This window comes from Nelusetta ayraudi, unplaced genomic scaffold (assembly GCF_046127955.1).
Source record: "Nelusetta ayraudi isolate G7.1 ecotype Tasmania unplaced genomic scaffold, CSIRO-AGI_Nayr_v1 ptg000004l, whole genome shotgun sequence".
Taxonomy (NCBI): Eukaryota; Metazoa; Chordata; class Actinopteri; order Tetraodontiformes; family Monacanthidae; genus Nelusetta; species Nelusetta ayraudi.
Window position 1 is genome coordinate 15,101,097 of NW_027466054.1, and position 71,520 is coordinate 15,172,616.

At 45.4% G+C, this 71,520-nt stretch overlaps 3 protein-coding genes across 3 annotated transcripts in view; all 3 read right to left on the minus strand.

The window, feature by feature from the left end:
- Positions 1-1,478: 1,478 nt before the first annotated feature.
- chrna8 (cholinergic receptor, nicotinic, alpha 8) lies at positions 1,479-31,165 on the minus strand. The gene is made up of 10 exons (XM_076037120.1): positions 30,667-31,165; positions 22,968-23,107; positions 17,409-17,453; positions 14,013-14,122; positions 9,085-9,164; positions 8,453-8,620; positions 6,614-6,808; positions 5,805-5,891; positions 4,755-4,864; positions 1,479-4,408 (listed from the first exon to the last, which is right to left on the minus strand). Exons 1-10 carry the CDS (start codon positions 30,737-30,739, stop codon positions 3,821-3,823), a joined length of 1,596 nt encoding a protein of 531 aa, XP_075893235.1. The 5' UTR covers positions 30,740-31,165; the 3' UTR covers positions 1,479-3,820.
- An 8,726-nt stretch (positions 31,166-39,891) lies between these two features.
- On the minus strand, positions 39,892-51,502 carry chrnb3a (cholinergic receptor nicotinic beta 3 subunit a). The gene is made up of 8 exons (XM_076037132.1): positions 50,954-51,502; positions 44,739-44,890; positions 43,284-43,328; positions 42,580-42,689; positions 41,925-42,438; positions 41,391-41,581; positions 40,558-40,774; positions 39,892-40,418 (listed from the first exon to the last, which is right to left on the minus strand). Exons 1-8 carry the CDS (start codon positions 51,018-51,020, stop codon positions 40,287-40,289), a joined length of 1,428 nt encoding a protein of 475 aa, XP_075893247.1. The 5' UTR covers positions 51,021-51,502; the 3' UTR covers positions 39,892-40,286.
- Positions 51,503-65,828: 14,326 nt separating this feature from the next.
- chrna6 (cholinergic receptor, nicotinic, alpha 6) overlaps positions 65,829-71,520 on the minus strand; it is an 18,244-nt gene continuing 12,552 nt past the window's right edge. The window contains exons 4-8 of the mRNA XM_076037144.1: positions 71,502-71,520; positions 69,996-70,203; positions 68,505-69,142; positions 67,614-67,929; positions 65,829-66,540 (exon numbers count right to left, since the gene is read on the minus strand). The exon at positions 71,502-71,520 is cut by the window's right edge and continues 91 nt beyond it. Of these exons, the coding sequence (XP_075893259.1) occupies positions 66,415-66,540; positions 67,614-67,929; positions 68,505-69,142; positions 69,996-70,203; positions 71,502-71,520 (1,307 nt within the window). The 3' untranslated portion in view covers positions 65,829-66,414. The remainder of the gene's footprint in view (positions 66,541-67,613; positions 67,930-68,504; positions 69,143-69,995; positions 70,204-71,501) is intronic.

Sequence of the window (71,520 nt, forward strand, 5' to 3'; positions counted from 1 at the left end):
AAGGCCATTATTTTTTAATGTTTTTTTTTTAGTTTTTCTCACAAAGGTGAATTTTTTTCCCACGTTTTCTTCTTTGATATCCTGATTTGCTGCAATCGTGCACGCTTGCAGGGGGTCAACAGGTCAACCATTAAAGGCCTAACGTGTGCGATTTAGCAGCCTCTGATGGTCAGAAAGCGTACTGCGCACAAGGTCAACGCTGCAAACCTGTTTTCTGACTTCGTACCTCGTCTTTCAGCTGCGATGTCGGGAGTGAAAAAAAATCTATCCAGGATCGGAAGCATGGGAGATGCCCGCAGTTGTGTGTGCTTGTGCGTGACAAGGAACAGCTGAGGATACTGAATACTGCAGCTCATTAATGTTGCACCTGGAAACAAATGGCAGCACAGTTACGTCATTGTTGTTACTATCACTATGGAGACGTTTGTAGTTCACACTTCCCTCAGTCACGCAGAGCAATAACTGGCCCTGGTCTGAGCGAGTGGCCTCTGTCTGACAGGACAACAGAAGGGTGCGTGCGTTAATGCAATTATTCCATAGGAACGGAGCCCTACAGAGCTACGGGAGGAGGATGGGGGAGGCGACGCTGGGCAGGGCAGGTGCGCCGCCTTTACGTTACACCTACTGAACAAAGTCCGCCGAGGTTTCCTTCCGACTGACCTGCCGTCAGAGTGGGAACCGTAAACACAATCGGGCAAATCGGTCCAGGTGGTCTGCTGTGCCAGCACCAGGGTCGCTTACCGCTTGGGGGGTAGGGGTGGGGTGTATGTGTTTTGTGCAGCACTCAAGCCAGTCAGGCGCCGAGCGGTTATCACACTTCTCCTTTATTTTTACTCAAAAGACCCATGTACAGTGAGCACTGACGTACATCCCACGCGTTAGACTGAATCCTAATGAGCAAAGAGGCACAGACTACAGAGAGAGAAAAAACGAAAAAAGAGCCAAGTTTGACAAGAAGTACGACACCAGTGAGGAAGAAAAAAAAGTAAAAGCGTGTCTTTTAGAAAAGGTCACGTCCGTATTTTACACCTGCTTTTCCAGCGTCAGAGCGGTTTTTACCACACAGCTTTTGTAGTCTGCCGTCAAACATCGAACAATGTTTTACACTCCGAGCAGCAAAAAGTCCTTCATCCTGATCTTCTCCCGTCTTTTATTCCTCTAATTCGTTCATCTGACGCACGTTCAACATTTTTTCTGCCAAAAGCACTTTTTCTTTATATATTTATAGTTAAAGAAAAAAAACAAACCAAAACAAATGCTGAATATAGACATGAGTGAATCACAAAAGGAAATGGGTCCAACACAAAGTACAAACTTCATCTTAAACAGAAATCCAAACTTATCTGCTGCTGATCGGCTGAACTCTCTCTCCCCCCAAGGTGAGTTTAACACTTCAGTTCTGTAGGGTTTTTTGGAGAATTCATCAGGCAGGGCAGCTCCACTGCAGTCAAAGACGTGAGATAATCATCTGAAAATTGGAACATTGAATTTTTCATCGTGAACTTTAATCATCTTAGCTTTGTTATCTTAGCATTAGGACTGGAAATCAAAGAGAGTGACATGTAAAGTCCCTCCTCACTGCAACAGTAAAGCTGGGTCTGCTCTGAAAAAGCTCTCTGACTTAATTTCACTAATGCTAAGATAAGCCACCCACTGTAGTTTATGGTTGTGTCACATTTCCCATTTAGACTTTGTGTTAGCATGTATTCCTTCCTTAGCATGGTCTTTTTTGCCACTAAGCAGGTTGATCTGAGGTTTTCTTTTAATTTTTTAAAAAAAGTGAAAGAATTATTTAACGTAAATTGACACAGAATCCTTTCTACATTTAAAACATGGTAAAAAGGAGGCTGGCAACATTAGTATTTCAAAAAAACATATAGAAACCGCAAAGAAATGCAACTGTTAGGGCATTAGCCATGTTCATGTTCATGTTCACCAGCTGTGGTCTGTTTATTTTTGTTCTTTTTTTCCTTTTAAAGTCATTCAGGTCCTGGACTCTTGGTTGCAGGCTGAATTCCACTACAGTCACAGGTGTGTTTTGTTGTCGTTTAGGCCCATCTGAACCAGCAGGTGCTGAGCTGTGGAGGTCAGTAAGTCAAAATGGATGTCCGACCAAAGATCCAAGGGGATGCTGCGGCGGTGAGAAGAGGCAGGCTTTTTAAAAACATAACGTTACATAAGGTCACTCCAGTAATCCCTCTTGCATGTTGTCGGCTGGAGATTAGCGACAAAAGAGTTTGCCTTTCGCCCAGTGTTGCGCAGCAGAAACACAAAGCAGCGCTATGAAAGATTAGTCCCAAATGCATCTCGACTGGGGTGAAATTCCTCTCGGATTCCATTTGTAAATCTGTCGCAAGGGGGGGGCAAATATTGTCTTTCAATCACCTCAGCAGCTTTGATCTGAGTCGCAGGTTTTCTCTCCCAAGGACACGGCATTGTGCAACATCAGATAACGTCAAACTATTCTGCCAAAAGATAAATGCTTTGTGATAAAGTGGGAGTGATTCACACAAGGGGGCGTGTCTGCACGACAGCCAACACACTAACGATATTGGGTTTACACACAAAGGATTATTTCACTCTGTGTTAAAGTGCCGCTAAAAGTCACAGTTTAAATATGAGTGTCCACCGTGGAGGTGAAACGTTTCTGATTCACATTTATGGGAAGGAAACCTGATTCTACACTGTGCAAAGTGAAACGAGAAGCCTACTAGGAGATTAGTCAGGCAGGGAAAATATACAACCCTCTGCTGATTATAGCTAGTTGCGCACAAAAAGAACAAAAAATCCCCTTGAAGGCCCATTGTGTAACATTTACGAGTATCTGTTGACTTACATTGGAACAGAAAATGCATGTGTATGGTTAACTTAAAAGAAACAGTTTTAATTTATTCATGTTCTAAAAAAAAAAATCAGCATTTGCATTTACATAAAGAGCGAATCCACCAGTATGGAGGTGACCATACTGTGCAACCACAAAGCCCAATTTAGCCTGCCAGACTGAAGCTGAACTTAAAAACGTGACCGCTTTCTTAACACTAAAACCCACACGTCGGGCATTTTGTATCACTATTTTCTTTAAAATGTACATTTGACAAGGTAGGCAATTGGAATATTTCAACTTGGGTTCTGCAATGATATTATTAGTATTTTTTAAATAATTATATTTCCACCATTTATGTACAAAAATCACAGAATCAATGAGGAAGACACATTTCACAGTTTTGTGATTCAACATTTCAGCGGCTATCCCAAATTTTTTCCACGTTGCTACATCTAGAAAGATTTGATATTTACAAAATACCAAAACAGATTTGCGTGGCATGAGCGCAGGCCCCGCAGACACGCTTTGCTCATCAGTTAATAGATCTGCGTTTACCATTCTGAACGGAGATGCACAAGAGAGATGAGAAATACGAGGGTGCAGGAAAGGAAGCTGACAAAGAAAATAGGTGGAAGGAAAGAGTGACGACAACGTATTCCGACAAGTCGTTAAAGATGTCTGTGGGGATTCAGATGAAAAGTGCCTCACACTGAGATTTTCTACATCATTAGCTACCGCATGTGGCCTCCAGTGTGGCAGACAGTATGCCCGGCGTCAACCTTTTTTTGCAAAGGAGAAATAACAACTTCACACAAGTACACACATGTGGCAGGATCTTCTGTGAAGTCAACGGAAAAAACGATTTTGTTTGAATGTTTCTGTGGCAACTAGCTAACTTGTGTCAGGCTTCACAGACTTGCAGAGGGGCTTGCGTGGCACAGTTCTGATGGTGACTCCTAGCTTTGGGCGCTGTATATCTGGAAGGATCGTCGGACCTTATGTGAAATCTTTGGACACGGCTTCAATAAAGTTGGGGGCCGACATGAGGATGGTAAAGGTGCAGATAATGGAGAAGAGCGAGAAGGTCACCAGGCACAGCCGATCCACCACTGCCGCAGCAAACTTCCACTCACTGCAGATGGCATCGCCCTCGTCCTGGTCCCGGAAGCGCCTGGCGATGTACTGCACTTCCTCCAGGATCCGAGATATCTCCGGGAGCTGCTCCAGCAGCAGAGTCCGCGTCTGATCCGAGTGGAGGTCGTGCTGGGAGGAGACGTTGGGGTGACCACCTCCGCCGCCCACCAGCACGCCGGAGTCGGTGCTGGGCGGGAAGGCGGGATTGTCCGTGCCCATGGTGTGGTAGCCGAAGTACATGTTCATGGTTCCGTTGGTGGAGGTGGACTGGGTGGACGCCTGGCCCGGTATGGCCGTCATCTGGATGCTGCTGGTGCTGGTGTGGTGGGGCGGAGGGTGGGAGTACTTGTAGCTTGGGAGGTTGTTGGATGTCACGGGTGTTTTGCTGTCCTCGCCAGGCTTCTTCATGCGGAGGAACCACGCGCACCAGTTGAGCAGGACAATTCGGACCTGGAGGAGAAAGGAAGCAAAAAGGCAGAGGGAATGATGGTCGTACCTGCTGGAATGTGTGCACTGTACCATGGTGTCAGTTGGGAGATGGGAATGATGTTGCATTTGAGTCCAAAGAAAACAGAATGACACGACCATTAATTGTTAAGTAATACCAGCTGATTAGAACACGCTGAATGACTTTGGGTGTAAAAGCAAGATTGCCACTTATCTTCAGGTTGAAGGGTGGGAAATACTAGTGGGACAACAAACTTAAAGGAGCTAATAAGTGCACTAAGTTTCCTAGTAGTTTTCTGTTCAGTTGTCCTCAGTGGTGGACCTAGCTCGAAGCCAAATTTCAACATACCCATTTTGGCATCTTCCCTCCGTGTGGATCGTGGTGGTGGAACTGAAGTACCAGCACTGTCACAACCACTGACAATCCCACAATCATCATGGTGCTGGCAAAGTACTGAGCTGTGGGACACACAACATAAAGGCATCAATGATGATGTAGACATTATTCCCCGGTACATGCGGCCTGAAGGGTGGATCAATTGAATCAGTCTATACTAGTGGCTGTATAAAGACAGATGGAGCTTCCGGTTTCAAAAAGGAGGCCAGTGCTGAAATACAAAAAAACTGCAATCTAACTTGCGGCCAGCAGGGGCCGCTAAACTTGGTTGCAAAAAGACGAAAAGGAAAAAGAAGCACTAAATTCATAGTATTGTAGTTAGCTCCAATTATGGCCCACCTCTGGTACCACCCACACATCCAAATGTAGAATCTTCCGTTCTCGGACTGGAACCTCAATTTGGTGCTGACGGCGAACCTGATCTCTAGGCTTCAGAACGTGTCTCCGCAAACCAGTGAGTAACGCCACCCCGACTCCATCCATCTTTACATACAGTCAATGGTCTACAAACATTTCCATTCCAACGCTGCTCATTTTGGGTGTGCGTTAAAAGACAGTTAGTATGCGGCTCCACGCACACGTCGGCAAACAACTTGCTTTGCATCAAAGACTTGCCAAATGACATAGAGCGGCATCTCGCCATCCCGCCTCATGGCTGGCTGCCTTATCAGTGTGACCTCCATGCAATTCTACATGTTTTTCTTTTTTTTACCCTCCGCATCCTGCAGCGGCAGGATTTCCCAAGCGAAGAGTTAATTTCAAATTTCCTGGGAGCCGTATCGCTGGCGTGACAACGTGAAAAAAGACTCCAACAATGTTTAATATTTATCTCCACACTCTTCATTCCAGAGTCCAGGCACGATGCACTTCCTTTCCTTCCTCTCTGCGCAAAAAATAAATAAATAAATGAGCCGACTGTCTGTCAGTTACCGTGAAACGACGGTGGGGAATAAAGCGAGCGGTTTCCTTGAAGGCTAACGGAGGGATAAAAGTTTTCCTTACCAATTAGAGGGACGGAGTCTGAAGTGGCAGGCATGATCTCCGCTACCAGCAACATGAACACGGTGAGAGACAGCAGCACTGTGATGCCTGAGACAGGAGACACATCAGTAGAAACACAGAGGAAACCATCTTTCTTCAGATTATCTCTTCAGTGTGGTTGAAATTTAACAAAGAAATGCATTTTTTTTTTTGTTTTTTGTTTTTTGCTTGGCTGTTGTTATTTAATTTATACCAGCTCATCTGGCAGTCTTTAGCATCTCTGAAAGAAACTGGCATCTTATAAACAATGATAATTAATTATTATTATTATTATTATTATTATTATTATTATTATTATTATTAATAATAATAATAATAATAATAATAATAATAATAATAATAATAATAATAATAATAATGATACTTATTATTATTATTATTATTATTATTATTATTATTATTATTATTATTATTATTATTATTATATAATTATAATAACAATAATAATAATAAAAACAAACTTGCATTTTGGGCCCTGGTGATAAGACCTTCTCCGTTTGGGCTGAGGCTATTATTCATCCGCTAATGAGTGAAACCCCACAACAAAAGGTAATCTGTAGGCTTAATGTCAGCATTAGCACAGAGCAATAAGAAATAAACCAGTTGGCGGTTGGCTGTTGAGGCCGCCAGGGTGAAAATTCCTGAGATTCCTGAGTTGTTTTTTTTTTGTTGCTTTTTTCATTTTTTTTGTGCGATTGCCATCATGAATCACTGCCGTTGTGTGTCCGAGCATGTGTGTGTGTGTGTGTGTGTGTGTCCTGCGGCCGTACCCAGTGAAATCTTCTCCCCGGAGTCGGCGGGGAGCAGGAAGACCAGCAGGGCCAGGCCGGAGATGAGCACGCAGGGGATGAGCAGGTTGGTGCCGTAGTAAAGTGTCCTGCGGCGCATGGTGACCGTGAACGTCACGTCTGGGTACGGCTCCTTGCAGCACTCGTAGTACAGCTCGTTGCGCTTGGCCGGCACTCCTGATGGAGAAGTGCGGTAATTAGGTGTTGATACTGGTGTTTTGTTTTTTTTACCTTCAACCCTAATGCAACCTCCTCCCACTCCAACTCCTCCAAAAGACTCTGTAGATCTCCAGTAATCAGACGATACTTAGCCCTTTGTTTATAGCCTCCCATAAAAAAACATTTTCATTGCCTTTTTTTTTTGCTTCATGGTTTGTTGGACCTTTCACATGTTTGGAAGGTCATGAGATGGTCTGGCTGGGGAGGGTTGTCACTAAGCTGGGAGAGCTCCCAGCAGGCAATCAGTGCCCTTTGTGACATCACAAAGTTCACTTCTTCTGTTGTATGTCGAAGAATTTCTGGAGTTCAAAGGTGTTTGAAAACGTTACGTTAATGGATTTCACATGATGTGTGAATTGTTAATATTCATGATGTCTTAAGATGTATTGGTTTTTAGTGACACTTGCTTGAGTTATTAGCTCAGTTCTATTTTTTCAAGAGTGGGCTTCACCCACATCGGCAAGAATCCATTTGAATCCATTTTTGGAGATTTGATCCAGCAGGTAGAGGCTGTTGACAGCCGTTCCCGCCTCTTTTTGGCACTGTTGCATCACGATTGACAACCGCATGCAGAACAACAACCGTCTTGTGACATTCTCTCGAAATTTGCCGGCCGGTAATTGGCCGAGACTCATATCAGCGCCGTCAGTGCCCGGCTCTGGAAGTCTGGCACGCCAGATGGAACGTTTCCCAAACTCATTGGATTTATCTCACACATCCATCTCGTTCCAAAGAAAAGAGAAGTGGTCTTCCGAGGGGCGTTGGGTCTGATCTTTGTCCAGGAAAATAGATGCTGCGACTGAAAGATTCTGCTGCTGCTGCTGCTGAGACTGTCGCACAATACTAATCCACAAGGATTTTAATACCGAACTTTCCCCATTAGCAGCCAGTGAAAGTCCAGCAGAGGTCGGGAGGGTGAGGAAATATTTGTGGGTTTGTGGGTGTCTGTCAGCCTCACGTGAGTTGATTCTTTAAAACTTCAATTAGAATTTGCCGCACAGGTTTAATCTCGTCTTATTTTTCGACTCCGTCACCTTAAGGCAGAAGAGGAATCACCTTTCACGCTGCGTGTGATGGATTGCATTCCTGCACAGCCACTCTGGGCGTGTGCGTGTGCGTGCGTGCATGTGTGAGTGTGTGGCCCTGGCATTGGCATGTCTGTGTTCTGGGGCACCAGGACAATTTGTGCACTTGGCCTGTTTGCTGCCTGTCTGTGCTTGAACGAAGTGAACCATTACTGGGCCAGCTGTTACCACACACACACACACACACACACACACACACACCCATGACCCCCTTCTCCAGTGGCCCAGCCATCTGGGTCCGCTCACTGCTCACAGTGAGAGTAATTATGTTTTGGTTTGGACAAAGAACATCTCGACACTCTGTTGTGTTACTTGGCGAAATGATCTTCCACCAATACCTCCTCTATTTTTATCAACTCTTTTACTTTTTAATGATCAATTCCAGTAGTCACCGAAGAGTGTCGGTCATTTTTTTTGGAAAGGTAATTTCTTGAACTTAAACCAAACCAAACAAATTAACTTCTCCTGCTACAACACCTGATTATATCTAAGTTCACCTCGGTCCTCCCCTGCTTACCCACGAGATCCCACTCCCCGTTGGGTATGTAGGTTGAGACGTCCACATCTATCATCTGGAGATCCAACAACCACCCGTTGTGGGTCCAGGAACCAAACTTCAGATCGCACTTCTGCACGTCAAACGGGAACCATCGCACGTCGATGTAGCAGGTACTCTTGAGGATGCCTGTGACAAAGTGTTGGGAAACTTGTTTTAACTTTAACTACTTGCAAAGTTGTGGCTCTGCAGTGAAGTAGCTTCAAGGTCCTTTCTGCCTGGGGGCGGCCTCAGCCAATCACCTGCCTCCAACTAACCCTCTGATCCCCTGCATCCTTCGTCTCCAATTCCAACTAAACTTCACATCCTCTTTCACCATAAATCTCTCTGTTCTTCCTCCAGGCCTGTTGCCTGCCACTTCCATCCTTCTGCCCAGATATCCACTGTCCCTCCTCAGGGACTGAAGGTCAAAGGTTTTCTTTAAGTTTAAATTTTGACTCGTAATTTACACCATTTAGTTAAAATTACAAGTGTAACAATCAGACAGAGGCAAGGAAAGTTGCCAATAAACATAAGAACAATCATGAAGACTTTGTTAAGGAAGACTGAGGCTGAGAATCATCTCTACAGACAACAACAGGTAAACATTTCACCTGGAGGGATGTACTGGCAGGATCCTGTTGCGTTCACGAGGACATTTGTGTGGAACGTGGCATCAAATCTCTCATCAGCACTGCAGGGACAGAACAGAACAGATGCAAGTTTTGCATTTTCTTTTTTTTAAAAACCAATAAACTCAAAATACACAATAGAGAAAGGTAAATATGTTATATAACAACTTGGCCTGCCATGACTTCGGTATGTTGTATAGTGCCTGAGCAGCAAGAGAGGGAAAAAAACAGGGGAAAAAAAGAATCATCCACAACTAAAAATAAAACTTGCTTGACAGAAGTAATGAAAGAGTAAAAGGCTTCCCATGAAGGGAACACAGAGCTCATCATCTATTCATAGCCTGTATGGTATTTATTTATACCTTCAGGGATGCTGCCATCCCCGGAGACACGTTAATATCAAATCCACTAAATGCACCTCATTTTCCACATGCACATCATTTCCAACAATAAAGAAATGGAGCAAATTGAAAAAAAAAGCCCCAATTGCACAATCCCCAATTCTCATTTGTCACATTCACACTGTAGGATTGATGCTACAAGTCTCGCTGAGGGATTCCTTTTTTTCTCTCTCTCTCCTTTTTGGACATGTGTAATATAAATCTTCCCAAACTGCACACTGCCTCTGTGTGAGAGATGGAGCTTCAGCCAAAACTGATTTAGAGCCGCTGCCGCATTAATAATCTAAATCTAATCACTCTTTTCACTTAGCAGAGGGTCACGTACAGAATGGCTTTGAACAGACTTTGGGACCGGCGCTAATCGCTTTTAAATAATGGATGAGCTCGTCTCGCCATCACTCCCGTCTCTATTATATGCAATAGTAATAATAAGAACCATAATGATAAATCAAATTAATCACATCCGTGTAAGCATTCAAAACAACAAACACGCACTTCTTCATCCTCTCGGCTAGTTAACGTAATATTAATAACTGTTGTGAAGGACGAGGGTTTAACGGGTTCACGTTTCCGTGCGGGATTTAAAAGCGAGCAAAAGTGGAGGAGACCTCACGTACATGAGCATCGCGAGCAGCTTCGATGCGCATCAGAGGAGGCTTCTCCACTCATAATCCTATTTTAATCACATCACTAAGTATCTGGGCCGTGTCTGAAAAATGGTTTCACGTCATGTGGAAATGATAAGGGCGCGGCAAAGGCGGCGAATCGCAAAATGGTTCGCTGGCTCGCGGCGAGATTCCTCTCAATCAGAACCATTCCATGGGATGAAAGAAACGGCAGGCGGGTGAGAAACAGACACTGTTGCATTTCAACAGCTGATCCTTTTATAAAACATTGTGATTGGGTCCCGTCGGTTAAGTAATTCCTTACATAACTACAGATAACGAATGATGATTGCAGTCTTTAGATTCAGACCCACATTGACACCATGGCCTTCCAAGACCTGCAGAGTAAAAATGTTTAAATGTAAAGAAAGTGACTAAACAGAGCGACGGTTTGCATTATTTACATTTTAAACAAAAACAAAAAACACACTAAATGCAGGAAACTCAATCCCGCTGCCGTACCGCATGGCCCCCAGGGGTCTTCAGATGGTCAAACATTAAAAAATCCTTGCTCGGATTACACCAATGGTTTAAGAGAGTTGACGTGCTGTCACATGAAACACGGCGGCTGGCCTCCTTGCAGATCTACCTGTCAAGTTTTAGAGCACTTAGTGTCCAACGTTGGACATGTTAGCCCGCCAACATCCACTCTCAGTTTGGTCACATGTGGAGGGAAGAACGACGCAAAAACCTTCATAATTTAATGATGAGTTTTTTATAATTCATCAAGAAAAATTTAAATTTAAATTACCCATATTTTCGAGTGACTGCATGCCTTTATCCTGTCCGAATTGTTCACCACCCCAAAATGCTGCCTTTGCTGCTGCCAGGTGATCTGTGCATTGACTGTGTATAAAGATGGACAGTCATGGTGATGTCATCAATTGGTTGGCAAATCCCCTTTCTGAAGCCCAGTGATTGGTTTCACAGTTGGTGCCATCTTGAGTTTCCGGTTCATTGTGAAACCAGAAGATTCCATAATTGCATGTGTGGGTTGTAAGGTGACAACAACCAACTGGCTACTAAACTGTAGCCACGCCCACATCTTCATAAACATTTTTTTACCAAACATTAGACCAATGGCATAAAATGAAGAGTTGGGGCTATATAATGATTTTTACAAGCAATCAAGACGAACATTTTTTTTTTTTAAACTAGTACGCAAAGGTTTGAATTTTAAGCTCCTATTGAGATTGTCAGCTAGCCATTAGTCTTTTTGCAACCATTTTTGGCGGTCTCTGTTGGCCAAACAATATAATGCACTTTTTGGCCCTGTGAGCCTCCTTTTTTGAACTTTCACAGTTCGCCTCATGTTTTATTACCTGAATTAGCTCTTTGATTAGAGTTGTGCAGAGACTGAGGAAGCATGCTGATGAATTAAACATTTGTTTTGAAATTATTACAGAGACACATTAAAGAGATGAAGTGGGAGCCTAATAATGACTTCATTGTGTGAAATCAAAACGTAATGAAAGCAGGAACTAGCTATTAATTACTTTATAATTATGCTGCTGATTTGTTGGCACTTTCACCAACTCATCAGTAATGTGGGGTTGAGAGACAAAGCCATAAACTTTTCTCTCAAATTTACTTTCAAAATACTTTGACCATGAGTGTTTTACATTAAGAGCTGAGTTTCCACGCAGGCCACTTTCTACATTTCAATTGCTCTCGCTTTCATCCATGTCTAAGTCCCGCTTCTGCAATGGCCTAATTTCCAGATTGTGATCAGTCGAGAAATGAAAAAAAAACAACATCTTATCTCATCTTTTCTTGTTCGCTGTCTCGTTCGACAAAAATAGAAATAATTTGTCCTGCCTGCACAGGGAACGTCAGGTTCAGGTTCTGCCTGTGTGTCAGGACCGTGTTATCGTTATGATCAGTCATCGCTGATCCTCGCTGTAAGCTGCTTAATGTTCTGTATCCTCCTTGTTAGATAGCCAAAACTCTCCGCTGTCCTCACCATCTCTCCAAAACATGGCCAAGCCTTCCTCCCCCCAAAACAAAAGATAAAATAAAGTTGGCAAAAAATAAACTCCATGAATGAATTTCAAATCTGCACGTTGTTGGGTTTCCTCCTCATTGGCGGCAATTCTTTCATTTGTTGAAATTTTAAATGTTCAGTTGCAACTTACAGCCAGTGGGATCCCGGAAACAGTTGCAGTACTTGAATAAGCTAAATGGGCCGAACGCCACTTCCTTTCACACACTGATACGATTTATATTTAGCAAAGAAGGTCCCCGTTCAGGCGAGGATTCTCTCGCGCTGCTTTGTTTGTGAGGAAAAGGCATACGATTGTTTTCTGTGGCAGTAATAAGATAAAACACAGAGCAGCAGCTGATGTTTTTTTTATTATTTTTTTTTACTTTTTTGTCAAACCTTTGAATTTATCTTGGAATTGCAGGACACGAAAACACATACAAATAATCTCTAGACAAACAGATGGAAGTGAACAATTTCTGTTCTTCTGTTTTGCTTGTTCTTTTTCATGAGGATGAGCCTCCTATTCTATCGAAGCAAAATAAACACAAATTTCCACTGTGTAAAGAAACCGTAAAGGCTGGAGTTGCTTGGTTTATAGTTGCTTTATGCCACTGCTGCTCAGTGGCAGGATAAATCTTCTTTGTAATTAATGTCTTAGAGCAACTTGTGCGAGTCGACTAAATTGGTGGCTGTGCGCATTTATCCTGAACCGCGGCCAAAAAGAAAAAAGCACATCGTAGATGCTGATGCTGTCTGATTAGTTTTGGTATCCGAAGGGTCGTCCTTAGCAAGTTCGAGCCATGTTGAAAAACCAACAAGAAGAAAACGGTGGAAAAGTGTTAAGTTTATGCCTCTCTGTCAGCGAGGCTCACTCTGAATGAACAAACTGGTGAGGTGTTGTGTGTGAAGAACAGAATTATTTTCTCTTTCTCTTAACATAAAAGTCCCGTCCGATGAATAAGTATGAAAAAAAGTGCCCCGAGCGACAATACAGGAGAATAACCTCTCAAAAAATTGAGTTATGCGGCTTGCTGATGACAAAAGAAAAGCACTGAATAAAATCACATTTACATATTAAGTGCACTGCAAAATGTAATATAGTAGCCGCACAGGATATTATTATTTCACCAAAGACTCATGTCTATTGACATTTCCAGCCACTGAGCACAATGGCTTTCATTTTTTTTTTAAACCATTGCCTTTATTACAGGCAGCAGATGCAAAGACCTCTGGGAGTTACGCTTTATTGCCTCCTGGAGGAAACCACTTCAATCATCTCATTAAACAAGGCTGTAACCGTGGGAGAATCTTCATCGGGGGAATCGTTTTTTCCACTGTGTAATTTTTGAAACGCTGCTTGTATTATCTTAAATTCCAGCTTTTATTATCTTAAATTCCTGTTGGATCTCTTACAGAAAAGAGCGCCAAAAAGACCCCTCCGACTCTAAGTTCCAATATTTTCTGAACCATCAGTGGTATGAGGAAAACACAAAAATGTATAAACCATATTAACACTCATTTGAGGAAATTGCAAACTGTTTTAGTTTCTGTTCCAGCAGAAGTAATTGGCTCTGCTAGTCGTGAACATGCTTCAATACGCTGATGACGCTTGAGTAAATTACATCTGATCAAAGGAGATGAAAGTGTTTCATTTGCATCCACTTGCCCTTCTAAGAACTCATCAAAAATTGGCAAGTCCACAGTGGAACCATTATCTTTAAGGGTTTCACATATCGACTGAGCGTTGTTATGCCTGCAGAATTTGTTGACTGGGCAGAAAAAGAGAGAGGCGGGGGAGTAACTGAGAATGGTCAGATGCAGAAAAGAATCGCGGTCAGCGGAGAAACGAGGACAACCCACCTGTTGTAGAGAAGGATATCCGGCACCCAGACCAGATTGGAGGGGAAGCGCAGGTTCTGGACGCCCGGGTAGCTCTCTGGGTTCCACGAAAGGTAAATATCTGTCCAGTACTGAAACAAAATAGAGCAAAGAGGGTGCAGCAGTTGAAAGGCGACAAGTCTGGTAGAGCTAAAACAAGATAAATGTCATTCCTGCTATTCATGACAGAAAAAAAAACACTTTGTTTTTGTTTGTTTAGTTGTCGCAGCGCTCCTCTTTCTGGCAGCTTCCTTCAGGTGTCACTGCAATGGCGCACTAGCCGCCAGCGTCACTTAAGTGCCATTCCTGATCGTGAAGCAGCTCCTCCCGGAACTTAATCAGAACTTTATTTTTAGAGCTGCGGTCAACCCTTTCGGTCAAACACTGGCCTTTCGCCAGAGCTAATATTTGTGATTTGAGTGTTGGCTCTTGCACTTTGTCCACTTACTGGAGCCTCCGCTGGTGCTGGAGTGCTGGCACTCACCCCATACCTTCGATTAGAGCCTGATCCTTTAACTGCAAGATGAGAAAAAAACCTGAACTGGTCCTAAATCTCATAGAAGTCAATATGTTGACAAAAATGCCCAACCTTCATCACTGTTTCAACATTTTTTTGGGCTTGTTCTGAATAAAGACATGACATATAGACGGAGGAACTCAGATGTTGTAGCCAAGGGCCACGTTCCCCACGGACCCCACGCGGCCCCATGACTCCTGTGGCCACAGTGCACAGCTGTGTTTCCGTACATGGCCGTGCACAATTGTTAACACTCAAAAACACACACATACAAACACACAACGTGCGCCCCCTGCCCTGACCTCTACGGCTTCGTCAATTGCAGGGCACGCACTTTCGATTTGTATCCTCCCACTGGCCGAGGAGACGGCAGCCGTCTGAAGTCGGCCCGCCGGCATACGTCTCCACTCGCGCAGCTAATGACTTAATCGCTGGACATGTCGTTCGCGGGCCTTGGCGGCTTGGTGCGCGAGAGTCGCTGGCTGTTCGCCGTGTTCTCCCAGCCAGCAAGAGGCCGTTCCAGCTCGGTGACTCTCTGTGGAGGGACAACAGACGAGGAGGACGGCTGTCTAAGAATAGGGCTCTCCGTTATGTAAGAGAAGTTTAAGAAAGCGTCACTAATTGGAGATAACTTGTTTTTTTTTTAATGAGGGCCGGGTGTGAGGTTCACTCTCCCGTTTTAGGACAGAGGACGACGCTTTTACGAGTTTGGACCAGAAAAATGTGAAATATGTTGGACTGAGTATTTAATATTTGTAACAGTATTAAATACTGAGTATTTAATATCATTCAAAGCCTCCCACAGATAAATTTGCCATAACTGCAAAGCATTGTCAGTTAGAACGCAGAGAACATAAATAAATTATTTTAATTATTTTATTTATTATTTTATCATTAAATTATGTTGGAAACATTCTGCTTTGTTTAATTCTACATCGCAACTGTGAAAATGTTCTTGGAATTTCTGCCTCAGGAGCTTTAAGGAACATTTTATCTGTGGCGTTCACAGCAGGTTGATTTATGTTTTTGCAACAGCAGTATATCTTTGTGCCGACTGTTATTATTTTGGAAATGCTTGAAAATGTACTTTGTCGAGCTGAATATATATTCGGACCTCAGACATAACTCGTCATAGAAGGGTGTTAATATTGGAGAGTATCCATAAAATCTGGGTCTGTCTGGTTATTTTGGTGAAATAATGCTGTCTGGCTCAGCAGAGGAAACCAGACTAACACCCACATTCTTCGAAAACTTCCACTCATTACAATTCCCGCCACAAAATCCAGCCCCCCCCAAAAAAAAAATCCAATCCATTCGGATGTGTGCCATTCATCGGCTGATAAACCTGTAATCCCTAAATCCTCGGCCACGGCGTAGAGGTGAAGCCGCCCTTCTCCGTCCAGGCATGTCTGCCAGCCATTACACGCTCCTCTCACAGGCGCCTGCAGGACCTGCGAGCGCCCCTGTTCCTGTTGAGGTGTTGACACCAAGTGGATGCCGTTTTTTTCTTTAAGACGTGGCTCTGGGAGTAATTGATTCACTCGTAACTCCTGCTAAGCCAGAGAGTCGACATCTCCACCCGACTGAGCGCTCGTCGCTAATGGGCTCCTCAGGCTGAGGCTGCTGCGATCACGACGTTGCTGCGCCCACCTGACTGGCGGAGCATCAAGTTGCACGTTCCCTGCTACTCGTCCTAAACTTCCCATGAAGGGATGGACGGGCCATGGGAGGATTAAAAGCATTAGCGACCGCATGCTGCGAAAAATGACTCGTAAACAACAGCATCACAGTATTTCAGTCACCATGTAGCGTTTTTTTTGCTACTCTATGACAAATTGTCAACGTTATGGTTTTGGTCCCGCATATTTCTTTATCAAGAAATGCTCGAGTTGTCGCATATTTTGCTGCAACAAACCACCTCACAAGTCAATAAACACTTGGTAGTCCCACCCCTACTTTGAGGCTCCGCTCGAAGTGTTTGCCTTTCTAAAAAAGGCAGTTTTTCACTTGTCACTGCCGCCTCAGTGCTGGCTTTTGGTGGGAACAATTGGTTGTAATCCCAGAAATCCACAGCTCACTCACGGTAACTAAACTGTATTGTGTAATTACTTCAGATTGCCATATTTCTACCTATTTACCACCACCCCCACACCCACCCCAAACAATAATAATTAGCAGAAGTCCCTTTAGTTCAAGTCCAAACGTATTGAAAGAAAAAGAAAAAGCTCCTACAACAAAGACGCCTGAGCCTCAGTTGGAAGCCAGCCGTGGCCCCAAAGCCAAGAGTGCAACAAATTATTAATTGGCTACATTTGTTCGTTGTCAGCCAGGGAGCACATGAGTTATGCCCTGAAATAATAAAACGGCTCAACTAATGATTTTAATTGGTTTAACAAAGAAGACCAGCGTATTTCCTATGTGTGCGAGCTTCATAAAGCCATCAGGTGGTCATATTTCTCCTCCAACTAGGCCTTGTGACTTAGAGCAAATACTGTTAGATCTTAATTTTATCCTTTATTTTATAAATCGCAGACACTATATCTTTTGATCCACCAGCCACAATCCGGCCCCTCTGTAGGAAAACAAATGCTCATCTTTCGGCTTGAGTTTTGAAGTGTGACTTCAGGCCCTGCAGAGACTCTCTGACTCATTCCAGTCACACAGTCGCTTTCACTTTTGAACAACAAGAGTCGCTGCTGGCGGCTCACACCTGGCCACAGCCAGAAGCCAGCGCCTTTTATATTTATTTTGTAAATGTGAACCCCTGCAGGACCCAAACAACAACTTTTCCAAAAATACACCCGAGATGACAATTCATCACGGCGTGATGGCGCAAATAGTGGCCGGGGGGGGTGACGTACCAGCTGCAGCCAGGCGTTGGTGATCAACACTTGGTTCTTTTCATCCTGCGAGAAGAGACAGAAGAAGAGAGGAGAGAGTCAAACACGGCTGTGGACACATGAGATTAATCCACCACGGTGAGAGGAACTAAAAAATAATAAACAAGTAAAGGCTGCGTGCCTGGTAAACACGAGGCGAGATTATGATTGAGAGCAGCGATGAACCCGAGCGGCGGTAGATGACAGAGAGGCGACGCCTGATGAATGACAATGACGCACTGATGCTTTTTTTCCCCTCTTGCCTTGCCAAGACTCTGCTGTCAGCCATGCAAAAGGATGTGTTTTCCATGATTAACGGCGGTGAACTTGTAAAATGATGAGGAGACAACCGAGGGAAGCAAATGTGGACAAGCTTGGATTCGTGACATAGAGAGAGGGAGAGAGAGAGGGAGGGAGAGAGTAAGAGAGAGAGAGGGAGAGAGAGAGACAGAGAGAGAGGGAGAGAGAGAGAGAGAGAGAGAGAGAGAGAGAGAGAGAGAGAGAGAGAGAGCTCTCAGGCAAGTAGAATTTTAGCCAAACAGATGAAGAAGGTTTTCAAAATGCGATTTTCTAAATGGGGAAATAGCTGAAAAGGGTAGAAGCAGGTTGTATCAGGTTCATTCATGAGCCGGGCAACAGAGGAAGTAGGAGCCCGCCAACAAAACTCTTCAGCCTGCTCAGCAGATCGCGACACGACAGCGGCGACTCCCGCTCGCCGTCTGTGACTCAGTGACTCCGCCCTCTCACACGAGAGGCAAGAGTTCGAAGTGTCGGCCTGTGTCTTCGCATCGCTCATGAGTGACCAAAAAAAAAAAAACGAAGTCAGCAGCTGGAACAACACTCTCTTTTTGAAGGCACCGCAGTGAAATCACATCATGAAATCAGTTCCGTGATTCTCAACCCCGCCGCACCTAATCCACTGTAGAGTTTTTACTTCCTTATCGGCTTCGATCGCTCTCTCGCTCGCGCTTGTTTCTCGAACTCACTGGAACAATTTCGGTTTCAGGACCGTAGAGAGAAAAAAAAAATACTTTTGAGGTTGGGAGCCCCTGGTGGAGAAGTGTTGGCAGGCTTCATTTAGTTGGAAGACTCTTTTTTTTGTTTTTCTTTTGTTAAATGTTTTTATGTAGTGCTTTTACAATTCAGGTCCACAGAATTTTTCCTCTCTCAGAACAGTCAAGTCGCTCAAAGATAAATATTAGGAGCATTTCCAACCCACTACTTGTTTTACATTATTATTTTGCAGCTTCAACATGTTTCAGTGGATTCTGCACTTTTCTGGAAGCTTTAACAAACTAATTCTTATCATCTGCAACGTACTGATTCAGTCTGCTGTGGCTGAACCTCCGGCAGACAGAATCCGGCCGACTTCGTGAACACTGGAAGTTGTTTTGGCTTCAGTCGCTGGCAACAAGCAACATGAACTGGCCGCCCTCCATTCTCCCATTTGCAGGGGAATAAAAAAAAATCGATTCGCTGCCTCCTCTGACATCGCCGCCTTCTTCCCTCTTATCTTAAACTGCCCCCCCCGCACCCACCCAAGCCTCACCAAACTAGCCTCCTCTCGCCGCCTCCCATTGTGTTTCCTCACAAAGCGACGCTTGTCCGTCACGACCGCGGTCCCTCTCTGCGCTTCTCCGCGATGCTGCTCGCCACCTGCTGATGGCGTTGACCTCTCACCTCTTTGCGCCAGCCGCTCACCCGCCCGCTCAGCCAGCTGCAACATGCTGCCCGAGGCCAGTCACACCCGCCGCACGACACTAATCTCCCGATAAATCAGCTCTGATTGGTTTCAGGCAGACTGGCGAGGGAGAGATGGACACTTGAATCCAGCCAAAGCTCCTTAACTGTGTTTTATTGCAAGTCATCTAATGTAATGTCAGGGGGGACAAAGCCGTGTCATATGCTTAGTCCACGAATGGGTGCTCAAGTTCAAACGCCCGCGTGTGCGTATTGTTCCCACGGATGAGCTTTTCACTTGCGTGAGCCTTAATGCAGTTTTGTTCCCAGGAGATGAAAGCAGGATATCTTCGTCGTTTCTTCTCTGGATCCACATCAGATAACAGCGGCTTTCAAGAGAAGAAAGGAGATGATGCGCTCATGATCCCTCGTCTCAAAATGTGCAGTTTATGCTTTCTGCTGTTGGCTTTACCCTGAGATTTTAATTTTTTTCCTTTCTTTTTTTTTGTCAATCTTTACGAAAAACAGAGCTGAGCGGCCGTTTGACTGATGAATAGGACGTCAGCGCGTCTGTGCGGTTCAACCGAGTCAGATGAAATTCTTTGATTTCTTCTGATTCAGGGCAGCTGTGAGGAGGAAGGATCAGTTTATTCACCAGAAGTGACAATGGAAACAATAAGTCCCTGAACTGCGGCAGATGTGCCAGTATTGCTGCTCCGCTCCGACATGGCTGTGACAAATTTGTATTCATGTTTCCATAAAGCCTTTTAATGCACAATAGAAAGAAATTCACATTAGGAATTTAATCGAAGTGATAATGTTTTTTCTCGCCTCTTTTTCCTCATCTTCCTCCTCCACAGAGCAGTTGGGCCTGTGAGCTGTCCCTCTGACTCCTCCCTCCCCATCTGTCTGATTAGTACTGCTCTCTGCACCTGGCTGATTAGTCCCACCTCCCGCACCTGGCTGAGTGTTGCACCTGGTTCCGTCAGTCATCAGTGCACGAAAAGAACCTCAGCTTTCTCTGCCGGATCATTCAGTCGGCCTCTGCGGTGGGCAGCATCAGTCTCACCAGTCTTTAGTGGTTTTATCTATTTCCCCATTTTTGGTTTTCATCCAGTCACCAAAACAAGATTTTTTTTTTGCTCTTGTTGCAGATTCCAGTGCCAGTACCCAGTCTTTCTGTATTCCTTCCCTGAGTTTTCAGCTTTCAAACTTCAGTTTAGAAAACTTCTTTTTTTTTTTTTTTTAAATCACCTCCTCCTCAGTTTTCTGCCTTTGGGTCCCAGCAGCTAACACCTTGTCTCGAAAGTTAATTGATGTCACCGCTTTCCAAGTCTGAAAGAGTTGCGTGAAAGTGTACTAAGTGTACTCAGTGTATTTGTAGCTATGATGAGATACACAAAATTATGAGTCAAACTATGCAACAAATAATCAGAATCTGAATCTAAATACTTAACTGGAACAAAATCGGAGTTTCAAAGTTCATGAATCACGGCCGTGTGGATAGTTGTGGATAAAATGGAATTATGCAATGAGAGCTTATCAAATAATGGCCTTCTGACCTAGACCCTGTCAACACTGTTGGAATGTATTCATTCATAATGGGGCCACAAAAAGCAACATATGGCCCACTGTGACCACACACACACACACGGGTCGGCGACCGGCCCTGTTACCCGTCCGTCAGTCTGTGGATTAGTCATTATTCATGCTGTTGATACACTCTGCGGTCATTAAACTGCCCCAGTTTGCTGGTCAGAAGGTTACTGCGGCACAGATGGACGAATCAAAAGGCTGAACAACACACACACACACACACACACACACACACACACACACACACACACACACACACACATGTCCAGACGCACACACAAACATTCGCGCTCACCTTACATTATTGAACAGCTGCCCAGTAAGCAATAATTTACATGTCCCTTCCTAAGCTCATCCATAATGTATCCAATGAGCTGACAATGTGCTTTACGAGGACACGTAAACGCAGCACCTACACCTGCAAGGCGCCATCAAAATCTGCACTATTACGCCGTCAGCATTCAGCAAACGCTGCAGCAATAGTTTGTTTAAGTGAGACAAAAGTGTGTAACTGTCACATTATCACGAGTTTGTGTCTGGCTGCGCCTCAGAGAGCCGAGCGGTCATCACGTTGTGTTCAGACGGCACCATATGTTCTCTCTGGAGAGCGGCCGCTACTCTGTGTCCCTTTTTTCAAAGCACAACAAAACATCCAAATGTTTGCTAGGTGCGCCTCAAGCCACCGTGCCGGTATTAATAATGGAATCAGAATCCAGCGTCACGACCCAAAGTGAAGCGGTGGCCAATTACGTGGTTATCATGAGAAGACGCACACATCTTATGACAGGGCTGGCTCAGGGACGTGACGGGGTGTCGGCTCGGGTTTTTTGGATGAGCGCTTTGCCTGCACGGTCGAGCCACCAGGCAGAAGGTTGTGCATGGTTTTGTTTTGTTTTTTGCTATATTTTCTTGTGTGTAACGGAGGATTTGTGCCTAAGTTTTGGGGGATGGGCCGGAAACGAAGCACATTGGACAAAACGCAAGGTGAAATGTGACAGAAAAACCTGCCAAAACTGCCAAAGTGTTGCTCTGAGAGCCGAGGGTTTGACGTGCGAAGGAGCTAAACTGGGCTTCTGTGACCTTTTCTGGATATATTATGTTGGAGACTGTGAGAAAGGTCATGGGTGGTGATGGGTGGGATCTTGCTGAGAGACGATTACATAAACGTTTTCACTAAACTACACGAACCCTGTGAGCTAATGTCGGGATTCATATCAGTCAGTAGAGTAATTGATACCGTGATTTATAGACATAAATATTTCAGTCTAATTACATTTACACTGAAACCCAGAATAGCGTCTGTACATTGAGCAAGGAGTAATGGCCACGCCCTCAACAAACGGCATGTTTATGACGATGAGAAGAAGGTGTGTGCTAGCTAATGATAGCATGCAACCTAGCATTTTAAAAGCTTTGACAAAATATTTTAATCTGGCTTTTAGTATTTGACGATGGTTTATGTTGGATAAATCTTTAAATAATAACTTATTCTCGTTCTTTACTGTCTACTTCTACTAAGGTGGTAGAATAAGTGGCAGATTGTTTTTTTCTTAAACCCAAGCTTGGACAGCTGCCGTTGTGGAAAATGTCGCTGAGGTACGCTAATGGAAGCCTGCAATTTAGAACGCTGCACTATTTTTCTTTCCTTTTTTGCCTCTGCAGACTAATAAAACTACTGACACACAGAGACCTCGTCCAGAAACACTACAGCCTCCACCTTAACAGGATCGCATGCCTTAATTCCATCGTGATTTTCAGTGGTCCCACAACTCTTCATATCCTCCATCTGAACTCAGAAGCTTGATGTTCAGTGAGGTTGACAGGTGGCCACTCATGGACCTGGTTTCATATCAAACTGACAGACAAGGCTGCATCTCATTACATGGGAAAGAAGAAAAAACTCCAACTAAGTGACCCATGACGGTTATTGCGGTCAGAATGGTAAAAACGTCAAATTTAGGAGCGCAAGGACCGGCTCTGGATATAAACGGATCGCTTAAACTGACTAAATTTGAAAAGAATTATCATCATTGGAACACGAGGACGGAGAGCCTGCAGTTTCTTTGGTCTTAATGGCTTCTGGCCAGCGAGTGCAGAGCAGTGTAGTGCAGAGACCACCGAGTGTTGCTCCTGGTTAGTGAACAAATCAGACGGAAATAATATGCACACTGTGAATAATGCAACAAAAAAAAAGGGAGGTACATTTGAGGTAATCTGACATTCTATACTGTTCCCGTGCATGTTCCCGTGCATGTACACACTCACCACGTCGATGATCTGGAGCAGTGTGAGGCCAAGTTCCACCACGATGGGGGCGGAGTCATTTTGGACAGGCCTTTCAAGCCGATTGTAATTTTCCATCAGGTCGCGGTAGAGCTTCCTCTGGTACTCTCCGCCAAGACAACCTGGGAGAGGAAGAAGGAAAAGGAAAATTATTGCGAAGGAAAAGCAGCACAAGCCATTGTGTGAACTGCAAGAAATAGAAAAGCTGCAAAAAAAAATAGTTAAAGGAGTAAAAGAATAGAAATTGTGAAAAGGTGAAAGGGTCTGTAAACATGGTGGCATAAAATGACATGTCAGAGGTGACAGAAGAAAAAACACATTCAGACAAGCACATTGAACAAACATACCCAGAAAGTTCTCCCACGCAGATTGATTTGATTAGCTTGCAATGCGCCTAACGTAATGAGCGTGATATTAACCCAGCCGATATTAAACGCATTGACGATTTTGTCTTTGTCTCACCCGTATTCATTAGGCGGCACCGAGGGATTTCCATTGAGCAATTAGGCATTCACCTTTTAATATAAGTGACTATTAGAGAGGAAAATATACATATTGAAGGTGGTCATAGCAGGAAAGCTTGTGTTTCTCGACATAATAATAAAAGAGTTAAAAGTTAAAAGAGGGGAAACTAACTGAAGTCGTCCACCCAGTCTTGAAATGTTCTTAGCGATTCAGTTTTTATTGTCAGTTCCATAAGTCTTCATTAGATATGAATCTGTTAAGCAATTCTGTAAACCTGTGAACACCATTCAGCTTTATCAGGAAATCTCAATGTCAATAATCCACTCATTAGGCCCCTTCAGATAGACAGGAGGGAAAAGAGAAAAGGAAGAGAAAAGATAAAGCATAAGATAACAATGACAAAGTCTCAGGTCAATTTGAAATATTTAAGGACTTTTAATTTGAATTTAGCCAGATTCAATAGAGAGATGCACCATCGTGCATTGTCTTGCACTTTGTTTGACTTTGCGCTGAGGTTTCAGCCAATAGAACATTCGAGAAAACTTTTTATCTTCATGTCCGTCATCTTTCTTCGAGGTCAATCCAAGGTGAACCTCGCACAAATTAGCTGACAGCTTGACTCGACACATTCCAGCAGTTGCAAAGTGGCAGCTAACAGCTAGCATGACGGCTGAAACACTGCATGACTGACTAATGGCCTCATGGGGGCAACACAGAGATGCCGCTCTGTGAGTGTGTGTGCATGTGGTGGTGAGAGCGCCATCTTGGCGTAACGGAGAATGTGACACTTGAGTTGACGGAGTGAAGCGAGCCGGACTGAAGACAAGCAGGAAAACAAGAGTTGAGGTCTGCACCAAAAAACAGGCCTGTCACAGAGAGTGTGGTTTGTAGGGGGGTGGCGGGCGGGCTGGGGTGAAGGGGTTGGAAGACACGCTGACTCATCTATGAAAGTGTTTGTGTTCGATGTCTGTGTCACTGTTGGGTGACGGTGATTGACGGCCCAGATTGGGAGCTCCTGGGTTCGTTAGCAAGCAAGAAAATGTGCAACCTCCAGCCAGCAGCCAGAGTTAGCCAGCGTGATAACTAATGCAATAGACGGGGTCAGGAACGGCGTCTGATGTATAAACCTGAGCGGAGAATTTGATATGATTGGCTGAAGTAGACGAGGAAGACAAGAAAACTGACTGTTGCTCTGTTTCTGTTTTCCCCTTTATTAAAGCAGCAGTGTTTGTCTTGCCCATCTGACAGGAGACAGTCAATTCACCAGCACGCAGTGGTTCCACAATCACATGACCCCAGAGACACTTGTGAGTTTAACACTGAAGCTTCCACCGAGCTGTTTCCAGTCCTCTTGCACTTCCCGGCAGCATCGAAAAGTTTTCTTCACCAGACTTTGTGTTTTTTTCGTTATTGTTTTTTCCCCCCACTCTGAGCAAAGAGCAGAGACCACAGGCTGATCTTGACGCTGCAACCCCCTTTGCCAAGCAGATCTAAAGCGTCAACGGCGACATTTTTTTTTTATGCATAAAACCTCAGCGGACGGCCTAAGCTGCAAACTGGTCAAGGCAACTCGACCTCACTGCTCAGTTTGTCCTCCGGCGGGGCGTCTGACTTATTAGACCAGGCTTTAGCTGCGGCCAAAGAGCAGCAGCGTGTTTACCCCCACAGTCTTCCATATGCGCTGCTCCTTTTCAGCACTGCCGTTACGCAACTCTCTTACTCACAGCTCTTTGTGATGTGCCAAGGACCCACACGGGGGGGGTGACAACGGAGAAAAGCTGTCCCTCCGATCACAATCAAACATTTTCTGAGCAAACACTTCTTTCACCCCCCTCCGAGCTCATCACAGCGCCCCCAGGCTGTGAGAGTGCTCCTCCGAGCCTCGCTTGAGAAACCGTCAAAGGCGTATCAGCCGCCAGCCAGTGGCTCCAGTAAATCCCCCCCCCCCATGCCACATCTGCACACGAATCACAACACATTGTAACGGGAAGGGGGTTAAAAAAAAGAACTTCCCGAGCGTACACCCGGCCGGGCCGTAAGGAGCGAAGATGGCCATGGGAGGCTTTATGTGCTTCCATAGTGGGAGACGACTCGCACGTCCGCACACTTGCAGACATGCATGAAATTCAGGGTCATGGTCATCCAGGGCCTGCAGCAGTGTGATGCCACACTCTGGAGTTTCTTAAACTCAGCCACGCTCACTTTTACTTTTACGAGATGGAACCACTGGCTGCATATGAAGACTGACGGAGCTTCAACATGAAAGTGCCCCCCCAAAAAATTAATACCTGCATTGTATCATTTGGCCAGAAGGTACCGCCAAAATTGGTTGCATAAAGACGGAAAAGAAACCAAAATTGACACCGTTTTTTGTTGGTTTTTGTTGTTTTTTTTCTGCTGGTCTTAATCACTAATGAAAAGTTCATTTTATCCAATTTAGTCTAATTTCTAGTGAAACTGTCCATAAAGTTGTGGCCATGGTTACAGTTTGGCCGACTCTTTTCAAACAAGATTTGCGTTATTCCCATGCCTCTCATGAGTTTGTAAAAGACCGTTGTCAATGATTTCAAAGCTGGATAAAAAACACTTCAGGCCCAACAGTGAAAAACGCTCCACCCTCACCGAAAAGACCTCAAGATGAAGCACCGTGACAAGATTGTTGTGAGGGATTAGGGCAGCTATCGCTCATCGTCAGTTTACCTCCCTGCTGCACTGTACTCTGCTGACTGTGTGACCCATCGCGTTAAAGGAGGTCACGAGAGTCTTACAGAACGACTGGATTACTGTCTCATTACATTGTTGCCCTACAGGGGAGAAACTCTTGCAGTCTGTCTGTGTCTCCCGCTTCTGCTTTCACACTGCTCTCTCCCTCTCTCTCTCTCTCTCTCTCTCTCTCTCTCTCTCTCTCTCTCTGTGTACAGTAGCAGCAGCTAGGGGATCCATCAGTAAAGACAACACTCTGGCTGACTGTAAACCGCCCTAGTGTTTCCATTTTGTAATGATTCAATATTTTTCAAAATCATGTCTTTTTTGTAATGTTAGATGTGTGTGTTTATCAACCCCATCAGTGTCCCTAAACAGGCACTGATGAAGATCTGGATCTGGACCCTGGATACAGCTTCTCAGAAAAGAAGATGGGTCAAATTCATACTGTGCTGTCATGTTCTTTATATGTTCTTTATGTGTTTATATGTTCTTGTCTATTAAACAAGACTTCTCTCAACTTGCATGATCAACTACATGACAGCTGCACCTAAAAGTCAGAACCAGGTTACTTGAACTTGTATTTCAGCCAAGGTTCACATATTTGCTATGTAGCCGTTGTGCATTAGCAGCCAACCATTGATTTTGTTTTTTAATTAAATTCTTATTTACGCAACGTGTTCATGATTTATGAACTCAACTATCTAGCCTCAAAGCTCCTGCAATTTGCATTAAATCACACTTTTGTATTGGATGACAAGATAACCTGATGTTTTTTTTTTTTCTTTCCCGCGTCGCATTAAAGATGCAATCACTGCAGCCCTGTTTAACTGAAGGCTGTGACGCGGATCACAGGAGTGAACTCTGGTCGCCCTGACCGCTCAGTGAATGAAGTACATGCAGGAAATGGACTATTACACAGGGCAACTTAAACCAACAGAGGAATAAGAATAAGCAAGGTCTCTTGTTCATTGTCTGCCTTGTCTTCTCCTTCAGTAACTTCTGATGCAGCGCCACCCTCAGGCATGGAAGGGAATGTTTGTTCTGAAACCAGCTGAAAGGCGCAAAACCTCAGACGAACCCAAACTGCTGCCACTGTTGAAGGTGTCACACAAACAGCAAAACAAGATTTGAAGCTCTATTCACAAACAATTTATCCTGGAAAAGTATCTCCCAATCTAGAAAAAAATGAAACAACTATGGCTCGAGCTCTGATGTGAAGTTATTGCTATCACAGTGATCTGTACAATATCATACTTGGACAATGTACAGCATTATTGCATTGTCTTTTATTACACAAATCCCTGCTTCTGCCCGCTTTCCACACATTGCAAATGTTTTTTTTTCTATTTTTCAGCAATAAAATCCAAGTATCGCTTATTTGCAGCCAGATCCGCCGCCTCAGTAGATATAGCCAACACGCCGATGCAGACGGAGCTCCAACATATAGCCTGAAGAGATCCATCAATTTTAAATGGCTACCATATATCTCCCTCATTGCATTAGTGTCCTCTCATATTTCTATTTGGGGCCCCGCTGGGGGCCTCGTTCGATGCGCAATCATTAAAGTTCAGTCTTATATAGGAGTGAAATAAAAAGGGTTTCTTTTATTGCCAGGAGGACACGGCAGGAGACACAAAGGCAATTCACTTCACGAGTCGTTCAGCCTTGAAAATTCTCACAGCGTTCAAAATCATTTTTATAGACTTGTCCACGTCGTCGCCCTCATCTCTTAGCAGAAGATGACACGAGCGAAACAAATCACTGCAAGCGAACGTGACAAAGGTCTGGGACAAAGAATGTTGGTCTGTCTTGCCTGATGCCTTCACTTCTGTATTATTTAAGAGAGACTTTAATCACTGTCAACTGAGGGAGTCTCATTGGGCAATTAACCACTCTAAACGTGAGCGCCTAAATGTAGCACGGAGGCACACGATATGAAATAAGCACTCTGCCTGGCTGATAACACACTGCAATCTTGTGCTCCTGTTTCGTAACCTGCTTGAGTGCAGCAGACGGCAGCTGTTGGAGAGGAAGAAAAAAAATTGCATGCCTCTGCAAAATCCAAATCTGGGATTTCCTCATCCTCGTTTGGCCCACATTGGACGTCTCGTAGGCCAGAAGGCAACACCAAACAGATTGCTGCTTCGAGCAATATTGACTTCACACTCGGAGAGACATTTTGAGGACAGTGGGACGCCGGCAGGGTAGCTTGTTTGTTTGTTTTTTTAGATATATGTAGGCCTGAATATGCAACAATGTAATAATATGGTGCAACAACAACACAACAAAGAAAAAAAAAAAACAGGAAATAAACAGCAACTATGATCATGCTGATGGGACAAAGCAAATGAAAATGTTTAACCACCAGGAAGATTAGACACACAAACCCAAGAACACGACTGTAGGAGTAAGTCAACACAAAGACAGATTAAATATTGATTGATCCCCGGCACTTGGGTCATCGGAGTGACTCAGAGACAGAAAATCAAGTCACATTAAAGATGCTGTTGGGATCAATTCGGAAAATCAATGACGAATCAAGAGGACGGCTGGTGGGACGCAAACTCGGTGTGTTGGTATTGCGTTCCAGCAGGATGAACAAACACTTTTTCTTTTTTATCAGTAAGTGCCAAGGAGATTTTCCCTGGGGGACTTGTCACATGTGTCATGTAGTAGTGCTAAATGCAAGCCTTTCCTGAGCAGAACCTGTAAGACTGATCTGCTGATACCATTTTCAAAAATGGAAATGGAAATTTGGCCACACTTCAAGCCACTTTTAAATTAGAGAGCCAAATCCAGTGCAGTCAGTTAAGTTAAAGTCCCAGTGACTGTCACATCCCGAAGGATGCAAAGTTTGTCTTCCGCATTTGACCCATCATCCCCCGAGGGAGCGGTGGGCAGCAGTGGTGCCACGCCCAGGAATCCTTGGGTGGTCTAACCCCCCAATTCCAACCCCAAAATACTGAGTGCCAAGCAGGGAGGCAATGGGTACCATTTTTACAGTTTTTGGTATGACCCAGCCAGGGACCAAACCCACAACCAGTGCCAGGGCAGACATGCTAGCACGAGACCACTGCGCTGGTATCCTCTCCATGTAAAAATCAGCTCAAGTAATTTTCCACCAGCTTGAATCAAAAACTTTTAATCGTTTTCTAGGATCATATTTAATGAGAACGGTGACAAACACAGTGGGGGGTCCTAATTGGAAAATTCTGGGCTAAGTCAATCTTATTACATTTTTAATTTCACAAAATACCTAAAAGTATTGTAAAATCTCTGTGGAAGAAAAAAAAAAAAGGAAGACATGAAATAAAAGGAAATAACAGATTTGAAGGAAAATAAAGATTTGAAGTAAACCGCAACTTTTTGACCTACTTTTGTTGCAATTCTGGCCGAATTGCTCGTTAGCTACGCTGCACTCCACCAATAGGGGGCGACCGAGACGTGTCACTTTCACTCACTCTTGCGTACTTGTGTTTCTCTGGGACTGCGTGGGTGAGAAGATGACTTGTGCCCCTCAGCGGAGAATAAGTCATGCTGTGCTTTTGGTAAGTGCTCCAGTCATCTTAGCTAAACACACCAGCAGGACACAGCAGTGTGTCATCGGGACTCCAGATGCCTTCAAATCACTTAGTGGAAAAGCTAGTCAGAGCTCCGCAGTACAGTCCACACACAGTGGCAAACAATATTATGAGGACATTCTCACTTTATTTCCTGTGCACAGTGAACAAGCACTCCCATTATTTATTTATTTTTGGCAGACTGCACATTTTTATGAGCACTGCAGAGGAAACAGATTGATCAATCCTTTCAAAATCATCAGGATTTTGACTAATAAACCAAAATTCTAATTTCTCCAGTCTTCCCACCAGAACTCAAATCAAAGACGGGCAGAAAAAAAAACGGTCTAATATTCTGCTCTCCTTCCCTCCTAGCTTACTAAATCAGCAAAACAAAGAAACAAACAAAACAAATGTTTAACTAGATGTTTCTAGGCAGAATCAGTCTTGGGATTTAAACAGCAAAGGGATTCCGACACATGCAGAGATTAAAGTTCCTCTGAAGGTCCTCCGTTCTGGTCTGTGGAGTCACGCATTAAGCATCATTCGCCTGCAGATTACACTGCAAGGATGATCGGCCCCAAAAGGCTTCGTGCATCAGCCTCTGAACGCCCTCTTTAGTCTGGGCCTGATGTCAGACTAATATTAACATTATTAATAACAATAATAATAATAATAAATAATAATAATAATAATAATAACAATGATAATAATGATAATAATGATAATAATGATAATAATAATAATAAACAGACTGGCATAAAATCATAAACAGCAGAAAACTTCTCCATTTTACAAACTATTATTAGTTGCAGCATTTCCCTGATAAAAAAAACAAAAAACAAAACACATCCAAGCCTCACTGACTGAAGCGGACACTCTACAGGTGCTCACTCCTCCTGACCACTCTCTCTGTTGCAGAAGGTGCTCTGCCCTGGCCGGTGACCCACCTTGCCAACAGAACGCCGCCCACAGCAGGTAAACTCCTAGAAAGGCGCATCCAGCGCACTTCCGAGGCTCCATGGCAGCGCCGGGGAGCAGGAGAGCCTCCGTCACCTCCGGAGGAAGACGAGGGAAGCAGCCTGGTCACACCGCTGCTGCTGCTGCTGCTGCTGCTGCTGCTGCTGCTCTCTCTTCCCGCCACCAACAACACTCTGCCTTCTTCTTCTTCTTCTTCTTCTTGCCTCTCGGTCGACCTCTGCGCCGCGCTGCGTCTCACGCGTCACTTTGAATTCCTCTTTACGCGCCTGTTTCCCCCCCACTGCCGCGCGCTCCGCTCAGTCGGTCCTCTCCATCCAGCTCCTCGTCCTTTGCGCGTCTCCGGTCGTATCCGTGCGCGGTGATAATGGCACTCAGCCACCTGTCCGCCGGCTGCTGCTGCGCAACTTCGTCAGATTTTTTTTCCAGGGTGAGAGTGTTTGTGTGTGAGAGAAAGAAAGAGAGAGTGTGTGTGAGTGTGTGTGTGTACGCGCCCCCAGGCTCTGTGCCGTCATTTCGGGCTCATTCTCAATCTGCGCGGTGGGCGATGACTACAAAGGCAAGACGCACGTTGCCCACCCCCACGGGCAAATTGAGACGACTCCGCCCACCCTACCCCACCTCCCACCTCGGTCAAACAAACTTCTCTGCACCGATTCGCTCTGTGACGCTAGCAAGTCCCGCAATAGTACCAGCAGTGGCGTAGGTAGAATTGTAATTTGTCATTTGAGTCAGCTGCCACCAAGTTAAATGGCCTAGCTTTTTCCAGAGATAAAGGCTTTCAGATTTTGAGTTCAATTAAAAGGAGAAACGCAGGAAAGAGATGAAATCCCAAGCTTTGATTCTTAACAGACATTATAGAGGAGGAGACACCAGAAACATTGTCTGTGCAACATGTACACACAGTTTAGTAAAGGCTGTACAAGACACTACAGACCAGCCTGTGACATCCAGGAGGACTCATTTAGTTGCTCCAGTAATGGTCATTTTAAAATAATACACAATCTTTGTTCAGCCGTGGTTTAAGCAGTAACGCAACTCTAGTAAGAAGTTAACTCGTTAAGCTAACTGAACCTAACTAAACCTGAGCAACCAACCGTCTCCTTCCTTTAATTTGCAGTGTTAAGTATGGTTCATCATTCACCTTTTCTTTTTCTGTTCACAATCTAGCTTCAGCAGTGGGCATGTGTATCATTTATTTCACTGGAAAACTAATCATGTGCTCATCTTTACCTTTGTCTTTAAATAAAAAAGGATATATTGTGATTATTTATTTTTAAAAAAATAAAATAAAAAAAAAGGATACCGGACTCAGAAATATCAAGTTCTAAAAACTGAATCAGTTGTAGTTAAAAGCTGGTTTAGCTAAAGCCTGGTGAGTTAGTTAACTTTAATTTTAAAGCTATTTACAAAGTACAGCCGCTGAATCGTGTCGACAAACTGTTAGCCACCACCGCTAACTTCGTGTTCTGCTTGTGTGTTGTGTTCGCTGGCAGCGAAACTTAAGAGGCGGCGATTCTGCCTCTTAAGTTTTGCTCCTTATAGCGATTTTAACGCTGCTAGCATGCTAACACGGGTTGAATAGGGCTTTTCATGTTTTGTGCCTTGTGTGGACTTAAGTTGTGAGGATATGCTTGTCTCATAATAAACAACTCTAACACTCAAGTGATCGTTTCAGCGTCTACATTTCCTCTGCTAGGACAGTGTTTTGATACAAGTTAACAGTATGAAACAAAATCATTCTAAGCTCTATTAAAATGTCTCGCAAAAATACAAAACAAAAACACGGTCAATACAAAAAGTGAATCCTATGGATCCGGGGACACGGAAGGCACAAAAAAACTCAGCACTCAGGTGGAAACCAACCGAGCTGTACCATACCGAGTAGAGATGGCACCAACTGTGTAGGGCCAGTGGAAACACGCTCTTAGTGTTTGACGTGGACAGCATCAGAGGTGTTAAAGACGTGTAGAGGGAGGACAAAGCAGTAGGTGAGGTTGCTGTGGAGCAGTACTGGGGTGACGGATTAACAGGGAGGATGTCTGGACAACTTTCTCCTTGAACAGGGAGTTGTTTGTCCTCTCAGCGGTGACCTACTTGAAGCGACGATTCTCCACTCAGAGACTTGATCATCACTTGCGGCCCATTATAGGACGAGCGCCGAACGGCAGTTGATGATGTGGAAAACTAATCATTCAGTGCGAGGGGCTTCCGGAAAAAACAGTGAATCACCACAGTGTTAAGAGGTCCTTTATCTTACACTCGTTAATGCGTGCGCGTTCCTGCTGATGGATCCTGCAGGGGTAACACGCACAGACACACTCACTGCTGCCAAATGTGAAGGTTGTGAAATCTGCTGACTCATCAGTCTCTCTCATATCTGGCACAAATATCAATGAGATCATCGTGTTTTAATGAATACAATGAATATAACATAACATATACGACTAATGTGTTTTTTTCTGTTCGTGACAGTATTTCTGTATTAGTTGTAAGAAATGTGTCATTGCTTGTAGTATTCTGCTGTCTTCATAACGTTTTATATTGTGATAGTGTAACATTTGATTCATTTTTACAATCCACTGCTCTGACTTCACCCTTTTCTACCTTGAAATGACAGCCTGCTAACTTGTAACAGCACTCTGTCCTTTCTTGTTCTCACCTCCTACTACAAAGTCTTTGGTATCTGTGACGGCTGCCACTTCAGATATAGCTAGTCGACACCTGGTCAACACCTCTCACAGCGCGGTAAGAGGTGTTGACGCCGCTGTATGAAGTGTAGCATGAGACCACGGTGCAGTGTGCTGGACAGGCAACCAAAGTTACGTAGCTGCTGGTTCTGTTTAATTAGCGCTGATTGCGCGCTGATGTCGATGAAGCTCATTTTTTAAAAAAAATACCAGGTTAGAATATCTCTAATTCACAGAATGTTTGGATGCCTGCTTGAGGTATTTTTTGTGTTTGTTTGTTTTTACTCTTACTAGAAACACATTTGCTGAACTTTGGCAAATCAAATATTCCACAAACGTGTTTGCATCTAAGAGCGATATTTTTCATGGCCAGTGCTCGCTGACCTGCAGGAATAATAATTCTATCCCCGTCCTTGTTCTGGTTACTTCGGCTCTTTCTGCAAGTGACATTGCGCCGTCCATTCGTGGAACCCCTCTTTCTCACGTAACCTCATTCATTTGAACCAAATCACTTTACAATAAAAAAAAAATGTCAGTTGCTTACATAAACTTTCAAAAGATTGCTTAAAACTCGCTTGTCATTTTGTGTAAAACCAACTATTTTCCTTTCAGAGGCAATGATTTGGAAAGAGAAAAGACATTTTGTTGTGGATGCATACATGCATCCACATACATACATGCATCCACATACATACATCCACATACATACATGCATCCACATACATGCATCCACATACATGCATCCACATACATACATGCATCCACATACATGCATCCACATACATACATCCACATACATACATGCATCCACATACATGCATCCACATACATACATCCACATACATGCATCCACATACATACATGCATCCACATACATACATGCATCCACATACATGCATCCACATACATGCATCCACATACATACATGCATCCACATACATACATGCATCCACATACATGCATCCACATACATGCATCCACATACATACATGCATCCACATACATACATGCATCCACATACATGCATCCACATACATGCATCCACATACATGCATCCACATACATACATGCATCCACATACATACATGCATCCACATACATGCATCCACATACATGCATCCACATACATACATGCATCCACATACATACATGCATCCACATACATGCATCCACATACATGCATCCACATACATGCATCCACATACATACATGCATCCACATACATACATGCATCCACATACATGCATCCACATACATACATGCATCCACATACATACATGCATCCACATACATGCATCCACATACATGCATCCACATACATACATGCATCCACATACATGCATCCACATACATGCATCCACAACATATAAACGCCTACGCACACGTGAAATTCGTCACCACTGCCAAAAAAAAAAAAACCTTGTACTGTACCGTCACTCGAAGGGGATTATGTATGACTGTATGAGCTACTCATGCAGCCGAGTGCCAGACGATATGTCGATGCGCTGCTGCACGCGTGTTAGCGCGATGGGGCAGCCATCCATCCGACGTGGCGAGGGCTGGTACTGGTCCACGTGGCTCAGCAGTAAAGAACATCGCGTGACTTAATTACCTGTAATGAGGCAGCCTGTCGTTGGGAAGGAAAACATCCCAGCGGCGAGGTGCTTCACGCACACGCACGCACACACACACACACACACACACACACACACACACACACACACGTCACCACAAAGGAAGTGGCAGCCTATTATTGTGTGTTTTAAGGTCTGGAGTTGCTCTGAGTGATCGGTTTGTTGGTTTGAAACATAATGACGTGTTGCCAGGTTTGTTTACGTGTCTTCATCAGAATAATCTGATAGCAGCCCAGATATGCTGCATAAAATTATGCTGGGGTTATTTTGATAAAAACGTGTGTTTGGCAAATTTAGCACGTTTACAGGTCACATGACAAGTGCCAGGAGCCACATGACACAGTACAGCATGTGTGGATGGATGAGGAGGTGGATGCATGTGTGCGTTGAAAGATATTAAAAAACAATAATAATATTGTCTGCAATTCTGGATTGGAAACCAGAGAAGTGCAACTATGCATCAGCACCTCCAAGCCAAAAGAAGTTTCTCTCGAAGACAAATCCTCTTCTTCTCCTCCTTTGGGCTGTTTCCTTCGGGGGCGGCCACCCCCTTCTCTCACACCAACTAACTTCACATCCTATTTCACTCCATCCATAAATCTCCTCTCTGCTGCTCCTCCAGGCCTCCTGCTCATCCTTCCACCCAGATATCCGCCTTCCCTCCTCAGGACCACCTCAGTTTGTCCTCTCTGGGTTTACTTCCCACACATCTAACATCCCTCTGACCTCCTCACTCCTGATCCCGTCCATCCCGGTCACCGCCAAAGAGAAAGTCAACATTTCCTCCTCTGCTGCCTCCATCGTCGCTTCCTGTCTTTCCCTCAGTTTCCTCTGAATCAGACAGCGGCACTTTCAACTCTTCCCCAGTTTACTTTTATCTCAGTTTTAAAAACACTGCCAAACTGTTGCTCAAGTCGGTAGTGTCTTCATGCCTTTATCCCTCTCATTCCTTCACTTCCTGGTATCACCCCCACCTTCAACCTCGGCCCCCCCCCCCCCCCAGGTTTCCTTACACCCGCCCCTCTGCTCTCTGCTCTTCTCTGGCCCTGTAATGCATCAGATGCAGTCATGTCCTCAGAACATAATGAGAGTGCCTGCAGGGCTCCTCCTGCTCTTGCTATCTATCACCCCTGCTCCCGTCTCAGTGTGTGAGCCCCTCCAACCCTCCACCCCCCACCTCCTCCCTCCTCCACCCCCTGCCTTCAACTAAATAAATGTCGATTTGGCTGAGCCGGCAGATACAAGGCTTAAATGCAAAATTATGTGCCAGGGAGAGGTGAAGGCTCTTTTCTTTTTTGTCTTCTTTCAGGGTGGCACCATTTGGTTTGATTCGTGTGTGTGTGTGTGTGTGTGTGTGTGTGTGTGTGTGTGTGTGTGTGTGTGTGTGTGTGTGTGTGTGTGTGCGTGTGCATGTGTGTGTAGGTTTTTTTCTTCCTTGGAAAAATCCCATCCCGTTGCTGACTCATACTGAACGCAGCAAAGCCCCAAGGCTGTGCCATAAATATCATAAACATGCATTTAAGGACTGCAAGCATGATCGGAGGCCATGAGAAGAACCCAGTGCCTGTGACGTCCAGATGTTGTTAAAATGTTCCTTTGCATGTAGGGTGCAAGGAGGATAGAAAGCTACTAACTGTAAATCAAATGTTACACTTTAAGAGCAGAAATGATATCTCTGTCCATGAGTGTAGCAATTTGTTTCAGTTTTGATTTGTTGTAGCCAAACCAGCTGCAACAAGAGTGCTGTCACAGTTCCTGTTGTAGCTGTTCTACTTCCTCAGAAATCAAAACTGTATTTGTCAGCCCTGGACAGAGATCAGCTGTCACACTGAGGGGAAAAAAAAGAATGTAATCTGATCTCTTCTTTCAGTCTCTCTCTCTGAAGGTCCCACTTTGTTTTTTATCATCGATTACAATTTTACAGCAGGCAGTAAGGCTTTTTACGAGCGCTCCCTCGATGTCCTTAACCTCGCCGACTCCCTGGAAGGATTTTATTGTTTAATCCACATTTCTACTGCCAACTAAACAGGACAGAGTCACTGCTTGGCTCCCTTCTTTATCTTCCGACAACCGTTTGGTGTGCAGCTCATAGCTCATTGCCGGAACCCCCCTGAAACACAGATGAACATGCGGTTTTATTTGCGCGCAAGTAAGTGAGTTACTACCTTACTACTACATGTGACTCAGGAGACGTTCCCACATCGGACATGTGTACTGTTGCGACTCTTTAACCAACTTTAAATCAAAAGAAACATCCCAAGGAAAGTTTCTCCGTCCTCGTCCCACCTTCCGCACAGTCAAAGTCGAGCTGCGTCGCAGCACCTTCAACCCTCCCGTTGTTCAACCTGAACTGCGGGAATCACACACCCACCATTGTTCCAGGCAGTTCGATCGGCTGCCCGAGCTGCTTGCAACCGCAGAGCTGGAACCTCTTAACCTTGGCCCCCGTGACATACAGCCTGGTGTTCCTTCATTAAGAATGTATACCCCCCACCCCACCCCCCCACCCCGATATTGACCTCGTGGAGAAACACGCGAGCCAGACCTCCTCCGCCGACGTCCAGATGAGCTCTGTTTCTCAGCGCTGGGAACAGATGTGATGCCGCGGATAATGTTGTTTTCCACAAACCGACCTATTCCCCTGAAAATAATGTATGCTTTATTTACTTTACAGGTCAAATCTGCACCGTTGGCATCTGCGGCTCGACATCAGTTTCACCGTGTCTCCCCTGTTGGCGGGGGGGAAGGTGAGTTTTAACAACTGCAGCCCACACGTGAATGTAGGTCGAGCCGGATTGAGAAGGAGGTTACGAAAGTGAGCCAAGTCAGCAGGGTAGTGACGGGGAATTGCACAATGGAGCAGAAGAAGCTGGTCGATGCTTGAAATGTTTTGGCTGTGGAAGATTATATTATTAGTGGCCACTTGCCTGAATGTGCAGTGGCTTTAACTCAACATGTGGCAGCGTTTACACACAGCCGGGAGAGGCTCAGCTGTGGTCAGATCATTGAGACGGTGAGCACGGTGAGCTGCTCCTGCAGTGGATTATCCATCAAGGAGTTGTGATTTTGCCAAACCTGTGGTCCAAACGTTCTCTTCACTGTCTGGACAGTTTCTCCACTGGCTGATTCATGTGAGGGCAGCACTTGGTCCAAAGTTTTGTCGACACAGCAAAACATATGTGTTATATCAGTCATATGTGTCATATTGTCACATCTCAGCCAAAGCATCCAGTTGTGTCCCACATGTCCATGTTATTGAGGCGTCCTCTTCTTCTTCCATTTCGGAGCGGTCAATTCACTTCTCCACCAAAACTCCACCTTGTCAAGGCCTTCACAGTTTGGACTTTTTCTTGCAGGAATATTTTAAGCATGTCTACAAAGAGACACGAAGTCATTTTATTTTTTCTGTCATTGGCAGTTGTGCATTTCACCTTGCTTGTTGTTACTATTTGTGTTTGAAGATTTTGGTCTGTGAAATCAACCAAAAGTTTAGAATGTAGTCCTACTGTCTCATTGACCCAAACCCAAACCAGTTTTTCATTGCAATACTCAAGGAACTTTCCCTTCGCATTAACAGTGTTTCAGCTGATGAGACAGGACCCTCTGCGATATTTTGAAGGTTCTTCAACGACCTCCTCCACTTGAACAGGATGTTCTGGGCCTCACACCCTGCTCCGTCACTGTGCGTCTGCATCACCGCAGACACTCTGCCCTTCTCGCACTCTCCCATCCTGTCTCATAAGGGCACGAGGACACACTCCAGCCTAAAGACGAACACGCACACATGCGGGCACACACACCTGTCTGCCTGAGTCAGATCCGTGGCTGTGAATAATAGAGGAGCAGACTGAGGTCAGACTGCGTGAGTGCCGAGCAAACACGGGAGACACTTCCACTGTGGCGTGCCCAAACATTTTTAATAAGTCAGTAAGAAAAAAAAAAACTAGGCCAGAGCACAAATCGCAGTGACATCACCGGGGACTGCCACTTGTGGAAATATTTGCTGGGTGACAACAGCCTGAAGGCTGAGAAGTTGCAGCAGCTGTGAAGCGGAAGGTTGCGAAGGAGCCGGGACGGCTGGGAGAAAATCACTGCAGGTGATGACCATGTCATCTACAATCAGACATTAAGAATAATTAATTGCCTTTTTTTTTGGTGGATTTGATTTAGTAATTAATTTAGTAATGTATCCAGTTCTTGAGTTCTCTCTAGTCTACAATTCCCTGGATCAATGCACATATAGACCGAGAATAAGATGTTGATGTAGATGTTTTGACAGCAGGATGTTATGTGGATTTGATGTTGTTGTGTTTGTTTATGTATTTTCGTGCGCTCAGAGATTATATTTGAAGTGGATATTTGAAAGAGATGTTTTATTGGTGAAAGATATTTGCTGCCTCCCAGTGGTCACAACGTGTCGTTACATCCACAGGCACAGCCTGACACACATGCGCTGTAACCACCGTGCCATGAAATACCTTGATTTTTTTTTTTAATCAATATTTTGTAATAACTACTTTATTACCTATCGAATTGTCTAGCGATCATCTCTATACGTCCTATCCACCTTCCGTTTGGTACCAAAGTCACTGAAATCACCTTCCTTCCTCATTCTTGATGCTCCGTATCAACTTCAGCACCACCACATCAACATGACTAATTGGATGGAGCTGCTGCTATGACTGGCTGATTCATCATTTGTGTTAACAGGCAATTAAATATTCATTAAAATGGTTGTGAATATTCATTATACACTGTATGTTCTTCGATTTGTTTTTTTTTTACATACAAAGTATGAATATTTTTGTCTTTCATGATTCCTTCATGAACCAAAAGTACAAGCAAATGCAAACAAAAACACAAAATGTTTGTTTTGTACACCAGAGTTATTTTATTTATCATCATCAAACGACAGCTCTTACTGAGGAGTGCGGCTGGCTGGACAACATGGTGGCGACACGCAAAACAAAGTCATCATTATTCATGAAGTGCTATTGTGCATGTTGCTTCATGTATTATTACAATGTTACAATTTCTACATACATGAATATTCAAATCATACACGCTACTTTAACCTGCTTATTGCTTCTCACTCCCTTGCACTCCAGTGCATGCGGCTCCTGATGAAGAAGGACAAGTTGCATCCACAACGTAACAGTTGAAGTCATCGCAGACGGGGAGGTAAATCTTTAAAGTACAAATGTACAGCTTATTTCTGAACCAGCAGGGGGGGAGGAGAGACGTGTTTGGTTCGTGTTGTGTTGTTTCTCAAGGTGTGCTGAAGTACATCTGCAGTGCGGGAGTGAAGATGAGGACAGTTCCCAGTATTGACACGGTGAGAAAGGCCCAGAGGAAAATCCTGTCCATCACCTGCGCCACAAACTTCCAGTCTTGGACGACCTGGATGAGGCGGAGAGACAAGGAGAGACGGAGGCAGAAAAACAAGCCTTGAGCGAAAGCAACAAAAAACTCTGACAAAAACAATGTGACTTTTTGCTAGCAGGACACGTGTTGGTGAAAAACATTCAACAATCGCAACCTCTCGTATGAAGTGCTCCTTCTTGATGTGCCTGCTTATGTAGCGGACTGAACTGGTGGCTTTCTCCAGCATGTCCAGCCAGGCCTGGTTCTCGTCCTCCTTCCCAGCCACAGAGCCTTTATGCAGGCCGGCGGGTTGGCCTGGAACCCCCCTCCTCCCCGCCCCCCTGCGGGCCTTCAGTTCCGGGCTGTGCATCTCCATATCTGGGAAATGGTATCTGAGGGAGAAAAGGAAAAAAATAAATAAATAAAAAAGCCGCTTGATGTTTTATTCATTCCCTCTTACAATATTCTAATAAAGTGTCCGATGTTATTATAGGGGTAATTTGACAGTAGTTGTAAAATCCCAGGAGGAGAGCCGGTTGAAAGAGTTTAAACAGTTTATACTCAGGGGACGTTTTTGCCAAGAAACAAAAGAAAATGAATCACACACACACACAGACACACACACACACACACACACACACACACATGGTTGTGTTGCTGGACTGAATATGCCTAATTTTGACCACCCTTCACTTAATTAGTTCTGCAAATGGATCCCACTGACTTAGTAATTACAAAATGATGACAAAACTGGCCATCAAATGAGAAAAAAAATAATTTGGTTTCTGTTTAAGCTCCATATCAGATACAGATCTGAAGTCAGGGTGTCTCCCAACAAAATGGCAGCTAAATAAAATGCAGCAAACCGCCCACCTTGGCATCATGCAGAAGGTTGTGATTATGCACAGTGTCACTCCAAAAGGGACCCAAAACTCCCCATAGTCAACAAGTGGATGTGGGAAAAGTTGTGAGAAATAGATGACTTTCTTTTTTTCCCATGGGCGTTACCTGTCAGTGTGGCCCCTCATGCACAGCAGCCTGGGCAGCCGCTGCAGGAAGAGGCTCTTCACCCAGGGGGCCATGGGGTGGTAGGTGGTTGAGGAGCGGTGGTGGACGTTGATGACGAACACGGTGACGATGATGGAGAAGGTGACGAAGATCATAATGAAGAGCAGGTACTCTCCAATCAGAGGGATCACCTGGGGACCAATCAGAGGCGCCAGTCAGCCGAGTGGCTCCGCCCTGGATTCTCCTCCTCCTCCGTCACTCGGCAGCAGTTTTAAGCCCAGACGTCAATTCCCTCCAACTACTCTGCACTTTCTCATCCCCACTGATTGCTTGTTAATTAAGTTGACACGCGGTGTAAGCTGTGGGTAATTGATGGGCCTGTGGATGTTGCCGGTGTTAATTAAAGCACACCGCAATTAAGATTTCAATTAGGATAACTGAGCAGCAGGCAAACGGAGGCAAACTGATTTTTTTTTTGGAAGAGCAAGAAAACTCCAAGATGAACTTTTCGGGCAATTTTTTTGGGATCTTTACCTTTGAGGAGGAGGGGATGATTTCCTCTATGACCAGGAGGAACACGGTGAGCGACACCAGCACCGAAGTGGAGAGCGACAGCTTCTCCCCTTCGTCCGACGGCAGGTAGAAGACCAGCACGGTCAGGAAGGAGAGGCCGAGGCAGGGGATGATGAGGAAGAGCGTGTAGAAGAGGGGCAGCCTCTTGAGGATGAAGGAGTAGGTCACAAACGGGTACCAGTACACCCCGTCCCTCCTGCTGCCCTTGGCCCCCGTGGCGTTGAGGATCTCCCACTCCCCGTTGTCAAAGAAGTCCTTGCGGTCCACGTAGTGGTCCACCAGGACCAGGTCCACCATGTGGCCGTCGTACGTCCAGGAGCCAAACTTCATGGAGCAGTTCTGCCTGTCGAAGGGGAAGAACGTGACGTCCATGGTGCACGAGGACTTGTAGCTGGCGGGCGGCGTCCACGTGATGGTCCCGTCCCACCGCACGATGGCCTTGGTCATGAGGGAGCCCTCGAAGCGGCCGTCCGCACTGGAGGGAGGGAGGGAAGACAAGAGGGGAAGAGGAGGTGTCGGTTGGCGTTGAAAGGTCACTCCGGCGCCAGTCGAGTATGCATGAGGTGGCGCGCCTCCCGAGCGTTAGCGACGGGGCGGGGGCACACGCATGACTTACTTCTCGTACAGGACTATGTCGGGCAGCCAGATGGTCTCGGAAGGCACTCTGATGGAGGTGATGCCTCCGTAGTCGTCAGGGTTCCACTTCAGCTTCACGTCGACCCATTCCTTTCCAAATGTCAAATTCACAACTCGTCAGAAAAGGACCCACTTCGACTCCCCTTTTGCCCAGAGTTTGGAGCGACAAAGTGTAATGGAATGAAAGACCTGGTGTGGAAGAGCGAGTGGCAGTGTGCGAGAGGAAAGCATTTGCAAACAAATGAACATATTTATCAGGTGTTTTGTTTAATCAATACGGTGACAATACGGTCAACAGGTGACTTTACTCTGAAAAAAAAATCATAATGTCTAATCTTCCATGATTTCTTATACTAGTTGTGACAGTTGATGTATGTGAAATGTATGCGCATTATCTATTTTTATTTCTATATTGATCTATTACCCATTCTCCTCTATGTCCTAAGATTTGAGTTAATGTTATACACCGCAGCCTGTAGGAAGACATATTTCATTTCAGGACCATAGACAGCTCAGGAGCCCTCACTGGAAACTACGCTGTACATTCTCTCATTTATTTCTAGTTCTTTTCTACTAACACTTTTCTACCACTGCACTCTTACTGCACTCAAAACTTTTGACAGAACTCAAGGCATCGCTTGTCCAATCAGCGAAACAGTGAGGTTGCCGATGAGTCGCAGTTACCTGCCAGAGCCAGACGTTTGTGGTCATCAGTTGGTTCTTTTCGTCCTGAAGTTGGGCAGAAAAAGTTCTTGTTAATTCATATCTATTAAGTCGAATCATATATGACAGAGGAAAAACAAAACAAAATGGTGCTGCTCTATCGACGGTAATGACGGTCCATCTTCACTTCATTTTTGATATGAATGAATTTTGGAAGGTCGAGACAATACTGATGTTCTGCAACATAGAAGAACTCATTTTCAACAACGTTTTTTTTCGTTTTTTTACTCATGTGAAAGCAAGTGAGGGCGCCCTTGTGCTGACCCGGATAGGCTTCTGAAACCATGGAACTTCACCAGCAGAGGGCACTCTCATAAGTCTTATCGGGGGTAAAGTCTCTGATCCGGATGAGGTCAAAAATGTGGTCAACGATAAAGATGTGCGAGATGCTGCTGCTGCTGTGTGTGTGTGTGTGTGTGTGTGTGTGTGTGTGTGTGTGTGTGTGTGTGTGTGTGTGTGTGTGTGTGAGAGAGAGAGAGAGAGAGAGAGAAAGAGAGAGCGAGAGCATCCTTTGTGTAAATAATAAATGCGCACTGGTTCCTCTCAGACTGATGGCCTCATTACTTCCTGTGCTTCTTTGAGAGCGACCTTCTCTCTTAACCTTTTTCTCCTCACCCATCTGTCTTCAGGCCTCCTGCCAGTTTAGCCACGCCCCCTCACACTGCACTGGGACTCTTCCGTTGAACTTTCTCTCCATCCACAACTGTCCACTCCGGACACTGACCTGCATCTATTTTTCCTCATTTGCTCTAAAAGGTCCGGCTCCTGCTTATAAAAGCCTGGAAAATGTGCATTTTGCATGTAATGCGACTCACCTATGCTGATATTCAAATATTACCTTATGTATGTTTGCCCTCTTGTTCTCTCCTGTGTGAAACACGCCTTTCGTTTGTTCTTTCACTTGCTTGCTTCCTCTCTTGTTGCCTCTGACATAATTCTGAGAGCAACATTCATCATATTTCACTTTACGCTACATCCAAAAAGCTTCCTTAAGTGCAGGCAACTTAAGACTGTGTGATGCGCCTGTCTCTTGAAACCATTAAAGCCTCAGCTGTCTGTCTGCTTTCACTCTGCTGAAGGGCGCTCATCATGTGATCTGCTGTCTTGGCTGTTTAAGATGTCTATGCTGTCTTTAGCAATAAATATTTCATGGGTGGTGCACAGGCAGATGCATCACATCTGCCTGTGTTTACTTCAGTTTAGTTCTGTTTTTTTTCTTTCAGAATCGAAGAGAAATTTCTTATCCATTCTTCCCACATCGACATGGTTTAACTGAGTAAAGAAAAAACAAAACAGGCTTATTAATGCTTCCCAACGTGCCATACAAACACATCCCGCAGAGGTCCCTCTCCCTATGAATAAAACATTGGATAGAAGCGATTCCAACTTTGCGCATCATTTCTCTCGATTCCTCACCACGTCCACCAGCTGCGAGATCTTGAGTCCGAAGCGCACGGTGATGGTGTCGTTGGCGTGCTGCACGGGCCGCACCCACTTCTGGTAGCCCCGGAAGACGTTCCTCAGCAGAGAGTCCTCCAGCTCGGCCAGCGACACAAAGTCCTCCTGGGCTGGAAGGACACAGGAGAGGAGGCGGTAATTTAAAAAAAAAAAAAAAAACAAAAAAAAAACAATGAGAGAACTACTATTCTGACCACGTATGACCCTCAAGCCTTCAGCAAAGTTTGTTGTATTTCAACAACTGTGCCAAAGACAGTACAGCTTTGGTGGCTGATGATAATTAATCATAATACTGAATTATTCCATTCAAATCTGCGCATATCGTCTCCTTAAAACAATGGCCTCAGTCGTGTTATGATGATGTTCCTTTTATCTGAAAAACTTTATTTTTTTAGAGGGCGTCAATACGCTTCTTTGTAAGTCAGCCTCTGATTTGCAGATTTGCAGCTGTAACGTAGTGAGTTATTTACATGTTATTTACATGTGATTAAGGCATTTAGTCTTCGTGTACACAGACAGATGTGCACACAAGAGATACGCCACTGCTGCTGGTTTAAAAATAACAGCGCACAAACAAAGAAACAGCCGTGCATCCGTCGAGCGAAGCTCCTCTGCGAGACTCGGGTTGGAAAAACGCACTTGCGCGGCGCACGCTGTCAAGCCCGCGGACTGACAGCTGGTCACGGCCTAGCGAGCGCAGCGGAACTCCCAGGGCCGACGAAATGATCACGCTGACATGATCGCCTCAGACGGAGCAATCGCCAGGGGAGACGAGCCGAGCTCAGAGCGTTCTGTGCAGCCACGCACAAGACATGAGAGTTGGTAAAAGAAGGGCGCCGCTGCCGCCGCCGAGCTGGAGAGGCAGGACGAGGGAGCAGGCAAGTTGGAGTGCAGACAGGCGGGAGACATTGGGTCTCTTCGGGGAAAAAAAAAACTCTTTAGCTCCAAATGTACGAGTCAATCGTTTACAACGCGAGAAGAGCCTGCAGGGTGCGGCTGTCTGGCTCGGCTATTGACAAGTGTCAATGGAAAACTCGCAGGCTGTTTGCAAGCTAACACACAGCAGAAGCACCATGATGATTTGCTGCCCTGTGTCCAAAAACAACAAAAACTTTAGAAAGAGAAGAAGGCGTATGTGGAAAAGCTGTGGGCAGTCAAGCTCGTTTTGCTTATTTTTTAATGGAGCCATTTCTACTGTCGCTAACTTGTTGTGGCACCGCAAAAGTTCCCTCACATTGGGGAATCTGCTTGTGGGAATCCAGCCCCTCCTCCCACCCCCGTCCCTATGCCTCTTTCTGTACATTGCATGAGACGCAAACGCCCACTGACTTGAAATTCATCCCGCCTTGAGAACCAGTCATGCATCTCAAACATCAGGCTACAGCTGGAGAGTCTTCCTACCTTTGGGCAAAAGGACGCTGTTTTATATTTAAAAAATGAGTAAAGGGATGACAATCCATTAGCAGGAGCTATTAGTCAGGTTCGGTTAGTCTGTTTAGAGGCTTGTCAGCGGTCCGGAGTTTTGCAGTAGGCAATTGCGCTGACGGGCCAGCCTGCTCACATGGAGCCGCGCGTCTCCTCCGACCTCCCCAGGCGAGACGCAGAACCTCTCCCAGCCTCCCGCTCAGTGCAAGTCATTCTAAAAGATGCATGCGCCAGAAGCATGATGTGGTATTTGCACTTTTAGCCTCCCACGGTGACTCCGCAGCTCTATCAGCGCTAAACTCGCACCGGCTGCGCAGCATTATATGGGGACAATATTTGGCAGTTGCGAAAGAGTGGGATAGATAATCGGAGGGAAGGAGAGGCTCCAAAAACCAACAGCCTCTCGGACGAGAGCGAATGGAGCGGAATGGAGAGAGCTGATAAGGGAAGGAGGGAGACAAAGTGACCCAGAGCAATTCCCCTCAGTGTCTGAGAGTCAGCAGAGGAAGAGAGGGGGGGTGTTGGTAGAGGTCGAACCAGAAGGAGAAGTTAACTAGGGCAAGGAGAATGAGCGCAGACAGCAAAGCAGATAACGAGGACAGGACACATTCCAACTCTGTCTCTTGAGCGCTCACTGGAAACACTGCGCACTTCGGCCAACGTGCTGCTTCAGTTGACGCTTGACACGAGGTTTCCATTCAGAGTCGATTGGCGCGCAGATTGCAAATTCTGCATTCAGCGATCTTTCTGTTAATCCAGCGCATTTGATCAAATGAAACTCGGCTCCAGGAGACACAGAACATATTGGGTGAGAGGGCCAACAGTCAAGAGTTGGCTCGACGCTGCAAAACAAAAAGGCGGTGAAACAGAAAATCAATGGCAACATAAATGTATGCATGTAGGTATGCAGGTGCAACGATGGTTTTCAGGTACCCAGGGCGGCTGTTTCTAGGCGCCCCCAGAGCCTGGAAGCGGCAGAGGAGGGGGTAACCCTGAGAGCTCAACCAATCAGGTGCACCCAGCGATGGCAAATTAGCTTAGGCTATAAATACATAGCGTGTGACACTGGATTGTGACGCATGTTTAGAAACACACAATAGAACATTTATAAATACAACGTAAATATGAGACTGAGGCCCGTGTGTAGCGCCTTCAAATCGAACCACTTTCGTTTTTCCACTTTTGAAGGTGGAAATATCAAATGCTGTTGCAACGTTCATGAGAAATTGTAATAAGAGTTATATAATTGTGCGTTTGGTTTTGTTTTTTTCAAACCATGTAAGCAAACTCTGGAAAATTTGCCTTAAAAATGTATTTTATCCAAAGCTTAGCCAGCTTACGATAGCCTTGTTGAGTGGAATGCTAGGCTGTCCGACACAGACGAATACAGACAGATCTGCTAGCGATAACGCTGAAATGTGGAAACACACGGGAAGAAGCAAACAGCACACACTATACAAGCTGAACGTTCACAAATTCTTCAAACCTTTTTCCATCCATCCATCCATCCATCCATCCATCCATCCATCCATCCATTCACTTTCAATACCGGCTTCTTCCTGAGCTCAGGGTCACGGGGGTCCGCTGGAGCCCATCCCAGCTGTGATAGGGCGAAGGCAGGGTGACGCCCTGGACAAGTCGCCAGTTCATCGCAGGGACCAAACCTTTTTCCATAAAACATTTTGGTACAATATTTTTAATGACATGTTCACCTCTGATTAGAAAAAAAGGCCTCAGGTGGGCGACACAAACACACTTTATTAAAAACTGTTGGAAGTTGTTTTGAATTATGCAGTTGGCATTTAACTTCTTGTGCCAATCTGTTCTTAATGCGCAGAAGGTTAAAGCTTTTATGAGTTGTGGATCTATTGCAGAGTCTGAGCGCTGAGGTTTCAAGTCAGTCACGATGTTGTTCTAGCGAGCTGTAGATTAAACAGAATCAGTGGGATGCCTTTCGCAGTGACACACCGCCGTGTGATGTGCAACTGATGCGCACCAGAGGTGGTGGTGGGGAGTGGTGGTGTTAGAGGGTGGAGGGTGGAGGTGCAGTGCTTCACGATGTTGCAGTTAGGAAAAAAAAAGAAAAGCCGTGTACCTTTATTTCCCTCCACGTTGCCTGTTTAAGCGTGTTTCTCGCTGAGCCTGTTTGATGCCGAGAGTTTCCAAACACAGTCGGGCTCAGATTACCCCCCGGTTGCATCAGCGACGCAGTAAAGCGCTCAAGTTTGTAAAGGCTTAACACGTTCAGGATCCTGAGATCCTGAACGCTGGCCGCCAAGGCGACAGGAAGCGGCCTTCATCTCAGCGGCGAGGAAAGGCACCGCTGTTCGACCAGCGGTGGCTGGATTCCTCTGCAGGAGCCACCTCCTCCCTCACGCTGAGGCTGACTGATGTGTGCTAGTCTGTGTGTGTGTGTGTGTGTGAAGTAAAGAGTATTGATCAGAGCAACACAGTGTGTTAGTGAAAGGGGGGATGGGGGAAATGACTATGCCGTGCATTCTGTGTACTACGTGGATGTGGCTGCGACATGTAGCGCCCCACGGTGATTAAAACCCTGTGCGTCAAAACAAAACGCGCCGCCCTTCCCCCCCACACACACCTTGACGAACTGCCACCATCTGTTCGCCGTGGGGTGGGACGGCCGCGGGATGCACAGCCGTGAGGGGAAGACAAGGACAAGACGCGGAGCAACGCTACACTGTCTCATGCTCGAGCGAGCAAACCGGAGGTTCACTTTGTGTTTTGGCCTTTTCTCCTGCCAGCTGTCACTAATTTCTAATTAGGCCCATCCAGCCCGTCAAAGAGAGAGGGTTGCTCAAGGGACAGTCTGCTTAAAAAAAATAATTTCACCCATTTAATTAGCACGCTCACATCGGCGGACATTGGTGGCGTCTTCAAATCCAGATAACCACTCTGGGGTTTCACAGAGGTAAAGGTAGTCTACTGTGGCCAGCTGATAAAAAGCATGTTTTCATACTGCATGCGTGTGGTGCAGGTGTACAATTTGATAGCAGTGCTACAGTTAATATACTGAATAAAATCATTAGCTCACGTGTTTTAGCTAACGTCTAAAACATTTGACGTTAGCTTTGTTGTTTTAAAACAAATCTGGCCGCTGAATCTTCCGATTGTTTGGATGACACCATCGCACAGGCACTAAGGTGCCGCACGTTACATTTTTCCTCCTTTTTCCTCCCCACATTGGAGTGCCTGGCCATGGTAGACTCCCATCCATAAAACTCAAGAAAGGTCACGTGGATTAGGAAAAGCCACCAGTGCCACCAGTCATTACAGGGGGTTGAGCCTTAAAACTGGCAAGATTCCAGTCTTGAGTGAACTATCCCTTTAAGGAACAAGGCTCAAGGAAAACGGCAGGCTCGACTATTATTACATCTTTGCTCTTTAGCTCACCCACAATGCAACCTGACAGGTGCCTCTGCAGCGGCCGGGGCTTCTCACGACGGTTAACCTTATCAGTCGGCCTTCAGGCCTGTCAAGTCCTGCTGGTTGCTTCATCGTCACTGGGACTGTGATTTGAGCAGAAGAGAGCACTAACAATGCATCTGTGAGGAATGATCAGGTTTCAGTGCCCACATTGTCTTGGCGATATTACAGACATGATATAGGATGACAATGATGAAATTTGTCTCCTGCTAGCTAATCGTGTTGCTAAAGGAGCGTTTAGAATTGTTGTTAGTTCATCACAGACCATCCGCACATCTGTTTCGTATCAGTCTTCCACCTCACATTGATGGACCTACAGTACTTTACTCCAGCCCAACGTTTTGCCAGCAGTTCCAGCAGTTCCCTCACTGTGACTTTTATCTTGAGGATCCAAATTCCATTGACCTGGAGAGCAGTGTGGTCATTTCTAAATGTGCTCTATCTATAGATTAAAGTTTGCCTTGAGTTAAGTTGAGTTGGAGTTTCCAAGATTTCAGAGTGACAACATAGTCAACATGTCAATAAAAGTCACTTTATATATTGAAGAATAAAAAAAAATAAACGCCAGACATTTGCTGCACTGCAGGGACACTTTTCAGCATAGGCTGCCAAGAGTCATTGCATCTCAAGATTAGAGTGGTGAGAGACACATGGCCTTGTGCACACACACAGACACTCACTCAGGCTGTCATTTCTTGCTCCATAGTCGCACTATATTAAATCAACTTTTAATACCCAAAGCTTTGAAGGAAAAGTGAATCACCGCCTTGTTATTATGTCAGGGAATTCTTCTCCCGGTGATCTCGATCCCCTTTATTGCCTTATAGCGTGGCCCTTCGCCGTGGCCTTGAGCAGCCGCCCTCGCTGTCACGCGTCCCCGTGGGGGCGCTATGCTCACATCCTTTAATAAATCATGAACGCGCTCATCCACCCTGTCATTTTTTATTTTATTTATTTATTTATTTTTTTGCCCCGCACAAAATCAGAAGTGCAATTCACTTGATTGACAACATGGACGACGTCACATTGTTATCTATATAATATAATATAATATAATATAATATAATATAATATAATATAATATAACGAAATAAAAGGTCGTTTCTCATGACCAAGCACAGTTGCGGACAGGAAGCACCAGATAATTAGTCTCTCACGCTATAATGAGGCTGTTTCTCATCGCACTCCACTCGCTGCCAGCCGTCAGCCGCCCTGTCCCAGGTCCCCTCCAGTGGACAGGCACTCTCCCTGCTAACCGCTCCAAGTCGGCTTTCAACAGTTTAAATACGTGTTGTGTCTCTTACCTCGGACCGTCGCCTTGCCCAGAGCCAGCCACAGGCACAGCACCGCTGCCGCTGCTGCAAACTTCATGCCTGCTTCTTCCGCCAACCGAGCGACCGAGCGACCGAAAAGCCTCGCGAGCTGATCTTCAGCCCCGAGCGCGGATCACGCCGTGTCACGGCACGCGCGCTCCCGCAGGACGCGCCATCTGAACCTCCGCTCGAGCTCCGCAGGACGTCCGCCGCGGCTCTGTGTGAATAATGAAGAGGGGGAGAAGCTGTGCGTCGGTGGCTTGGTTTGGCGCGGCACGGCACGGCACGGCACGGCACGCGCCTCAACGGTGTGCGCCAGCTGCGGCTGTGCCTCCTTCGTCCCCTCGACACTTCCTGTCCGTAGCGCGTGCGGCGCTTGTCGCCCGTTTCGTTTTCCAGCCCGCAGCCTCTTTGTCCTCCTCCCGTCCGTGCGCGCGCGTGAGTGTTCGTGCGCGCGCGCGCGCGCGTAATGTGCGCGTTGCCGATCGCAGCGGTGGCCGAGACGGACCGAGGGCGGCGGGACAGAGGTGGGCGGACACCGCCTTGTGGGGGGTTGGACCCAGTTCGGCGGCTGATGAAATTAAAGGCATTTAAACGGATGTTTCCGCCTCCGAGGAAGGTGGGAGGGGCTTCAATTAGCCTTAATTCAGTGGAGTTCGCGGTAATGTGGGATTGATTGGAGGCAGCGACGGCTGGTCAGAAATGCTGAGGGACAGAGAGGTTATAGTGCCTTTATAAGCAGATATACGTTAGACGGTGTAACACACGTCATGCATGGAACATGTATCCATCGTCCGTATGATTAAATCAATGCATTTGCATGTGGATCTCCTTGTTGACTTCCAGGACAGAGGGGTTGCATCCTACTCTGCTTGTATTGATCATCCTCATCTGATACAAGGCATTCATTTTATTTTGTTTTGTTTTATTTACTTTTTGTGGCCTGAAGAGAGGACTTCTGGCAGATAACAATTCTTACGTTGGATGCCCAAATCAAACTGTACCATATCTTATCAGGCACGGGATGGGACAGTGTCATGTGTCTCAAAACATCAAATTTTCCAAAGATGACGTCTCTAAGTTGGATTCAAACTCAACTGCTCAGCTAAATGCACACCACCTCAGGCAGTGTGCATAAAGTGGCTGCGTGAGTGTGTGAGAGCACACTTGCACGCAGTCTTGAGGTGACTGAGTTTCAAGTGCCTCACTTTTCTCATGGATGAAAACTGCATTTCTAAGACAGTCAAACAGACATTTCTCTGATTTTAAATAAGAAAACATTATTTTGTACACTGACAAACAAGGTCCTCAACGCCTGCACCAGGACAAAGGTGCTGATTCTTCTCCCTGCTGCTTCATGAGCAACACTCGATGACGTCATGAAGAACTCCAGCTTACGAGAAGCGGTCAACTCTCGGGAAGCAGCGACGTCTTTGTTTCCTCTCAGGGCTCCATCACGTTGCTTTACAGGCTCCCAGCCGGCCCATTATCGCAAATCCTCAGCGAGTGCAGCTTCCATGCTTTGCTCACTCAGCTACACACAGACGTACACTCATGGGCCCTGTCATGCGAAAACCACATGCGACACGTGCCATGATATGATGCGTTCACTGTCACGGGAGAGTGTGCGTGATGCCTTGAGCGGCGCGCATCCTTCAAGTGAACTGGCTCCGCACCGAGGACGCAAGAAGCCCGAGTCCTCGGGGGAGACGCAGCTGATTCCAGATGAGTGGAAACAATGAAGCTGGACTCATGGCGTCCCTACAGCTGACTGAGGTCGGAGCCAATCAGGTGTGTGGGCATCGTGCGCCGAGCCTTGCTCGGTTCGAGTGGAGGCTGGAGGTCGTTTGTGATGGCACAAAATACAGCGAGTTGTCTTTCCATCGCACAGGGCCACAGGTGGGGAGGACGTTCCTGCAGAGGCGATGGTGATTCGTCAGTCGGTGTTTTCAAAAACATTCTGGAAATGGAAAGCGTGACAAATTCAATAAAGAAACGACGTTAATTCAAAACAGTGGCTTAAACAGGAAACAGATGATTACATTGAGAAGAATTAAAACCAATTTTACAGTCCTTGAACATTGTTTTTTGTCTTGGTTTAAACTCTGAAAATGCAATAATTAGTTTCCAAGACAAAACACACACAAAAAACAGAACATTTATAATCAATTATTTTCAGTCAATGCTGAAGTGAAGAAGCAGAATGCTGGTCTGTTTTTCATCCTTTTTTCATTGCAGTGTTTGGTACTCCCACCTTGTTGCAATAAGGTTGTGTGTTCAATTCCCAGGCCCTGGATCCATTGTGTATGTAGTGTATGTACTCTGTGTGTGTGTGTGTGTGTGTGTGTGTGGGGGTTTCTTCCAGCTTCCTCCCACAGTCCAAAGACATTTCACGTCATTAGACTACCTAACCCTGAACTGTCTGCGGGTGTGAATGTGGGTGCAGATGGATGTGTTTCTCTGTGTGTGTCTCTGTGATGAACTGTTGTTGACTTGCCTAACCCCACCTCCACCCTCAGATAGCTGGCGTTGGCCCGAGCACCCTGCGACCGTGAGCGCAGGATAAATGGTGACAGAAAACAAATGGACGGCTGGGAAATTTAACAACAGATTCTGCCCAGAACAGGAAGTTCAGGAATGAAGTGATTTATGGGGCTGCCAGAGTGCAGCGAGCAGGCCCCGTGGCTAAGGGCTCCGATTAATTTGCCCCACGTCATTTGTTCGGGGGATCAGATGAGCGCTCGGCCGGCTCGTAAACATTTCACAGAGCTCCAGGAGGAGGCCTCCCTTCGTCTCCCTGCTTCCTTCCTACCCTCCCTCCCTCCCTCCCTTAATTAAGTTTGGAGCTCACGGCAGCCGGAAGAAGAACAGCGTCATGAATCATCCTCATCCCGCTCGCCGATCACAAATAAAAGCACTTTGATGCTCCATCCAGTCGGCATGGACGCACACGCATGCAGATTTACCCGCTGGAGGCCGGCTGTCACTGTTTGCTTAGAAGATTAAAGAAGCCCACTGCTCGCAAGAGAAGCAAGAAATCTTACTTTCTAACACACCAAAAGTCAAACAACCTCTTCTGTTTTTTGTTTTTTAACCGATACCAACAAACTGTGCATGCCATCTTTGAGTGACTGACTCACTGATTCACAGCTGGCTCTTCAGTCTTGGAGGGGATTTGAAAAAAAAAAAAAAAAATCACACACAAAAAAAAGCACAGACTACTTCAGTAATTAGTCTCACTCCACTTGCAGTCAGTGTTAATTAAAAAAAAAAAAATAGTTCACTTTAGGGTCAACAGAGCTGAGGGGGAAGTCAGGAGAGCAATGTCAGAGCAATAATTGCATGTGAAAAGCATCTTTTTTTTTCTTTTTTTCTTTTCTTTTTCAAAGGACTCTCGTGGTTTAACAGCATTTCAGACCAGGCAAAAAAAAAAAAAAAAAATAGAAAACTACATGGGAAAAAATACAAACAACATACAAAATTTCTTGCTGGGTGTGTGAAGGGGCAAAACAAACAAGTTTATTTTCTTGAAGTTGTGTCACTTTGAAGACTTTGCACCACTTGCACACACACTGGTGATGCACCATCTGACTACTGCATATAAAAAAAGACATGTCTTTGCCCCTGTAACGCGGCTGGCGGTAATGAGGAATAAATGAATACGTTTTAAACACGGTCTTAAGGTGCGTCTGTCTGATAACTCCCAGCCTCCAATCTGAGCATCGGGTTTAAAGCAGCAGCAGCAGCTAAATATCAGACGGCAGGATTTAGAGTCGTCGTCGCCGCCGCAGCGAAAAGCTGATGCCTCAGCTGCTGTCGTTTGTCACTGCAAACGCCGTGTCACATTATTATCCTTCCTGCTGCCTGCGTAAAATCCATAGGGCTCCTGACACGCGTTGCATTAAGCCGCCTGGCTTCATGTGCCGTGTTCAGCGGTGCGGCAGGGGGAAATATGCGTGTGCTGTGTGTTGCAACTCTAAATGGCACAAGACCAAACACACAAAAAAGAGGGACCCAGTGAGGCTTCCTCCATCGTCTTCAGGGTGGAGCAACAAGAGGGTGATATCAAGAGGAAGAACTTGCCACTCCACTTGATCCAAACGAAGGGAGAATACTGCCGCAATCTGAATTCTTTCCCCCTCCCCTCCGGGTCGTTTTGTGTCTCCGTGCATTGTTGTTCGGTCGACACAGCACGCTCACCCACGCAGAGTTTTCCTTCTTGCCATACTAGTTGTGCTGTGCACCGATGGCCAGCACCATGACGACGGCGACAGTGACGTTGACAATGGAAGGTGGGTTACCTCGTTGCAGGCAGGGGAAGAGAAACGCCCCGTTGATTTGGGGGAAAGATCAAAATAAACTGTTTCCAGAGTGTGCGTGCTGCACACAGAAGCAGCAAAGTTTCCCACCAAAGACAGGAGATAATAGATATTATCAGCAAAATATACACTGTAGAAAGTGAGCAGAAAGAATCTGTCTGCACCAGATGCAGTGAATCAGATGCATGTCTGATTCACTGTGAATAATTTTTCCCAGGAAAAACGATTTGAAACTTCAAGTACAATAAACAAAAGTAGAAACACAACATAAACTAAGAAACCAACACTTCTTCCTCCCATCTCCTCCCCTTTAGAAACAACACAACAAATGAACTTTGTCTTAGTGATAATTCTACACTAGGTGAAAAGTCTGCTAGCTAAGTAAGCTAACTGTCAGAACTGAAGCAACCGACCTCGCCTGCATTGCTAACGGAGCATTGGACAGTGACGGTTAAAGAATGTCAATAGTCTAAGCCAAACCAAGGTGGAAACACTCACTTTTGGACCAACGTCGCCATTAGTTCCGATGATTAAAGCACCACGAGTCTTAGCCGGAAATCAGCCCCAACAGCTGTTAGTTTCAATCTAAAAGAAAAAACAACATATCATTAGCCTAATGGCATAATTGCCTAAGTCATTTTTTGACCAAATTGTGATATCTGAAAAAAAAAAAAAAAAAATTGGTGCCACAATTTGGCACCAAATGTGTTTTTTTCTTGTTTTCAGTGATGTTTGTATCGCAGGTTCACAGTGACCTCAGTGGTATCACGCCGTCGGGAGACATGACTCGTTAGGTGTGACGGGTACGACAACAGGCTTCACTGCCCGCCGTGTGTCTCCCTGGAGGAGGTGCCTCTGGTGCTGGAGGGGGATCATGGGCCTCAGTGTGGAGATCGTCCCCACTGAACAGATAGACAGCGAGGAGGTGAAAGGAAAGGGAAACATGGATGAAAGACGGCTCTTGAAAAAATAAAATAAAATAAATAAAATCATCAAATGTGAACCTGGACACCACACACACACACACACACACACACACACATCAGTGAGAGAGAGAGAGAGAGAGAGAGGCACATGGGGGAACCTGGATCTGCCGCTGATTATGACAAAGCGATAGGTCGGATTTTCTGCCCCAGTTGTCGCTGCGGCCAGGAGCAGCTGCAGCGGCAGGGTAGCATTCACGCTGCCGTTCCACTCCTCCGCTCCCCGAGCCGGTCGATTATCAATGATACGGAAAAGCAAGGAGAGATCCTCCCCGGGCCCGTTGGCCGGCACACACGGCGGGGCCACGAAAGGTGCGGTGTCAGGGGGAGGTAGCAGACAAGGGAGAGGACAAGTGGCCTGCTTCATTAGAGGTTCAGGCTCAAAGTGACAATTACAGTGTAAACAGGGGGACAATCATCAGCAGCATGTAGAAAAACTTATGGTAAGCTGTAGGGACATAGATAGATAGATAGATAGATAGATAGATAGATAGATAGATAGATAGATAGATAGATAGGAAGTGACTCTAATGTTCCATCAAAGCTTCAACTGAATGTAGCACCTTTTTCCAGCTTAGACCTCAGTTGAACTCAGCAATTCCATCCATTCATCCATCCATCCATCCATCCATCCATTCATCCATCCATCCATCCATCCATCCATTATGTTTTTGCACTTCTCCAGCATTGAAGGTCACGGTGGGTCTTCAGGCGAAGGCAGGTCACATCGTGGACAAGATGCTACTTCATTGCAACAAGGAGAACTTGCAAACCCCTCATGGAAAGGCACCAGGCCTGGGAATCAGACCAGGGAATCAAACCCGCGACCTCCTCACCTTGCTGCTGGGAGGCGATGGCGCTGACCACTTCAAAACCACTTCCAATTATTATCTCCCCCCTCCGGCCGCAGGATTAAACCGTAAATCACCAGAATGCGGCCCTGTCCTTCATCTACAATCTCAACCTAATCCTAAACCCCCTCACAATAAAAAAGCCCTAACCCTCCAAACTGAGTCGTCCACATTGTTGGAAGCTGCTTTTCTTCACTTTTGGAAACCAAATTCAGTCGTGCACCGTCGCTCCAGTCTAGACACACTGGAGCTCGAGCGACGTTTCTTTTGCTGTCCGGAGGGCAGCAACGAAACCTTCCTTGCAACACAAGCGCAACAACAACAACACACACACACACACACACACACACACACACACACACACACACACACTCTAACACGCAGCAACTCATGCGCACAAACCGCGGGGGCCACGATTTGGCACCAAGCAAAACCAACTCTGTCGTTTCCGCTCCACCTCTCCGCCTCCTTTTGACCGGAGCTGTCACAAACATATTTCCAACAACAGAGACATCAGAGATCTGACTCAGCGCGTCCTGACGCACGGATGCTGCGGTGCCTGATATGCACATAGGCACGCACACACGCGCACGAGTGCGCGCACACACCTACGCGCATGTTTGCACCGTCTTTTGCTGCTTCAGAGGTTGTCACAAAAAATGTTCTGGACAGAGGATTAGAAGGTATGACTCAATCAGACTTTCCTCTTCCGCTCCCTTATTTTTACTCCCTCGACTCCAAACATCTCACAAACACACACACACACACACACACACACACACACACACACACACACACACACACAGAGTGATGAAACACTTGGTGACTCGGTTCGTGCGTTGCCAGTGCGCACGCAAACCTGCAAACAAATTTGAGACACTTTATATTATATTTATTTTATAATCATGTTTTTTTCATATTGTGTGTTAGTGTTTTTGCCAGCAGAGTGAGGTGTCGCTTTGACTAAATTCCAGTTCTTTCTCTTTGTCACTCACCGAGGCATACGTGCACACACACACACACACACACACACACACACACACACACACACACACACACACACACACACACACACACACAGCCCTTTTGGAATTGCCGTCCTGAAGATGAAACAAAGTCAACGGTGTGGTGGAGGTGAACTGCAACTACCAGTGACTTCGTCCAAACGTGCATCAAGCACCGACGGACGAGCTACAGCTTTAATGCCGCCCACACTGCTTATTTACCTGAGTGCTCCCTGTCTCTGAGGTGGCTTCTGTTTGTTTAAAAGGTCATTACAGGGAAGTCGGGCACCCACACACACACACGCACACGCACTCCCCCTGGACAATGTCGTGCACGAGAGCATTGTGACATCATGATGGGTTTTTAATGGCCCGCCCATTAAAGGGACAGGAGACCCTCGTTTTCAGAGGAGAACTGTCGGAGACGTGTTTTTATAATGGCCTGCGCGGCTCCATCTGTGAATTTCAGCCCATTGTCAGTGTTCTGTGTGCAGCGTGAAGAGCACGTTTCTTCTCCTGGGCTTCTGTGACATCCTCAGCTGAGATCTACCAGGCAGAAGAGCTCATTAGGGGCAACGGGACAGAGATCGCTGCTGCCAAGCTCCAGTTGAGAAGGTGACCCGTGTGGGTGGCGTTGATGTTTGAGCAGAATTTAAAATCATTAAAAATTGTATAAGACTTAATAAATTTAGTGTTTAATTTGTCATCTGCATAAAATAGAACTGCAGAAACGTTTGGGAAGAAGGTTCTGCGACATAATTGGCCCACCGGCTAAGCCCCACCCATAAACAGTCACTGGCAGGCTAATCCTACTGCAGTAACTGTAACTATGCGGTGGGAGGTCAGTTGCTCCAGTTCTGACAGTTAGCTTAGTTAGCTGGCTTCGCCTGACTTAGCATTAGCGCTAAAACAATAGCTGGTCAGAGTTCTGCTGCTTGACCTCACAACTGTCTCCATCCAGTCCAGTTCTTTTGCTGTTATTGTCTTCATGATTAAGAATTGTAAAATGTATTAATATAGTTAAAAGGGGCAGTTTATATTAATGAACATCGCGTGTAAATATGTATGTCAGATTATAGCCATAGGCTAGTTTCCATCTGAAGTCCCTTGGGGAAAAGTGTCACTTTGTTCATTTTGCCTGTTTCTCCTTCATTACCTCCTTCTTTTAAGCGCCTTTCCCCCCCGAGACAAGATTGCAAAAAAGCTTTTTTTATTCCACATTTTGAGGTTAGTTTAGATTCAAGCTGCAGTGGAACATTTTAATCAGCCGTCAATGTGCTGGTGTGCATTGGGATTGTTTTCAGACGAATTTACATTTGTCTTACTCTTGTTTCTTCCTCCTCCTCCCCCTCCTGCTCCTCCACCACCTCTTCTTCCTCACCTGTGTCTAAATTCATCCCTGCAGATAGTCAAATACCTCATGTCCCTCCAGCTCGGCGACTCGCTCCCCCTGCTGACATGCAACTAGTGGGAGAGCGGAAGTTGTCTGCCGTCTGATTGGAGGGACGGTCACCAGCCGCCCACCTGCAGTAATCAGCACACACCTGCAAAGCCTTTATAAGACAGAGCAGCTCAGCATGGGAGTTCTGCACATGCTGAGTCCTGCTGTGGTTGTGTGTTTGCTGCTAAGTTGAGTGTGAAGGTTATCGTGTTTCTAGGTTTGAATGAAATAGTTTTGTTTGGTGACCAGCAGCTTACTGGCTCCTCCCCTTTTCCCTTCAAACTGTTCAACAGTTTTAGCAGCTCCTAGTTCCAACTTTGTTGTTGTTGCATGCAGCTCCTCCTTTGTTTCTCTTCGACTCCTCAGTGCCCATGTTGAAATCAGTGTCGCTCACGGTGAGCATTTCTGCATTGATGAGCACTGACTAAAGTATGCGATGGAGCACAAACACCATATTGTTTGTTCAAGCTAATCGACCAAGTAGAAACACATTTAGTGATTGCCCACCGCCCTCCCCCAGCTGAATCATTAACCCTTCAAAACCAACTGCAGAAAACTTGACAGAGAAGCTCAATAGTTTGCCTGCCAGCTAGTTGTCCTCTTTAGCCTTCAATCCACGCACGCGCACACACACACGCACACACATGCACACACATGCACACAGGGCGTGTCTGTCCTCAATTATCCTCAGATCTACCACAAGGAAAGAGGTGATTGGGAAAAGGACTTGCTTGGCCAGAGAGGGAACAAGGGACTCAGATGGCTGAATAAAACATAAAACAGCCTTGGTGCAATTTGCTCAAATTGCTTTCTTCTGGTCTAATCTGAATGAAATGTGTCAAATTCATCTCAAAATTGTCAAAAACCCTCCGTGGAGAATTACCAGCGGTTTGACTTTCATGTTCAAACAGCTGTCCCAAAACACTTCCAGCAGCCAACCCAAGTTTTCTTTTCTTTTTTTCTTTTTTTTTGGGGGGGGCACTTGAATTTGACAATTGACATTGACAGTGTTCACAAAAAAAAACGGATCAGTTTTTGACGTTTGTGACACATTAGTGGCAGCAGGAAAAGTTGTGAACTAAACTTTGAAAGCTGAGAAAAGCAGGCAGATGTCTCACTTACCCACACTTCTCTTAGAGGTAAGAACAAGGAAAAGAAGTCAAGGATGGACTTAGGTTAGGTTCAGGTTATTTCTGGGAAGTTCACAGACAGGCCTGTTAGTGTTATACCTCAAAGGACATTGACACCTTCGAACTTTATATACTGTATATACGTGGTCATCACATCAGCCATCCCATAACACTTTCTGTTTTTCATATCATGCTATCGCCATCACATTGCTATAAAGTCAAGTTTAATACTTTAAATATACTTTTTTTCCCACGTGGGACCATTATGTTTAAAAACAGCAGGCAGTAAAATAGCCGTGCTGTGGAATCACAGCGGCTGTTAGCAGCGCCGCGCTCCGGCTCCCTCCCACTGCTCCGTCTGAAGTCGGCCCGGCAGAGTTGCTCACTTTAACACCACAACGTTGAATCTTGTGATTTCCTGCCTCCGCCTGCCATCAAAGGAACACCTCCCTGCTGCTGCTGCTGCTGCTGCTGTGGACCGCTTCTCTGCCTTTCTTCTTCTGTTCCTCCACCTCTTCCTCCTCCAGTATCCCACAAGCAAGCCCATGTCTCCGAGAGGGAGAGTCATGAATTCTGTGGGAGAGGAAGTGAGGATCCGGCGTCGTGTCCGCATACGTCGGCATAAGTTTGGTTTGTTTTTTTGTTTTTTTTTCTAATCGGATGCCCTGTGCTTACATTTAAACACATCCATCGATAGTATCAGAGGGTTAATAAAAAAACAGCAAGCCTGGCATTTGGTATTTAATTTCTGCATTTGGTGTTTAATGAATACGTATTTGTTCTTTTAGTTTTATAACCACCCTCTTCCTGCTGCTATACTGCTGAAAAAAATAAATATGAACTAACTAATAATGATGATGATAATAGTTATGCTTTAAAATCAACTGAAAATAGCTTAATACAGCCTCAGCCAGCCTTGCAGTGCGGGAAATCAATCACAGCTTCATAAAACACAATCTGAGGCCTTTTGTTCGTCATTCGTTTTTATTACAATGTTGAAATGGGGACATTTAACACAATTTTAAAATATTGTTGTACCCCGTTCATTCATTTCATCAGATACGCCCCCCCGCTTCCCTTTTTGTCTGTCCCTCATACCGTCTCAGCTTGTCCTAAAATAGAACTCATCAAAAAACAGAATAAATCCTTGGCAGCATGAAAAACTAATTATGCATATAAATATTCTGCTGAATCAAGCGCAAGGTTGCTTTGCCTTATTTCCACAACTTGGCTTTTCATAAAACCATATGACATGATTGAATGCGCCGCCACAGAGAGTCAATTTTGCAGAAGGACTTACAAGTGATAATATTTTCTATTAGGATTTAGCTAGCTTCCTTTCCCGGCAAATCCCACAGAAAATGGAACATGAATCACCTCATACAATGTACTGTAATTTCAGTTCCGCTTGACATCCCAATTTCATTTGACCTCCGTCACTAAGAGCTTTCCATTGTGGATGGCCCTTCATAGCACTACGGCGCGCTGCTCCATTAGCCGCCATACCTTGAGTGCAGTGCCTTAATTGTTTTGAATTAAAATCACATTAACAGGGAAGGTGCAGACAATTTTCTGCTGTTTACCTGCGGCGAGCATCGCTAGCTTCCGTGGGTGAACTTGTTTCAAGTGTATGGAAAGCTTAAGCAGGTGTAAATGTAGACGTCACATGACGCCTTTCAAAAAAGATTAGATGTGAGTAGACACTCAAAATAAAACATTTTTTAACCATGAAGAACTGTCATGTAAATCCACAAGAATGTTTGTATGAGGACTCTTCTTTAAAAAAAAAAAAAAAAAAAAATTAGTTTGTCCCGTACTGGATGACAGATTTCAAAGAACTTTTAAGTGTTTTTGTGCAATTAGTTCTTAATACTTGAACCAGTAAACCATACTTGTGTAAAAGAACAGAAAACCACACACACACACACACACACACACACACACACACAGATGTAAGCCGTCTTTGAGGGTTGTTTCAGTTTGTTGTGCTTTTTCTCTTTTATGATTTCAAGCGAAGACATTCATCACCACCGCGACCCGACCTTCTGCACGCCGTGTTTTCTGTTGCTCAGGGAAGGTTGCGCTTGTTTGAAAGCAGGCTGTCGTCACGAACGCCGCTTTTTATCTGAACGCATGTGTCCTCAGTCCTGACACTGGTTACATGAAACACTCACAGCTCAGCCCTGTCGGTTAAATCCATCACCTTTATTAGGACTGTTCACTTTAACAATGCACAAAACAAATCAGCTTCCAAACTAGTGAGAAATTCCACATGACGAGACAGGGAACCCACGGGGCCCTAACCAACACTGTGGTGTCAACCACAACACAAGTGAGAGACTGTTACAGCAGCTTTTCAAAGGTATGTCTTCCTTCACAGAATACAGAAGCTGACAAAGGGCTTGTTCTCAGGGTTACAGTGTTGCTGATCTCTGCTGGGCAGCAGTGATGTGTGCGAGGCAGCAGTACAGTGTGTTCTCTCCTCGGAGCAGCCTTGCGTCTCCTGCTCTCCGGCAGTGAGGCCGCCTCGCCGAGTCCTCTCCAACCTCGGGGCGCAGTCGTACTGTGTGTGTCATGCTCTGATGGCGGCATGGCTTACCATAGGGGAGATTATCCAGTGAGTCAAACGGCGCTCTGATCTCTTCAATGTCTGAGATTGCGCGCGTGTGCGACGATTCTACGTTGGGAGCGACGGAGAGATGGAGCGCTCTACCGCATTGTGTTTGCTTCAAAGGTCAAACCCCACTAATGCCAACCCGGAGACATTGGAGACAAAGAGCAAAAAAAACCACACAACAACAGCGCTGTGTTGTTTTCAATTTTGCCTGACACTTTCATTTCAGGTCAGTTAGCCTCTAAAAAATGAGAGACTGTGAAAGGCCAGGAGTCACTTGATGCTGCAGCAGTCGAACGAGTTACTTGAAGCTATGAGACATTTGCTGAAAAACTGGACAGAGTCTTACAAAAGGTCTACACTGCCAGGCTCTGATACAGGCTGCGGCTGGATTTTATTCACCGTCGTCCGCAAGTTCTCACCCGTGGAGGCTTCAAAGTGCAACAGAATTCTGTACATTTTTGGGGGTGTATTCATGCATGCAAGGACATCCGACTCCCAAAGAGCATTTTGGTGGAGGAGTGAGAGCGCTCTGTTCTTGTCCTCGGTTCACAGTACAATTCCTCGGCCCCGGGACAGTTGGAGGAGTTGTACACTAGCAGGGTACATTTGCTCAAGCATGAGCTCAAACCATGGTCACACAACTTGGTGAACTATGGCCAGGACAACCATTTCTGTCTGTGATCGTTTGAGGCCGATGACAGGATCACAGACGACACAATCACGACGACAAGAAGCAGCAGTTTGGGTGTCAGTACTTCTCCCTCAGTTTGGGTCATCCACTTTAGCCCCTTCTTGCCTGCTGAGGGTATTTCTTAAAGTCAAAGTCCCAGTGATTGTCCCTTCCGGATGGGACGCGAAATTTGTCCTCTGCATTTGACCCATCCCTTGAGGGAGTGGTGGGCATTGCTGCAATGCACCACTAGTCCAACCCCGAATAATGAGTGCCAAGCAGGGAGGCAATGGGTACCATTTTTACAGTCTTTGGTATGACTTGGCCAGGGATCGAACCCAAACCTACCAGTCTGAGGGCAGACACTACCACTAGACCACTGAGCTGGTGTGTCTTCAGAGCTTCTTGTGTCCACCCTCCACATTTTTGGTTATTGACCAAGATATGTATGCAGTTAGCTTGGTAACCAGCACACATGACCCGATTGCAAGGAGGAACATTCAGGTTGGGATCATAACTCAACTAAATTCATTCTGTCTTCTGATTCAACTGCTGACAAACGTGAGGACATTACACCACAAAAAAATCAGATCCCAGCCAAGATTAAGTTATTTTTTTCATAGCTTGCCTGGCGTTGTATGTATATTGTATAACTTTGGTTGCCTGCCCGCCACGTGACTACGCGCCTGTTCAGTCTCTTGCTCATCTGCTGTCTTATCTTGTACTTCTCACCTCCTCCGGCAGCGTATTTGGTCTCTTTGACACCTCTGCCATTATGGACACACAGGCACAGCTCGCTTCTTTGAGCCTAGCAGGAAGGAGGCGTTAATGTTGCCATTTCAAGTGTTGTTGCTGCTACAAATCAATAAATTGCAAAGATGAATTTCAAACTGCAATGTTAAGGTAAGAAAGCTACATAGTACAAGTACTAAAATTATTGTAATGGTTTAGCAAGTACATTTTTTTCCTGCAAGTGAACGAAGATCTCAAAAATGGACTTGGTCAATGCAGTCAATAATAACATGACAATGCTATTGTGCTGCTGATATATTGATGTACGATGTTTTCCAGCATGCTTTAAAACTCTACAGGAAAAGAAACTCAGCCTTGTAAGAATATTTGTAGAACGTATTTATTTGAAATTCAAAGACATGACACAAGAAATGCAAATGCTCTCAATACAAACTAATTTGTTCCCTTCAGCCTGGGTCCCAATTATGAAGATAGGCATTGAAGAAATTAGAAAGTGTCCTCATAGATTTGTGGTCAAATCAAAATGAAATGTTTCATCGTGCGTGTCATACATTTCAGTTTTCAATCTTAACAGCAAAATCAAATGTGACAGGGAGGCTATCAGCCACGGAACAGGATGGATAGAATCATCTCTTGAATTTATAAATGCTATGCTATTTCAGGAGCAACCAATTAAAGTAGCGTTTAATCCAATATTTACGCGGCCAACCAATTACCTCGTGGAACATTAATCATAGAGAACATTTATAAAGACACAGCTTCTAATTACAAAAAAAAGAATAATAATAAATAAAATAAAGTAGAACAGCCTGCCCTTGTTTGTTGAAAGTGCTGCCAAGTGTGCCAGAGAGCCGAACTCTAATTGAGGACGACGCAGAGAGCGGCGAGCTCCGTCAGCTCTGACAGTGAGCGGCTTGATGAGTCAGAATGGGAGGAGGGAGTACGACAGTTATCACTCTGTTCAACCGTGGCGAGATTAGCCGGCTGGCTGTGGGAACCTTCTTTTCACCGCTGCGCTCAATTGTTTTGTGGCTTATTGACTCGGATGTGCAGAGAATTCCCAAAACATGCCGGGTGTTAATTCTCGTTCCACTGTTTTTAAGTCATCTGGATGGTGACATTATGAGCCCCAAAAATAAAGACTAACTGTAATTAGTCATCCAACCTTTTTAGGATAAAATATCAACAATGGACACTAATGGTGTTGCTTTTCTTATTATACATATTTATTCGCACTTCCAGACCAATGTTTGTCTATTTTGCTGGGTTATCCAACATTCTTTTCATTTTTTTTCATTTTTGTAAAGCTGCCCACTTAATCAGACATGATGAGATTGAGGGACAGTAATCTCGAGGCACTGCCACCTGTTAACAGGTGTAACTCTGGTCATTCATGACAAATCAGAATGATATGTTGAGTGGTGGGAAACTGCGTGATTGTGTGCAGGTATTAAGCAGATTCTGTACTTTTGTGTTTTCTTTCTTTTTTCTTTTCTATTGCAGTTTACCCTCCAGTCCCATAGTCTGTACGTCTGTACAGTCTGTACATACAGTCTCTACATTTGTACAAAAAAGTGAAGGAGGACCCCAAACTGTCTCCTAATTGGTCGACTGGAAGCAGAGAATTTGTCATTTGCAGTGGAAGCTGGTGGACACCCGCCACGTGCCCTGGACGTCCTAGCAGTTATGAGACGAAGCCACAAAGAGGCTGGAGGAAGAGGCCCACGGTGCCCAGGACGCAGACTGTCACAAAGACCCATAGGAAGATTCTGTCGATTACCATGGCAACGTACTTCCAGTCGTCCTCCACCTGCAGGCCAGGGGAGAGGAAACAGTCACGGTTGATGGCAGGTGGGTCGAGTTAAACGGTAACAGGGCCGGAAGGCAGAAAGAGGGTGAAAGCTTCACAGGGACAAACTAAAAAGGCAGCAGAGAGATAGAGGGACGTGGTGTCCTTGAGGTTGGGGAAACAAGCTTGTGATCAGAAGGTCGCTGGTTCAAATGTGGAAATTGGCCACTGCTTGTCACCACCCTTCAGCAAGGCCCCACAAAGCCTTGACTGCTCCCCTGGGTAGATCCTCCAAGTGGGTATGGTTAAGGTAAACTATGAATAGGGATGAGATGGGAAATGCAAAGCAAACATTTCCCCAAACTGAATTAAAATTAGAGCTAAATTGATGTAAAACAGTCGCAGGAAGAATTTTCCACAATATGTCCATTCAAACCTTGGGAAGCAAAAGACATTCTGACAAAAAGTTGATTGGGCGTTGAGTTTAGCATATACTCAGGTGATATTTCCCCCACATTGTTCATTACTGACAGAGGAAATCCACTCAAATACAGAACTTTTTTTGGTTTAAACTTATGGAGTCGGCAGCTGGATCTTGTTGCAATACTCCCGGTCCAACGCTGCATGGATTTGCATACATGCATTATACATTGTACATACTTTTTGTGAGTTTCCCCCATGGGCGGGAGAGTTTGTGTTAAGATTCTGAAGCATGGCAGCGGCCCAGCGGGATCGGATTAATTTTACCACACACCCCGACAGGCAAAAATAGGATCCCCATCTCCAGTAAGACAGCAAATCACTGTTGGTGGTTATAATCTACATAGAAAGGTAGCTTTTAGCTGAAGCCCTCTCAGCTGAGCCACCATTCAGGACATTCCCGCCTCCCCAGCTTGTTTTTTCATCAGTCAGGGCCACACATCCCCTGCACTTTCTTCCAAAATCAATTCAAAAGGTGCACAAGTTCACTTTGCAGTAAGATTTATTAGGGTGCATCCACACCAGGACAGATGACAGATGACTTGTTAAATGCCCCCTTCCAAGTCGAATTGTTCACACCTCTCAAACAAAGGTGAAAAACATAAGCCACTCACCTCTTTGGCCTTGTTGCGACTCCTCATGTTCTCGGCGATGTACTTGACGCTCTCGATGGCCTGTTTGACCTCTGGCGACACCACAGAGAAGGCCACTACCGTGTTGATGCTCTGCTGACTCAGCTGTCGCGACACCTTCCCCAGGTCCGGCGTGTCAGGGGCTTCCTTGCCGTGTTGGCAAGGACGCGAACATTTCTTTACAGTGCAGCCTTCCATGGATGAGAGCTTGCTGTCTCCAAACTCCAGACAGTTCAGGGATCCTCCACCCACCTGCTGGAGATCAAAACCCTGTTGCTTCACAGCAAGGTCAACTGGTCTTTGGTCATTTTAACATCAAATATAATTGTCTCTGCCTTAGATCTTGGCAGCACATCACATAAAAGCTGACATCAAGGACAACTTTGCTTTTTGGCAATTTTCCGGCACAGTCAATGACACAATAGATACAATCTATTCCAATTTAGATAATTGATAAAACAAATTGATAAATTCAATTGATTTGCAGAATTTGAACATAAAAAGAAGTCAGATACATTTGGGTCACAAAGGTATCTGACTGCTTTCCCTTGTTAATGTATCTCGACATCTCTTTGTGTAGTAATTTCATTTAATCAAAAGCTCTAAAGAAACAGCAATGGCGGTAATTAAATGGAAAAAGAACTGTGTGTTTTCCTACAACAGCAAAGAGTGAGAGAATCTCACTACTATTGTGTCGAATCACCAGTTTTTTGTGCTGCACTATTTTGGTGGACTATCAACGTTGCGTTGGAAACAAACTACAATAAACAACATAGAATACTCATCTAAACATCTGGCCTGTCCCTTGACTGTCAAGGGACAGGAACTCTAAACCTGTGCTTCAAGTCCAGTCAGAATAACACAACACCACACACCTGAGTCTCGTGCTTCACCTGTATCAAGCTGTTCTTCCTCCTCCTCCCTCCTTTCCCTCCTCCACCTCCGCCTCCTCCTCCCCCTCCAGCTCCTCCTGCCTCCCCACCGCTGTCCAAGCCCCGAGCCTTGCTGTCCTCGTCAATCGGCCGCCGCATCAGCATAATCCTGGGCAGCACCTTGAGGAAGACGGATCGCACCCAGCCCGGCATGGTGTGGGTCATCGGCGTGCGGTAATGCACGTTGAGCACGAAGACGGTGATGACGATGCTGAGCGTGACGAAGATCATGGTGAAAAGCAGGTACTCGCCGATGAGCGGGATGACCAGCGACGTAGAGGGGATGGTCTCGGTGATAACAAGCAGGAAGACAGTGAGGGAGAGCAGGACGGAGATACAGAGCGTGACCTTCTCTCCGCAGTCGGACGGGAGATAGAAAACCAGCACTGTGAGGAAAGAGATGAGGAGGCAGGGGATGATGAGGTTGATGGTGTAGAAGAGCGGCAGGCGGCGGATGTAGAAGGAGTAGGTGATGTCTGGGTAGATCTCCTCGCAGCAGTTGTACTTGATGTCGTGCTTGTAGCCGGGAGCGTCGATGATCTCCCATTCGCCGCTTTCCCAGAAGTCTTTCAGGTTGACCTGGCGGACACACGTGGTTAGCAAAGTTTCCAGGCCGAAAGTCACTCGCTGGTCTCTCATAAGTGCTCTCCTAGTTGAATAACATGCACCAGATCTACATGTTTGGTTAAGATAATAGCAGGTCTACTTGAACCTGACACATGTGGAACCAGTGGGTAACCACACCAGAGACCCTCAGAACCTTTTTAATGGAGAATTCCAAAGATACAAAGATGGGGCATGCCCTGACCCATTTCCCAAAAAGCCAATCATCTGCTGAACTGGCAAAATCAGCCAATTGTATTGTTCCAGCCACTGCATGTGCACAGTAGCTTTTTGCAACAGAGGACAGGTGCAATATAGGACATCTCTGAACAAAGTTTGGTATGCATTGGGTAACCAAGGCAGTAGTTTATGCATTAGTTTAATCTCAGACGATAAATAGAAAGTCACTGATCAGTCCGTCACCATGGCCGGCATGGATTCAGTCATGAGTGTGATGGTGTCGTAAATTCCACACGCATGCGTAGTGGAACACTCCCTGTGGAAAAAGGTCATCATTGTATTAAGACAAGTAAAAAAAATTGAGTGAAAACTATTAAAACCTGTTATCTACATTTCACCCAACTCCATTTAATGCTCCTGTCACCCACCCACAACTGCTCTGCTTCAGCAATCAGCTGATCCCTACAGATGTTGTTCACTTATTAAACGCCTTTTCCACCCCTTTGATTCCACCGCTAAATTTGACAATCATCGTTCATCGGGCCTGTGAAGGGTAAAGTACCGTCAAATGAGGCTCAATCCCGTCACATCAGCATCTCATCCTCCTTTTGGTTGTCACCAAAGAACTCAAACAATAACGGTCACTCACCTTTGACCCGATGAGAACCAGGTCAATCTTGGCTTTGTCATAAGTCCAAGAGCCAAACTTCATGGAGCAATTCTGATAGTCGAAGGGGAAGTAGGTGATGTCCATCGGGCAGGATGATTTGAAAATGGCCGGAGGAACCCAGGTGATGGTGCCGTCGAATTTCAGGAGAGCCTTGGTCTTATCCTCCACGAGGAAATCGCCAACAGCGCTGCACATTGTGTGTGTGTGAGTGTGTGTGCACGCGCACGTGTGTTTGCATAGTAAAGCAGAAGCCGTCAGAGGCGAGATGATAATAGCAAATGTGTGCGGTTTGAATAGGACATAAAGATTAGAGGGAGACAAAGGAGTCGCACAATGACGGCCAGATGAGCAGACAAAAAATGAAAGCCGGGGACAAAAGAGAAGAGGGCAAAGATAAAAAAGGGGGAAATTAAGGGGGAAGAAAAGGTAATGACACCGCAATACATATTCTTATGAGGACAAATTGCCCCTGATTAGCATCATAAGGCAGCGCCCGCCGCAAGAAGAAGGGGAGAGAATGAAGCTGTGAGTCGGCAAAGGGATTTTTTTTTTTTAAAGGTTTTTTGTAGCTGAATAAATGCCCTCATAACAGACAGACGGTTATAGTGCCACACTCTGTTGTTTTAATATATTTTGTTGTGCGATTGGTGTCAAAGAAATGTGTGTTTGAGAAAATTTGCACATTATAGTACTCTTTGGGTGTTTTTTTCACTGATATGTTAATCATCCTGAAATAACCAAGTAGCCTGTGATCTGCCGCCACCCAGCTATAATTAGAAAACGCTAAGCTGAAAGTTTAAAGGTCCCATATTATGCAAAAACTCACTTTACCTTTCACCTTTCTAACAATAAACAATGTGTCTCGGCTCTCATTGTACTCCACCAAGGCTTCTTTTGCATTAGTGCACACTTTTCAGAAAGTAAAATAAGCCCTTTGTGACGTCACAAAAACACACTGATTCCTATTCCAGGTTAGTGGCAATACCCCCAGGTTTGTTTAGTACCCTTGTAAAGATGTAGAAAGTCCAACAAAACATCAGTTTTTGCTGGTTTTAGGCTGAACATGCTGATTTTTTGGGGGGTATCTGCACTTTATTTGCGATTAATCATTAACGTCTGCTCTATTTGGAAAAATTGGGATTGAAATTGGGTAATATTAAGGTAATAATAAGGGACCTTTAAGACACTGTGACAGCCAAGGGATACAGTGGAATTCACTGCGCTTTGATATCAATATCACCCATGTGGTTTTTAGGCCAGGTTATCATATGACTTATTTACTCATGTAGCTTCAAGAGTCACACGAGTAGCAATTCATCTTCTTGGATCTGAACTGTCTCTTCCCTCTTCTGTCAAATTGCCCGTCTGCACTGTGTGCATCCACAGACTGATTATCAAGAACATGGGTTCCACTGATTCCTCACTGTTTTCCTATTTGGGTGAGGGTGGTTGGCAGCCGTGTGACAACAATGCGGGCAGCCTCACTTGTTGTAGAGCACAATGT

What these genes read in the sequence shown, in the direction of transcription:
- chrna8 (XM_076037120.1), bottom strand. Translation starts at nt 30,739, where the DNA reads ATGGAGCCTCGGAAGTGCGCTGGATGCGCCTTTCTAGGAGTTTACCTG. An exon ending in CCAACGCCTGGCTGCAGCTG is followed by an intron (nt 14,123 to 17,408) that starts GTACGTCACCCC and finishes ATTTTGTTTCAG; the next exon opens with TACTGGACAGATATTTACCT. An exon ending in CTGCCAGTACATCCCTCCAG is followed by an intron (nt 8,621 to 9,084) that starts GTGAAATGTTTA and finishes ACTTTGTCACAG; the next exon opens with GCATCCTCAAGAGTACCTGC.
- chrnb3a (XM_076037132.1), bottom strand. Translation starts at nt 51,020, where the DNA reads ATGAAGTTTGCAGCAGCGGCAGCGGTGCTGTGCCTGTGGCTGGCTCTG. An exon ending in TCATCCCCTCCTCCTCAAAG is followed by an intron (nt 41,582 to 41,924) that starts GTAAAGATCCCA and finishes ATTGGTCCCCAG; the next exon opens with GTGATCCCTCTGATTGGAGA. An exon ending in AGGAGCACTTCATACGAGAG is followed by an intron (nt 40,419 to 40,557) that starts GTTGCGATTGTT and finishes CGCCTCATCCAG; the next exon opens with GTCGTCCAAGACTGGAAGTT.